At 33.8% G+C, this 68307-nt stretch overlaps 2 protein-coding genes across 2 annotated transcripts; one reads left to right on the forward strand and one right to left on the reverse strand.

Moving 5' to 3' along the window:
• Positions 1-12151: 12151 nt before the first annotated feature.
• Positions 12152-20205, reverse strand: LOC126879471 (rab-like protein 3). Its single transcript, XM_050642502.1, has 2 exons — positions 19661-20205; positions 12152-13244 (listed from the first exon to the last, which is right to left on the reverse strand). Exons 1-2 carry the CDS (start codon positions 20112-20114, stop codon positions 12982-12984), a joined length of 717 nt encoding a protein of 238 aa, XP_050498459.1. The 5' UTR covers positions 20115-20205; the 3' UTR covers positions 12152-12981.
• A 6919-nt stretch (positions 20206-27124) lies between these two features.
• On the forward strand, positions 27125-55598 carry LOC126879464 (zinc finger protein 235-like). The gene is made up of 2 exons (XM_050642485.1): positions 27125-27461; positions 51907-55598. The coding sequence occupies exons 1-2, from the start codon at positions 27224-27226 to the stop codon at positions 53319-53321; spliced, it is 1653 nt and encodes a 550-aa protein (XP_050498442.1). The 5' UTR covers positions 27125-27223; the 3' UTR covers positions 53322-55598.
• Positions 55599-68307: the final 12709 nt, after the last annotated feature.

The raw sequence follows: 68307 nt of genomic DNA on the forward strand, positions 1-68307 counted from the left end.
TTCCTGGTCACCATATACATCAAAGATCGAGGACCATCTTCCAATCGCAGTACTCTTCCAATTTTAGGTTGTTGATTCCTTAACTCGTCCAGGCGGCCGAACTTTCTATTGAATACGGACGAGATTCCTTTAGTCATCTCGAGGTCTTGGGCAACACAGTGGGCTAGAGAGACGTTTTCTGGAACACCAAACAGATCTTGCTGAACTTCTGTGGTCACGCCGAATCTAGCACTCTTTCTTTCTGCGTAATTTGACATAAATTCCTTAAAACTTGGCTGTGGTGCATCTTTCATCTCCTGTTGAAGGACTCGGGCTTCCTCTGTTTCATTTGAGCCAGCATATGGTGCAAGACGATTTATGTGAATAACTTTTGGTTTACCGTTTGGTAACTTCTTAATTCTGTATATTACGTCATTTATTTTCTTCTTAACTTCATACGGACCTTCCCATTGTCTTTGCAGTTTAGGACACAGGCCTCGACGACGTTGTGGATTATAAAGCCAGACAAGATCACCTACTTCGAAGCTTTCATTCTTGCAGCGAGAATCATATTGATCTTTCATTCTGTCACTGGCTATCTGGATGTGTTGTCGGGCAAGTTCATGAATGTTGTTCATTCGTAACTTCAGGCGGTCTACGTATTCTTCGCCTGCAACATATTCCTCGGAAGGTCTGCAGCCAAACTCTAGGTCGCAGGGCAAACGAACTTCACGACCCAACATCAGGCAGGTTGGTGTTTGACCTGTAGTTTCATTCACGGCCGAGCGGTAGGCCATCAGGAATAAATGAATGTGTTGGTCCCAATCTCGCTGATGTTCAGATACAACTTTGGACAAGTGTTTACCCATCGTTCGGTTCATCCTCTCGACCATCCCATCTGATTGAGGATGCAGGGGTGTTGTTCTGGTCTTATTGACACCAATCAATTTACAAACGTTTTGGAAAAGAGCTGACTCAAAGTTTCGCCCTTGGTCGGAGTGGATCTCCAAGGGAACACCAAATCGACTGAAGAATTCTTTAACAAGTACCTCTGCAACGGTAGCAGCTTCTTGATTTGGTAATGCATAGGCCTCGGTCCATTTCGTAAAATAATCCATGGCTACCAGGATGTATTTATTTCCAGCATCAGTTTCTGGAAATGGACCTGCAATGTCGATTGCTACTCTTTCCATAGGACTGCCAACATTGTACTGTCTCATGGGTGCTCTCTTTTTACCAACTGGACCATTACCGGATGCACACAGTTCACATTTCTGGCACCATCTTCTTACATCATCTTTACAGTTCACCCAATAGAACCGTTCTCGAACCTTTTGCAGAGTCTTCGTAATACCAAAGTGTCCACCTGATGTACCGTCATGCAACTGACGCAATACTTCTGACACTTTACTTTTAGGTACAATCAACTGAAGCTTAGATTCTGTACCATCATCGTTCTCAAAGGTTCTGTACAGAAGATCATCTTTTAGTATCAGGCAATTCCATTGGCTCCAGTAGGCCATGACTTCCGGACTACATGCACTAATGTTTTGCCAACTAGGTCTCTCACCTCGACGCATCCAATCCAATACTCTTTTTATACATGGATCGTCTTCTTGGGCTTCTTGTAACTGTTGTGGCTGCCATTGCTCATTAACGACGGTAGTTCGTCTCACAGGGCAAAGCTGTTCATCTACTTTAAGCCGGTGATTACAACTTTCACTGCATGGCCGTATCGAGGAAGCATCTGTATTTGAACCAACTCTTCCAGCCCTCTTCATGCGTCTCTTCGGCATCGTGTCACGAATCACCCTCCGTACCATTTCCACCAAACGTTCATCTTTTCTCTTATCGCCTTTTTCCACGGTTATTACTCGATTGTTTCGTGAAGCTTGGCTAGCTGCTTCGTGTTCCAAGGCAATAGCAAGTGCTTCATCTAAAACTTTCGGCCTTGCTAGTCGTAAAGCTTTCTGTAGTTCATTATCTTTCAGCCCATTGACGAAGGTATCTACTGCAATTTCTTCTAAAACGCTGTCTGGCACCTCTGGATAAGCCAACCGCACCACACGAGCCACATCTGCTTCAAATTCTTGCAGATTCTCACTTGCTCGTTGACTTCTACTTCGCAGTTGTGCTTTGTATACTTGTTGTAGATGGGCATCTCCATAGCGTTTTTCTAGACGAGTGAACAAGGTCTGGTAACAATTTTCTTGACCCTTGGGAATTGACCTTAATATATCTGCAGCATCACCTCGTAAAGCAGCAGTCAAGGAAACAGCCTTTTCTTGTTCGGTCCAATGATTGGCGGTCGCAATAGCTTCAAACTGTCTAAGATATATGGACCAAGAGGACTTTCCATCAAATGGTGGTAATTTGAATCTCATATTATGCGACGTTTCGTCTCTCGGTAGTTCATCTTTCACTAAAGGATCTAACGTTGCTGCATTAACTGATGGTTGTACTTTTGTATCGGTTATCCTGCTCTCTAGCTGTTTGATCTTTTCTTTTACGGTCTCTACACTTTTCTGCATCTTATCGAATGTTCTAGAAACTTCTTCAAATTTCTCATTGTTCTGTTTACAAACTTCTTCTAGTTTTTCGTTGTTTTGCCTACAGACCTCTTTAATTATTTGAGAAGTCTCATCGAATCTTTTAGCAACATTTTCGAATTTCTCGTCGCTTTTTCTACTAGTTTCATCGATCGTTTCAGAAACAGTTTTTAATTTCGATAAGATTGCTTGTTCTGCTGACTGGAAGTGGAACGTCTCTGGATCATCTCCGTTCTTCGTTAGGACTTCCTCGAGTCGTGCTTGTAGGACTATCTTGAGCCCACTGCTGTCCAGATCCCGTTCCTCGAGCTGTTCACGGAGCTGTTTTACTGTAAGTTCTTGTAGCAACATCTTTGGTCGGCACACACGTACTTTCCAAAATGTCTTTTAACAGTCTTTCCGAATACCGAACAATCAGCGCACTTTAACTATTCCCGACGAATAAAGTCCAAAAGTATTTTAAAGTCTTTCCGAATACCGAACAATTAACGCACTCCGGTTATTCCCGACGAATAAAGTTCAAAAGTCTTTTAAAGTCTCTCTGTAATTCACTTATTTATATCGCACTAAGTTAACCGAACACCGACACCGACTGTAGCGTGATTAGTGTAATTACTTCTAATTACAATAAAACTAGCGGTTCGTAATTTATATACGACTTTATTTATATAAGTTACAGACGAATTTATCTTATACACTTTACTTTACAACTTTTAGCTTAAAACTAAACTCTAATAACAGCGCGCTCCGCTTAAATAGCCAATAGGTCCTGTTCTCGAAATGTCTACATATCCCTCGGCCTAATGAATATTCTGGAGATCTTCACTCACAGCGCCGTCGCTTCTGTGACGTCACGGCTACTGTTATTCCGACGGTTGGAATTCTCCCAAGCCGGGGACTGTTTATTGCGCCGATTCGAAACTCTTTCGTTACAGTATCTATTACCTTCATTACTTCTAGTGAATGGACCTATTGTATCTATGTATACTATGTCCCATGGTTTGGAAGATGTGTCCGATATCACGAACTCTTCGACATGTGTTCTTTTCGGTTTGTTAATTTGACATTTGTGGCATTGTTTAACGTATTTTCTTACGTCTTTTTCCAAATTTTTCCATCGGAATCTTGCCTTTAGCTTCTTTATTAGTCTATTATTCCCTACGTGTCCTCCGAACATCGGGTGATTATGGTATTCTTCTATTAACCTGTGTTTTTCTTTGTCATCTTTTATTGTTTCTGGTACTTCACATATGTATATTTCTATATTCTTCAATTTTTTATTTCCTTTTTTAATAAATTCATCAATTGTGCACAATTTAAAAATAATATCATTTGCGTATATCTTTACTTTACGTACTGCATTCTCTACCGCCAGCTTATCAAGCTGTGCCAACGCTTGGTTTAAATCGAAATGATCCAATCCTGTGGCTATGCTTTTGCTGCATTTTATTTTGTTTTTGGCCCTAATGCTCAGTCTTGGTGAAATTAGTTCTGCTCCAAAGGACAAAATTGGTAGTCTGTGCGCCTCTAAATTATTTAGTACCTTCCTTACTGTCTGTTTGGTGGCTTCTGGCTGTAGTGCGAGTTCACTTTCAGCCTTTGTTTGTCTTGCTTCTTTCTCCTTTTCTCTTGCTTGAGCTCTTGTTATAGCTAGTATATGGGTGTTGTCTATGTATAGGTTCTTTAGTTGATGCAATGTTATTCTTGAAAGGCTGTCTGCGTAGTTACTTTTCCCTGTTATATATTCTATCTCGAAGTCATATTCTTCTAGGTCTAATCTGATACTCGTGAGTTTTGAGGTTGGTTCTTTCATTGCAAATAGGTGTGTCAAAGGTTTATGGTCTGTTTTTACTTTGAATGTTGGTGCTCCATATTGATAACATTTAAAATGATTAATTCCCCAATGGATCGCTAATAATTCCTTAACGATTATAGGTTTATTGCCTTCTCCTTTACTAAAACTTCTTGATGCATATGCTATAGGTAGGTCTATTCCGTTGTAATCTTGACTTAGGATTGCTGAACAACTCTCATTGGATGCGTCTGTTGTTAGGATAAACTGTTTGTTGAAATCAGGATATTTTAAGATCGGTGGCTTCATTAAAGATGATTTAAGCTTATTGAATGCTTTTTCACACTCCTCAGACCAAAAAAATTCTACTCCTTTCCTCGATAATCTGTTGAGTGGTCTGCATATTTCCACAAAATTTTTAATAAAACGTCTATAATAGTTGCAAAATGCTACAAATCTCTTTGTTTCTTCCGCTGTCTTAGGCGTCGGGTATTGTTCAATTGCTGCATTGCATACTTCGCTTTGTCGGGTGATACTCCCTCTTGAGAAAGATCATGTCCTAAATATGTTACTTCCCTTCTAAAAAATTGACATTTTCCTGGGTTAAGTTTCAAATTGAATTTTCGACATGTCTCAAATGTCTTTTTCAGGTTGTCTAGGTGATGTTTTTCAGATATTCCTATCACTACTATGTCATCCATGTAAAGAAATGCTTTGTCTGGTGTTAATCCTGAAAATGCTATTGACATCATTCTTGAAAAGCTATTCGGGCTTACATTTAATCCAAAAGGTAATCTGGTAAATTGAAATGCTCTGTTTTCCGTGCTAAACGATGTGTATTTTCTCGATGACTTTTCTAATGGTATTTGATGAAAACCTGACATTAAGTCTATAACTGAAAACCATTTTGCTCTTCCTAGTTGATCTAATATCGAATCTATTCTTGGTAATGGGAATTTGTCTGTAACTATCTTCTTGTTCAATTGTCTAAAATCTATGCATAATCTCCATGCTTTTCCTCCATCTATAGCTTTTTTCGGTACCAGTACTACTGGGCTGTTGTACTCGGATGTAGATGGTTCTATGATTCCTTGGTCTCTTAGTTTTTGTACTTGTCGATTTAATTCCTCTGTTTGCGCATGAGGTGTCCTATAATTCTTGATATATACCGGAGTTTGGTCTTTAACTCTTAGTTTCTGTTCGTAGAAATTGTTACAGGTTAACATATCATGCCTTAGGGCGAATATGTCTGAATATTCTTCGCATAACGATACTAAGTTATCTCGTATGTATTCTGGTATGTCTAATTTCAGTGATTCTCGTAATTCTTTTTTTCTATCCTTGCTGTCGTTGACTAGTCTATATATGTTGAATAGTTTAATGTCCAACGTCCTGATTGTGCTTGCCTCTACATTTACTGTTTCGTATGTTGTGTTCAAAATTTTGATGTATGGATTATTACTTGAAATAATTGCTCTTGCTATGAATATTCCTGGTTGTATTTCTTGTTGCTCCACTATCCTGTCGTTCTTTAGCGTTTGAAAAATTTTGACTATTCTGTAAATTTCACATCGGGGTGGTATTATTATGGTGTCATTATCTATATTATCCAGAATTTTCGTACTAATGTAACAATCGTTGTCCTCTTTAATGTGCATTTTAAGGTTTGCGTAGTCCAGTATACATTGAAAGTTAGAAATAAAGTCTCTCCCAATGATTCCGTCTGTTGGAATTGGAAAGTTAGGTTCTACCAATTGAAAGATGTGTTCGAATCGAGTTCCTTTTACTTCTAGTGTTGTCTCAACTTCTCCCATTGTTTGCAACTCTCCTTTAGTGACTCCTTTTATTTTCGCCTTTGTGTTTGATTTCACCTGTTCCTTCATAAAATCTTGTGAACATTTTAGTATTGAAATATCAGCTCCTGTGTCTATGATAAAGGTGCTTGTGTTTTCAAGGATTCCTGTTTTCATTCGTACAAAGTTCGTTAGGTTTATGTCGAAGTTGTAAATGTTATATTTTATTTCTGACTGTGTACTTCCAACTTCTTGTTCATTCAAAACCCCAACTGCTGGTTTTCTTGTTCTTCTTGACTGTCCTCTATCTCTAGTAACCTTACGTTCCTGTTACATCCTCCTCTCCGGTTTCCTCTGTATGTTTGATTGTTAAATTGTCTGTATCCTCTGTTCGCATAATTTCGTTGATTGTCCGTTGCTTCTCCTTCGTTCCGTTGTCCGAAGTTATTTCTTCTTCCTCTGTCATATTTGTTATGGTATCCTCTTCTGTATTGCTGCTGTCCTCTCCTATTCTCGTAGTTTGTCCTATAATTTAAGACTTTTCCTTGTGCATTTTCTTCAGTCGTATCGATCGATAAAAATTTAGATACTACTTCCTGCGGTGATGTAAAGTTACCTGCTTCCAGTATTAGCTTAGCTTTCTCTGCATTAACGTTTCGTTTCATTGTTGTTACTACTGTTTCCGTCGTATATTTCTTCGCTAACTCCAGTGGCATTCCTTCCGCTATGTATGCTACTTTTAATTGTTCTGCTAACTCTTCCACTTCAGATGCGTACACTGCTGCATCTCTATGCCCTTGCCTTTTCTTCAGTGCTTCAGCTATCCGTGGAATCGTATCTTCCGTGGTTATTAGGTTCCTAGCCTTATTGGTAAGTCGTGTTTTTATTAGCGTTACAGCTGTGTCTTCATGACCTTCTGCCAATTTTCCAAGTAGTTCTAATGCGTCCAAAAATGGTTGTAATTTCCCTGCGCTTCCATCGAACTCGTTGGGCAATATCTTGCTTGCGATATTCAAAAATTCATTGATTGTCAGAGCCATGTTTAATATTGTTATATCTTGTTTTATGTCACCTTTTTCCTCTTCTATTTCGTCGTTAATTATTTCTTCTTCTACTTCCTCGTCGCTTTTTCCTTCTTCTACTTCCTCGTCGCTTTGTTCCTCTTCAAGTTTCCTTGTCGATTGGTTGATGTATTGAATTTGGAACCACTGTTCTTACATTTACTGCTTGAAATGAGCGTATAACTTTGTCTCTGATTTTTCCAAAATATTTGTTGTACGCTTCCCTCTGTTTGTCCGAAAGTGCTTCCCAGTTTTTCTTAGTTAAGTGCGTGAACTTGTTATAAGATTTAATTAGCTGTGTCGTTACTTCTTCCTGTATGTCCTTGGATTTCGGTACTTTTTTCTTTAAGACCCTTCTGCTTTGTCTTCCTACTTCTTGCGCAATTTCCTCAACTATTTTGACAAAATCTTCCCAAGTAACTTCGTTGCTACTCATTTATACATAATTTTCTATCCTCAGTTCCTGCACTTCTTAGCGAAAATATAAATTCGATAGTCTTACGGTGTATATAGATATGTAGTATATAGATATATAGTAAAAAAAATAATGAGATAAAATAATACGTCATTATATGGTAAAAATTTTTTTTTTCCCATAATCATCACTACGATGATGATTATTACAATTACAATCTGGTCATACTTGACCAATGAGCAATTTTAATCTAACCTAAATTATTACTGTTCCTTAAAATTAAGAGCTTGCCCTATAGCGTCTCTTAATCTAACCTAACAAGATAGTGCACTATTCTAGCATACACACTAACGCGCACAAGCACTATGCTCTGCTTTTCACTATCACCTATCACTTAAGAATTTTACCTACTTAATGGTAAAAAATATGTAAAAAAATTGCAATAATAATAAATAAAAGTTCAATAATAAATAACGTTATATTAACCCTTGTAAATAAGTAGTTAGAATAATAATGTAAATGTATTATGCATATAGCGTATATTTGTTATATATTTATATCGTATATTTATATTTATAGTGTATATTTACGATAGCAAATATTAAAATCATAAAAATAAAAAATTGCAAAAATGTACCCTCGTAATGAATAATATAAATAATATATACCTCAAATAATAATGGTAATATGCCATGTGAATAACTTTAATATTTGTGATAAAAAAATTCCAATAATACCCATAAAGATAATTAAAAATAAACAGATAAAAATACTAGAAATATACCTTACATTACTGCTATACTATTCATTTGTTATGAAATATCGTGGAAATACCATAAGAACAAAATATAGACTCACCACTTTTAAACGTTTGTGTTCGTATCACCAAAAGTTCTCGATGCACGTTCTATGGCATTGTCCATTGTCCCAAGTCAGGCCTGCTGTCTCCATCCTTTCTACATACCACACTGTATTCTAGGGTGGTCGAGGTACCAGAACATTGACGTTTTTCTCCATTTCTCGTTTACCAGTCCTGTGACGTCTTTCCAGTCTTTCTTCCCTGGTCTTGGATCGCCATATAATAGTCCAGGGTTACTAGGACCATCTTCTCCCGGTAAGGGTGGTTAACCCTTATCCGAGGGGTGGAATGATTAATAGTCGTATCACTGCTTAAGCTGTTTTATTATACTTGCATGAGTATAAGCTGGTAGCAAGCTACGCGACGTCGTCTCGCGGAGTGGAGATGATACTATTTGAATATGAATATAATCTTACGTCTAAGAAAGTATAATGACGAATGTGGATTCCCTTACTATGTTTTGATTGTATAAGTATATTTGAAAGTGCCGAGTCAGCGGCGACCCTGAAAGGTGTTTATAGTAAACACCAACCGTGACTGTATGTATAACTACTCCTCACAATCTAGGTCAATAATATTTATGTAACGAAAGATATTTGTTTATGATAACATTTAAATAATTGAAAGAAATTAACGTAGATAATTAAAGGGTGTTTTAAAAGATATCTAATAAGTACAGATGAATTCTTGTACAATATGTAGTTTATTGCATGTGGGATGCCGGCAGTATTGCCATTTTAAGTCCCTACATCTAATCGGCAAGTTAACACAGTGTATATCTTTTGTACTGCTATAATCCATTTCTGATGTTCTATTAGTTAATTACAACTGGAGTCATCACAATTCCATAAGGTATTCACACTTCTATATATAGTGAATGCATACATTTTAAGAGTTGTAACAAACCGAACCTCTACAGTGACGCCTATGGGAGTATATGACGACCTGGTTGATATATGCCAGCCAGCCCCTAGTGTGTGTTCTCCGAGGGTTGTGTTTACATTTGAATGTTTGCAGATGTAGATAAAATACAAAGACAGTATTAGTCAGTTAACACGAATACACATCTTTATCAGCCATTGAAGTTTTCTTGTAAAAACCGTAAAATCAGAGATTAATTAATAATATTATACTATTCGCGGTGTGCAGGTAGTTGGAGGGGATACGAGAAACGATCGTGCGCGAACAGCGGAGACATCTTTCAACTTTCTTAAATAATTCATATTGTCAAATTGACGTTCATTTCATACCTACTGTCATTGAAGAAGAAAAATTATATGCTGCTCAATATTAATATGATATGCAATTATTATATAAAACTATATTTAATTAATTGTATTTTGCTTGCAGTACTGCATTTTAATAATTAATTTTATTTACTACATACAATCCTTTTTTAATAACATAACCTAAATCTTACTTTTTCTTCTTATACTTTTTTTGGGCTATGGCCTTGACAATTATCCAGCAACCAGGACTAATATAATTAGCCAATGTAATTAAAAGTGCGAAAAATGTTGCCGAGCTATGAAACCAGGTGTCCCTTTTCCAAACTTGCACGGTCCCAATATATAGATAATTGACTTCTCAAAACGAGTAGCAGTGTTTCTTCTTCCTAATGTGCCATTCCGTGAGGAATGTTGGCGATCATTGTGGCAATCTTTATCTTATCTGCAGCAGCGGGGAAAGCTGCACAGATGTTGTGTTATACCTGGTTCTGAGGTTGTTTAACCAGGATGTTCTTTCTGAACCTCGCGTTCCAAATATTTTTCCTTGCAGGAGGGTATATTTGGATTCATTTCTCATTATGTGTCCTTTCGAGATTTGATGGTGATCAGTACTTCTCAGTTCTTCTGAGTACCTCCTCATTTGTGACCCGGCCAGTCCACGAGATTTTAAGAATTCTCTGATATAGCCACATCTCAAATGCTTCCAACTTTTATAGAGTGCGTAAGATATTTATATTCAAAATATTGATCTTATTATGTATCTATAGTCATCAAATACTGTGGGACCAGGTGTTGGTTGTTGTTATTGTTAAGTACAGCACAACCAAATTCAGTTTGTATTTGAGATTTGGATGAGCACTGTTGTTGACTTTTGGTTTTTCTACATTTTCTGAATTTTATTTTGGCTGGATTTGGATTTTGGCGGAATTTTGGATTATGACCCCTTTCAGGCTGACACCTCATCAGTGGATACAGGAAGTAGCAATAAGGGATGAAAGGCGAAACTTAGTGCAGTCATTAAAGGTTTTCACCTCCTGTTTTGTTAAACCTCCATCGATTTGCATGAAAATTGGTGACTAGTTAGAGCATACCTCAAGAAATAAAACTGACTTTGTGCCAACTTGCACTTTTACCCTGGTGGTAAATACCACCCCTTCCCGCGGGTGAAAACAATTTTATTAAAAATAACCCCACAAATCGATAGAGGGACAAATTTTAAGTAAAATTTGTTATGTCATGTTATTAAAATAAATCAGTACCTTTTGAGTTATTAAAGATCAAAGATTTGTCTATTTAAGAGCATATGCGTGAAGTTACGGATGATAAAAAGAACATATTAATTAATTGTATGTTAGTAAAATATTATTTCGATATTTAATTGAATTTTTTCTATCAATATAAACTAAATATGTCCAGAAACTGGGGGTGTCCAATAATGGGTACATTTGACATATTCGAATACACTTTTGCTAAATTTATAATATCGAAATAATATAAAAATAATATTTTAGTAACCTACAATTAATTAATATGTTCTTTTTATCATCCGTAACTTCACGCATGTGCTCTTAAACACACAAATCTTTAATAACTCAAAAAGTATTTATTTATTTTAATAACATGATATAACAAATTTTACTTATAATTTGTCCCTCTATCGATTTGTGGGGTTATTTTTAATAAAATAGTTTTCACCCCCGAGAGGAGGTGCGGTATCCACCCCCAGGGTAAAAGTGCAAGTTGGCACCAAATCATTTTTATTTCTTGGGGTATGCTCTAACTAGTCACCAATTTTCATGCAAATCGATGGAAGTTTAACAAAATAGGAGGTGAAAACCTTTAAAGACTACACTAACTTTCCCCTTTCATCCCGTATTGCTACTTCTTGTATCCACTGAGGTGTCAGCCTGAAAGGGATCATAATTATCAATATACAATAGACACATTTCACATGCCAAACTCCATATTACTTATGACGATGATTTTTCGGCTCTAGCTCTTATACTATAAGATTGTAAAAGTTTTGAATACTGTTTAGGTAAAAAACTTTTTAGTTTATGTACTAAACCTTCATGCCAGGCTTTATCAAAAGCCTGTACAGCATCAAGGAAGACAGTTGAACATACTTTCTTTTCTTCTAGCGATCTTTCGATAATATTTGTAATTTTGTGCATCTGGTCGATTGTTGAGTGCTTATTTCTAAATCCGAATTGATGTAGGCAACTAGTTGCCTTTCAACTGCAATATGTGAGGTTTTAATACTCCTTACATTCCAACCACGTGGGAAGAGTCCTGTGTTGCCCTGAGTAATATCCAGGAATATTTGAATATCACAAAATATTATTAAAAATATGTAGTATAATTATATAATAGTACTCTTCAATACTCAAAGGGTTTTTACCCAAAACATTTTGGTGGCTCAGGCATGCACACTATTGGCTTTTTTAACACTGATGAGGGAGAATGACGACACATTTGTACTTAACGAAATCTATGTTTATTTTATTTGTAATAGAATTTAAAGTGGATTATTGATATCACCATATTGCTTACTCAGCAGAGTGTGGACTCAATCATTGTGGTGATTTACATTTAGAAATATAAACAATAAGTACATATTTGTATAATACACAACCTTGACCCAAATAAGTATTAAATAATATTTCATATTGTTTAATCCTAATCTACCATTACAGATTCCACACATATTCGTATTGAAAGCTCATGGAACAAATTTAAAAATGCAGCAATCAAAGTTACTGAAAAGAATTAAAAATAAGAATAAAGAAATTGTGTCAAAATCTAATGAGTGAAAGGGGATTTGGGAATAAAAAAATAAGACAATTAAACAAGTAAAACAAAAAGATTTCTCAATTATGGAACAGCATTTTAAAGAAGTTAAGAACTCAATTAAAAAGAAAATGGGATAAGTTGCATAGAAAACTAAAACCCTTACCAGGTACCGCATATTATTAACATCAAGGTGAACTTATCCGTGATCAAGGAATGGAAAAGGTATATTTAACAACAGACACTCCATGAAGATTACGATTATAACTTTCTGACACCTTATTTACAAAATAACAATATTTAGTTTAAATAAATAAACAAATGTACTTTATTTATATATACTATTACATATACCTATTATACAAAACAATATAAATATGAAGCTGTTACTAGCATCTTATAATTAGAGTATTCTTTTTTTTTATTAACTGGGCATGTTTTCCAAAAACATATACCTATGTATTTTTAATTTCTGTAGTAAACTACTACCGTATTTTAAATATTTCACTATAATCTAGTCTTGATGGGGGGAATAAAATTTTGTAGATAAAATTGGTGAAATAGGATCTCCAAATCTTTCTGTGAATGAATCTTTATGGCTCTTAGATCTCATTTCGATGGCCTTATCATAAAATCTTGATAGTTTGACAGCATTAGAAGTACCTGCTGCTAAATATCTGGTCTGTCTACAGTCCATTAAAATTTCATCACATCCTAAATGGCTGGCCATGTGTTCGATACGAGTTTTGCGATCATCAAGCTGATCCAATTTGGTTCCTAAAACGAATAATTAATATTAGAATGTATATAATATACAGAATATACAGTAAGCACGTAAAGGTTGGAATAAATTCATTTTTTCATTAATGAGCGATTTTGTAAATAAATCTCGAAACATGTCGATTTTTATTTTTAAATTAAGATTTTTTGGCATATATATCATACTAGTGTCACCATCCATCTGGGCGTGATGACATAATCAATGAATTTTTTTAAATGTAAATAAGGGTCATGTGATAGCTCATTTGAAAGGTTATTCAATTCACTATTCAGTAATATAAACAATAATACAGTAGACTCGCGATTATCCGAGTCTCGGTCATCCGAGCCCCTCGGTTAACCGAGGCAAAAGTAATAACAGGTAAGTTACAATTTTCAATCTTGACGCAACATCGCCGATTCAAAATCAAAAAGAGGAATAAAGGTTATGCAAAATCAAAGACTTTTTTAAACAGTAATATTGATAAGGTAAATGTTTTCATCTTTTATAGACAGTACTGTATTAATTTTGTCATTAAAATATCCACAGTTATGATTATTTACGTGTTTTTCTATCAATATAACCAATCTCAGTGTTAACCGAGTTTTTCCGTATCCGAGGTAGTCACGGTCCCAGTTACCTCGGATAATCGCGAGTCTACTGTATAAAATTATGTATACAGTGTGTCAAAAAAATTTAAATTAAATTAATTGACATAAAAAGAAGAATGTCTGTAATTATTTAAATCAACATACCTTTTACTACTATCATAAAACAGAAAAAATGTTTATTTGAAAAATAAACATTGCTTTTCGCTAAAATGAAATGTTCAAACTGCCAAAAGGCAGGTGGGTGGCAGTTTTAACATGGAATTTAAGCGAAAAACAATATTTATTTGTTAAGTAAACATTGCTTCCTGATTTCTGATGAAAGTAGAATGTATGTTGAATTAAATAAATTATGTACATACATTCTTCTTTTTGTCTCAATTAATTTAATTCAAAAAAAAATTTTCTGGGCATTCTGGAAATGTATAAATAATTATGATAATGTTAATATAACTGAATCTTTAAAATTAAACACATTTTCAAGCTCTCCCTCCAAACTGGAATCTTCCCCGACTACTGGAAAGGCAGCTTTCTAAAGCCCATCTTTAAATCCGGTGACAAAACCTGTGTAACAAACTATCGTCCCATTAAGTAGTATAATCAGTGCAATCCCCAAGGTATTTGAAAGTCTGGTATGTGACATTCTAACCCCTCTATTTGAACCTCTACTAGTCCAACAACAGTTTGGGTTTAGACCACGAAAATCTACAGAATTAAATCTTCTTAGTCAGGTGGACTTCTTGCTGGCCACCTTGGAGAAGGGGTATCAAGTGGATACGATATACACTGATACTTCTCCAAGGCGTTCGACAGGGTGCCACACAATATTTTTTTGTATAAGTTAAAACTGATTGGGATTGATGAGCCTTTATTGTCATGGTTCCAAAGCTACTTATCTGATCGTAGACTGATTGTTAAAATTGGCACTTTTCTTTCTAAAATTATCCAAGTTCCACCAGGAGAGCTTCAAGGCTCTCACCTTGGGCCACTCTTGTTTAATATTTTCATAAACGACATAAATGAATGCTTCGCAATCAGTTTATTTTTGCTCTTTGCTGATGATCTAAAATTAGGCTGTGTGATTAAATCCCCAGAGGATTGCGAAAAACTACAGTAGTATGATTTAAATATCTTGCTAGAGTGGTGTAAAAGAAATGGCATGGAACTTAATCCAACTAAATGTAAAACTATGACTTTTTCCTGTTCCAGAAATGCTATTGTTTTTGACTAAAATATTGGTCACTATACTCTCGAAAGAACTTCCCTTTTTAAAGACTCTTGATACAAACTTAGTCTTTCTCATCATCTGGAGAATGTTGTTAATAAGGCTTTCCAGATGCTTGGTTTTATTAGAAGATGCACCCAGGACTTCACAAATATTACAGCTTTAAAAACCCTCTACTGTGCCTTGGTCCGTCCCCATCTTGAGTATGCCTTTTGTGTATGGTCTCCTTTTTATGGAGTGCATACTAATGCTCTTCAGTTAGTTAAACATAATTTTTTAAAGCCAATTGCATATAGACTTAATATCTTGGACAACTACAATGATGCAGATATTCTTAATATCCTGGACATGGCACCGGTCACTGCTCGTCATAAGAGAAGGGATCTCATCACTTTCCACAACATCCTACATGGAAAAACTGGAACTCCAGAGCTTCTTCAAAAAATTAATATTCATGTCCCACTAAGAACAACCAGGGCTACAGTTAGTTTCCATTACCCAATCCACCGTACTAACTATGGTCTTAACAACTTCCTCACTAGAACTGCCAGACTAGCAAACCAGCACCTTAACATTGACCTTTTTCAAACTTATAGCAAGTTCCGGAGTCAGGTTTTAGTAAACATTAACTAAGACTTATTGTGCTGTAAAAATAATAATAATAATAATAAACTCAAAAGTGACTTGTCTGCTTATGTCCGCCGACCACACTAATTAATGTCCTTAGGTATGATTATTTGTGTAATTTGTATTGGTAACATATTTTATTTATATGGATAATTTGTATTTTTTGTTCTCTTTATTGTATGTAATTCATATTTTAATCTATTGTTTTTTTTCTGTAAATGGTTGTAACTGTATATAAATAAAAAAAAATGAGCTATCACTCAACCCCTATTCTTACTAAAAAAAATCATCGACTACATCATCAAGCCCAGATGGATGTTCCTGTCAACCTGTTTTGGGATTTATTTCCAAAATGACCCATTCACGAAAAAATGAATTTATTCCAACCTTTACATGCTCACTGTATAAATGCATAAGATTATGCAAGCAAAAAAACAAGAATATCGAAGTTCCATGAATATTAATCAAAGCAGTAAAAGCACTCTACAAGAATAACAAAGCTATCAAAACAGGCAATAGAATATGCAGTCCATTTAAGACGACAAAGGGACTACTACAGGGTTGCTCCACATCTCCTACCCTGTTCAAAGTATTCCTGAAAAAAAAACCTGAAACTATAGAAAAGAAAGTGTAAACAAATGGGCATTCCAGTAAGAAACAAATACCTACATTCACTAAGTTTTGCTGCAGGGTTGGCATAGAATTTCCCCATCTTATAAAACCCAGTGGGATTTTTCGGGTTTTTTCAATTGATAAAACCCACTATTGGGTTTTTTGGGGTTTTTTCAAAAATAGCAAATTTTCAGTTGAATGAACGTCATATACATATATTTATTTCTGAATAAAAACAAAAACTAGCATAAATACCATGAAGTAAGTAGTAGGTGAATACAAAACGAGAGAAACTGAAACCAAACTAATATAACACTTACTTTAAACATGGTATATAGACAAATAAAAAAATAAACAAGTTTCTTGTTAGACAAAGCATCAGTGCTTTTATTCTTTCAATTTTGCTGCTAATTAAAATTTTACAATGTTTACATTCGGCTTTAAGCTTTCCTTCCGTTTCAATTTTGTTAACGTCTGCCCAACTGAAATCTAATTTTCTTCCACATCTACTGTTATTTGCCATAATTTCAGAATGATGTAATTTCACAACTTCAGAACGCCACGGCAAAACGCACTCATCAATGCATCGCACAGTTAAAATTGACAAAATTAACACGTTAATCGCCATGACCCCCAACAGTTGGGTTTCAGATCTTATGGTTGTACACGCTCTGACACCCATACGGCAACCTTCACGACTAGTATGAACATTAAGGTCTGTCTTAACTGGGCCTGGGGGTAAGATATTTTTCGCATCATTTGGGCGATTAACGTGTTAAGAGGTTTGTGCTCTAAATAAATCCCCGAAGAAATATCGGTGATTCCCCATTATCCGGCTGTTGGAGTGGAGGCAAATGACGTAGTGCAGGTGCTGATGCACTGATGGCCAGTGATGCCAAATGTATTTATTTATGTCAAGTTGCTTTATTTTGTAAGCATATTTTGTTATTTTATTATTTTTGCAATAAAATTCATAATTTTTGTAAAACTTTTGATAGAGCAGAAACTATATATCAAATCTAAATAAAAAACTGAAAATCCCCAAAAAAACCCGAAAAAAAAACCCTAAACAACCCAAAAAAAAACGTCGGGTTGGGCTTTTTAAAAAAAACCCGGGTTTTTTCCAACCCTGTTTTGCTGATGACCAAATAGTAATCCCACAATATGAAGATGACCTCAGCTTTATGATGAGAAAACTGGAACAGAAATATACAAAGAATGGAATGGAAATAAGCCTAATGAAAACTGATACCTAACAACGGAGAATACAGAAATAAATCAGCTGGAAATAGACCAAGGTAAACAAATCAAAGGAAAGGACAAATACAAAACTGTTGTGCTGAAGCTATTTATTTGTGGAATTTTTGTAATTAACTATTCTAAATAGGAAATAGCCACAAGTTAATTAAAAAAAATTATTTATTCTATTTTGACAACAACATCCGATCTGGACATCGAAATGTTAAGAAAATCATTTTTTCTTATTAAATTGTGGCTTATTTCTCATTTAGAATATGTGGTTAAATACAGAAGTTTCATAATATCAAACAAAGCAACAACTGAAGAAAATATAAAAAAATAGACTAGGACAAACAAGAGACTGTATATCAGTGTTTCCCAAATGGTGGGTCATGACCCGGTACCGGGCCACGAAAGCACAACCCCGGGTCGCCCCGCCTTGTTTTAGATCTTCAAGTGAACATGAACATATTTTACACTGCGAAGTGCGTTGGCTATCAAAAGAGAATGTTTTAAAAAGACTTATTGAATTAAAGGAAGAAATTTCAATATTCTTAGAACAACATCCACCAACGGCTATGGATGCAATGTTTAAATTTAAGGACAGTTTTCATGACGTCAATTTGTTAATCAAGGTAGTCTTTCTTTGTGATATTTTTGACTTCTTGAACAATTTAAATATAATATTACAAAGTAGCAATTAACTATTGAAAGTACAAGGGAAGGTGGAAGCTGCAACAAAATAACTTATATTTGTGGACATGTTGCACGGAAGCAGGAAATTATAAAGCTAACAGAACTACAAAAACAGTATTGAAATCATTGTTGGATGAGATTTCAGTGGCTTTCAAGGAACACCTGCTAGGAGTGGAGGTAAATCTGAAGGAATATTTTTCCTCCATCCACAGTAACCAATCATGGACAAGGAATCCATTTACAATGGATAGGACTTCAGGATTTAGATATTGAGTCAGTAATTGAACTATCGTGTGATAGGGCACTCAAAGACATATTTGACAAAATACAATCGATATATTTTTAGCTGTCTTGCCGCCAGGAGTACTCAGTTTTAGCAGAAAAAGCGATAAAGTTTCTAATTCCTTGTGTTGCGAAATATAAGTGTGAGGCAGGGTTTTCAACACTAGTTTTCCTCAAAAATAAATATAGGAAGAACCGTTTAAAAGTCCAACCAGACCTGAGGATAAAATTAACATTTCCTCCAAATGTAAAGTTTTTAGTTAATCAGACACAACTCATTAATAAAGTATTTGATTTTTATTTTGTTTTATTACATATTTGTTTGAGCTAATGATTGTTTATTAAAATATATAAAACTATAATAAATATTTAAGTGTATCTTTTTGTACACATGTACCAGGGTATGAAAAAAAAACGGTGGGTCACGAAAGATAAGCACAAAAATAACGGGGCCACGGAAAAATAAGTTTGGGAAACCCTGCTGTATATGATAATTGAAGCCAGTATTGTGGGATAAGAACAGGGGGAGGGGCGTGCCCCTTCCCTAGGTTTTCGGGTGCTTTAATCTATATATGGTTATCCAAAGTATACAAAATATAATGTGCAACATCTTCACGTCTGCCCCCCCCCTGAAAATTTTTATATGGGCGCCTGTGATAAAAACATCAGTATAAAAACAAAAAGAACAATATATACCACGACTAGAAATATCCTGATTCATGGGTGTGAAAATTGGATAATAAACAAGAAATCCAAAAACAAAATAAGAGTAACAAAGGTGCAGTTCTGTAGGAGATGCTGCAGAGTAACAAGAAGCGATAGAATACATAACAGATATTAACCTGGTACAGACATGTCAGAAGAGCAGACAAAAAATGTTAGATAAACAGAATAACAAAAGTAAAGACCAATAGGAAGAAGGAAGAAAGGCAGACCCTGAAGATCTTTCAAACATGAAGTGAACGAAGTAATGGAAAAATGGAATCTACAGGAAGGGGACTGGCAGAACGGAAAGAACTGGAGAGAACAGTCAAGTGAAGGAATACCGTGAAAACTGTGGAAATCCTTAAGTTAAATATTATATAAGAACAAGAGTAATTGGAATATAAACAGTAAAAAATACTTTTCAGGATCAAAAACTTACCTATTACAATATAAGGTATTGACATATTTCCTATAAAACTCTCTTGGTCGAAATCGTCGCCTAATAACCCTGGCAAAACAGGATTTGTTGCACTATTAGAATCTTTTCTTTCTCTCCTATTTACACTAATTTCTCTAACCCATTTGTGTAAATTCTTTTCAGATTTTCGGTTTGTTAAATCATGCACTAGTATGGCACCATGAAAAGGATTGTAAAATACAGGCCGTGCGTTTCTGTGTGAATGGCTACCACCTATGTCCCAAAATTCAACAAAAAACGTCTTTTGGTCCTTCATGCCCTCTTTATATTCATGTAACTTCACATCTACTGAACAGCCTACAGTCCAACTAGGTGATCGAAGGGGTTCATTATGAGCTGCCAAATGAACGAAAGATGTTTTGCCAACTCCGGAATCGCCTAATACTAGAATTCTCACCCTGTCTATGACCGACATTTTATTGAAAATTCGGTAATAAATATTTTGATAAACAATAAACTTCTTGTTTTACGTCAACAAAAATAACTGAAATAACTGCCGAACCGCGCAACCGCGCATGGATTCTACGTGTCAACCGTCAACTTCTAACTGTCAAAAGTCAGAATCTCTTCCTTTCGTTTCTGGGCCTAGATTCCGTGCACTGTAGATATCTACATGTCGCTTTCTATCGATATTTGAATCGCTGTGTCTAGGTACACGCTAACGTGTACGCAAATAAAAAAGTTAGGTACACGCGAATTAAACTTCATCAAGCCAGTGACGTCATTATTTAGCGTGCGCGGTGACTTTATATTTTGGTACACGCTATTTTGATATTTTTAGTGTTTGTTGTTTGTTTGATAGAAAATATTTTTATTAAGGGAAGGGGAAGGGAAGCAAAACTATTCAGATGTTTGAAACTTAATTGTAATAAAACAATATGCATATAAAAGTATATATTCAGGTTAGCAAAATAAATATTAGTTAACATGATATATACAAAATACTGCTAAAATAATTTTTATACGTAAGTTAATTATACCAGTTTATTTGGTGTTTATTTTTATTTATACAGGGAGTTGAACTTGTTACGATTTTCATAGAAAATTGGTTATAACTTTGTAAATATCCTGTATAACATAATAAACCTTTATATTTTTGTGATATGGAAGTTAAGAAGATTTCGAACATAAAATAAAATATAGGGTGTTCCATTTAAAAAACATAAGTTTGGTCCGAGAGTATATTATCGAACGCCCTGTAACATTCTAACTAATTTTAGTAATTTTGTAATATGAAGCTCAAAGTTTGCTAAAATTTTTGATACTAACTTTTATTGCTATCTATTACTTGCGGATCTACTGAGCTTTATCACACTAATCAATCGCCCCGTATATTTTATCTTATTACTTCTGCTACCGTTAATCACGAATTTTTGTCTCTTATCGTTTTCATACTGTTTTAGAATGTTGTTAAACTCATTAAAAGAACTAAATAATTGTCCACACTCCATATAGTTAATTAAAAAAAACACTAAACAAGTAAAAAATAAGGAAACTCTTTACAAATCAATATTAAAGTGTAAACATAACGCGATTAGACAAATTCTAACCACACTCTGACACTCGCGATACTTACAGATACTTAATACCACAGCATACACGCGGCTCAAATTAGCGTGTACCAAAAAACCCAGTCATAGTACACGCTAAATAATAACGTCACTGACTTGATGACGTTTAAGCGTGTACCTAACTTTTTTATTTGCGTACACGTTAGCGTGTACCTAGACACAGCGTATTTGAATATCAAAATATTTGAATTTTTAGCTTTAATTGAATTATTTTCTAGTTTTGCTAGGTTATACTCGAATTGATAAACTAGAGCAAAACTAGAAAATAATTCAATTAAAGCTAAAAATTCATATATTTTGATATTCAAATATCGATAGAAAGCGACATTTAGATATCTACAGTGCACGGAATCTAGGCCCTGGTTTTATGTTCTTACCACTTCTTTTATCCATCCATACCATCCTCCACAAAAAGAAAAACGAGTAAAGAAACAATTATTTTTTCTCGCCATTATTATTTACACATTCGTGGATTTGTATTTTTGAAGCTTGTTTTGAACTTGTTTAGGCGCGATTGAGAGTAAAATTTCATAATACTGCGCGCATGCGCACACAGACAGTATGGCGTTTAGTTGCTAAGGCCCGGTACTTTATGTCTCGATTAACAGCCCGTTAGTTAACGGAGGCAAAGAATACATATCTCTATATGCACTGATTTATTTATACATAACTAGAAAGATTAAGGCCCGGTACTTTATGTCTCGATTAACAGCCCGTTAGTTAACGGAAGTTTAATCGGGACCTCTTTAGGATCTGCTGCGTTGTAATAAATGCAATTACACATTACAAGTATTATTATAATTATAAATAAGTATAATAATAATTATAATTGCATTTATTACAACGCAAGAGACCCTAAAAAGGTTCCGATTAAACCTCCGTAAACTAACGGCGGGCTGTTAATCGAGATATAAAGTACCGGGCCTTAATCGTTCTAGTTATGTATAAATATATCAGTGCATATAGTTATTATAATTTTTGTGTCTTTGGTTTTGCCTTCCTCAGGAGTAAGATGAGTATTATTAAATGCTGTGTCTAGGTACACGCTAACGTGTACGCAAATAAAAAAGTTAGGTACACGCTTAAACGTCATCAAGTCAATTACGTCATTATTTAGCGTGTACTATGACTAGGTTTTTTGGTACACGCTAATTTGAGCCGCGTGTATGCTGTGGTATAGTATCTGTAAGTATCGCGAGTGTATCAGAGTGTGGTTAGAATTTGTCTAATCACGTTATGTTTACACTTTAATATTGATTTGTAAAGAGTTTTTAAATTAACTATGAAGTGTGGACAATTATTTAGTTAAAATAAGAAAATCTACGGTTTCGTTTTGATTAAAATTCATTCATTGAAATTCATTTCAATTATTTAGTTCTTTTAATGAGTTTAACAACATTCTAAAACAGTATGAAAAAGATAAGGGACAAAAATTCAGAAGTAGCAGAAGTAATAAGATAAAATATACAGGACAATTGATTAGTGTGAATAGTGTGATAAAGCTCAGTAGTTCCGCTACAGTAATAGATAGCAATAAAAGTTAGTAACAAAAATTGTAGCAAACTTTGAGCTTCATATTATAAAATTAGTTAGAATGTTACAGGGCGTTTTTAACATAGTGGCAGACCAAACTTATGTTTTTTTAAATGGAACACACTATATTTTATTTTATGTTCGAAATCTTCTTAACTTCATCACAAAAATATAACAGTTTATTATGTTATACAGGGTATTCACAAAGTTATAACCAATTTTCTATGAAAATCGTAAAAAGTTCAACTCCCTGTATAAAGAAAAATAAACACAACAGCATTGGTTTATAAATTGGTATAATTAACTTATGTATAAAAATTATTTTAACAGTGTTTTGTACATGTCATGTCAACTAAATATTTATTTTGCCTACCTGAATACATATACTTTTATATACACATTGATTTAATATTACAATAATTACGTTTGAACATCTGAATAGTTCTGCTTCCCTTCCCTTAATAACAAATATTTTTCTATCAAACAAACACTAACATCAAAATAGCGTGTACCAAAATATACAGTCACTGCGCACGCTAAATAATGACGTCACTTGCTTGATGAAGTTTAATTCGCGTGTACCTAACTTTTTTATTTGCGTACACGTTAGCGTGTACCTAGACACAGCGATTATTAAAACATTTTATTGTATATTTATTATACTTCACACCTTGTCTGTTTGTTACCGTGATTTGTCATTAGGTACGTCTGAACCGATACAGACACAGTCGTCGTCCAGAGATCGAGAGGTCTTGAGTTCGAATCCAGTGCAATCCTATACTTTTTTTAAATTTTTTTGAAAGCGGTAAGCACAAAATTTGTTTGGTGTTTAAAAAAAATTAAAACAAACTGTTTAAAATATTTATTTTTAAGAAATCATATAATAGAAGTATAAATTCTTACGTGCGTAAAAAGTACACACACATTCTTTTTTTATCTTATTCTTGCATATTTTTTATCCAGCCAGCACCAGCAATCTCTCAGTCCCCCTTAATTTATCTGCACCATGAAAATTGTGCTGCAGGACTACTGTGATCTGCGATATCATAGGCAGGCATAAAAAAGAAGATTCTATAGGATGATTTGACATTTGACGTTGAGTTTTGAGTTGATTCATAGCCACCTTTACTTTACAAGCCATGAAGAGAAAAAGGCAACGTCGTAATTGATGACGTCCGTAGTCTGACTTTCGGACTACCGCTTTCGAAACTATATACGATTTTAAAGTACAAATTCTGGTAAAATTTATAGTATTTTTTGAGTCGAACAAGAAAATATTATTAATTGGAAGTTTGTACAAAATAGTATTAAAAGTAATTCCTTGTAAGTAACGTTTATTATACAAAATAAAAAACAATAACAAGAATATAAACGGGATTCATTTTTTTCGAATCCTAAGAAAACTAATAAGTATTTTTCAAAAATTTAAACGCAGAGTGAAAGATTACGTTAGGACCAAGGACCCAAAGTTCCTGAAAACTTCTATGTTTATTTTAATAAGTTACAGGGGTGAAAACCTAAGAAAATTTAGTGTGATTTTTCGCTGTGTCTAGGTACACGCTAACGTGTACGCAAATAAAAAAGTTAGGTACACGCGAAATAAACTTCTTCAAGCCAGTGACGTCATTATTTAGCGTGCACAGTGACTTTATATTTTGGTACACGCTATTTTACTATGTTTGTGTTTGTTTGATAGAAAATATTTTTATTAAGGGAAGGGGAAGGGAAGCAAAACTATTCAGATGTTTCAAACTTAATTGTAATAAAACAATATGTATATATAAAAGTATATATTCAGGTTAGCAAAATAAATATTAGTTAACATGATATATACAAAATACTGCTAAAATAAATTTTTATACGTAAGTTAATTATACCAGTTTATATTGGTGTTTATTTTTGCTGTGGTGTTTATGTTTATTTATACAGTATACAGGGAGTTGAACTTGTTACGATTTTCATAGAAAATTGGTTATAACTTTGTAAATATCCTGTATAACATAATAAACCTTTATATTTTTTTGATATGGAAGTTAAGAAGATTTTCGAACATAAAATAAAATATGGAGTGTTCCATTTAAAAAACATAAGTTTGGTCTGCCACTATATTATCGAACGCCCTGTAACATTCTAACTAATTTTAGTAATTTTGTAATATGAAGCTCAAAGTTTGCTAAAATTTTTGTTACTAAGTTTTATTGCTAACTATTACTATAGCGGATCTACTGAGCTTTATCACACTAATCAATCGCCCCCGTATATTTTATCTTATTACTTCTGCTACCCTTATATAATCACGAATTTCTCTTATCTTTTGACTCTTATCTTTTTCATACTGTTTTAGAATGTTGTTAAACTCATTAAAAGAACTTAATAATTGTACACTCCATAGTTAATTTAAAAAAAAACACGAAACAAGTAAAAATAAGGAAACTCTTTACTAAGTGTAAACATAACGCGATTAGACAAATTCTAACCTAACCACACTCTGACACTCGCGATACTTACAGATACTTATAAGGCTGTATGACACTATGCATTTTCTTGTATCATTTCTAATATCGTTTCTGATATCGTTTCTTGTATACATTTTCTTGTATCATTTCTTGTACGTACATTTGTGCCCTGTATGACACTATGCAAGTTCTTGTATCGAAAATTGTATGAAATTCGGCACGTGATTGGTCGAAATTTTGTTTGTCACCCTGTGTCACGTCACGTTATGGTAGTACTGAGTACTGCATCTACAGACACAGCTGATTTTAAATATTTTATAAAATTTATAAACTTTTATATAATTAACATTTTAATGTTAACCAGAATTGTACGTTGACTGAGGTTGATTATTTGTGTTTTTATTTTGTTTTGATATTTGTGCTAAAATATTTGCATTAGAATTATCTTCAGTTTGATCCAAATTAGGAACTATTGTATTTTCGTCTATTAAAAAATTATGCACCATGAAACCTAAATTTATAGTTTGAACTTTACTAGGAGCTAAACATATGGTTATTAGTAGAACAGTAGTCCATACCAAACGGTATATTAAGTATCAATAAAAGATTTATAAATAATACCTACAAAAACACAAATAAATTCATCAATACATTATCCCATTTTCATTTCAGCCGCCATTATGAGTAAGTAATTTTGACATTTTAGATGTTTTACCAGCAGGTTTTACGTTTTTGCTCTTTGCGCAGAAATTGGCGCAGTTCTTGTACAATAATCTGTGCCTGACACAAATTCTTGTATCGTTTCTTATATCGTTTCTTGTATCTGTGTATGACACTATGCATTTTTTTGACATATCAGAAACGATATTAGAAATGATACAAGAAAATGTATAGTGTCATACAGCCTTTATAATACCACAGCATACACGTGGCTCAAATTAGCGTGTACCAAAAAACCCAGTCATAGTACACGCTAAATAATGACCTCACTGACTTGATGACGTTTAAGCGTGCACCTAACTTTTTTATTTGCGTACACGTTAGCGTGTACCTAGACACAGCGGTGATTTTTAGTTTCAAATATGTCATTAAAAAAACTTTTTATTCATTATAAGGGACTTTTGGCCCTCGGTAATAAAGTAATCTTTTATTCTGCGTTTCAATTTTTCAAAAATACTATTAGTTTTCTCAGAATTCGAAAAAAATGATTACCTTTAAAATACAGGCGTCAAAATTTTTCATTTTGTTCCTTTCCCCTTAAAGTTTGTCGAACTTATTTAGAAACACCCTGAATTGATAAAGAACAAATCTAGTTGTTAAACATAAGCAAATTAATCAAAAAAACAGAATGTTAAGAAAACCGGAGTCTATAGTTGGGTTTTAATTTCAGTATTTTTTTTAATGCCCGGTACACCATAAAAATTTAACTGTTTACCAACAATATTATTACAGAGCTATTGTTAAAGAATTAGGCTATAACATATTATAAGAATCACTTAAATCTGCCAACAGGTTTAGGAAATATGAGACATTAAAAATGACAAAATTTTTAAGTGGACGGATTTCTATATGCACGCAAGTTTTTATAAAAATATATTATATTGAACTAAAATCATCTTAATAACATACCTTTTAATGTTCTTTATAATTTGGAGCACGAAATATTGTAAAATGTTTCAGTTTCTCTGTAAATACAGTGAAAATTATTTAAAAACAAATGAGAACTGTCAGAATTAATCGGTCTACCAATAGATGTTGCCAAGTTTCAACTTCATGGCTTGAGGCTTGTTAAGTAAAGGTGGCTATGGTTATGGTTGATTTCATGTTGATTTATTTATCATGTTTATTTACATTTTCATGTTGATTTTGTTTGTTTTGGACTCATTGCTCATGAGTCATGACTCTGAATTATTTTGGTTTTGAGTGTATAAATATGTTATTGAAACTCAAAAAATAAATTTAAAATGGAAGTAAAACAAGAATTTAGTGGGGAGACGTCATGTAAAGTGGAAATAGAGTATGATGGTATGGGTTATGCTCTTCTGGATGGCTTTAAATGTGAAATTAAAGAGGAAATCAATACTAAGGGTATAGGTGACACCTCTGATTATTTAGACTTTAAGGAATTAGCGGTAAATCCTGGAACAGAACAGGATGGTAATAAACTTAACTTGCTTAAAGAAAAGCAAAAAACTGAAAAAGGTAAGCAGCAAATATACCATTTATATGTAGGTGTTTATCCCATTTTTTCTGGCTATTATTAATATAGTTGTTCCATTTCATCTTTGTCCATGCGTCATGCCCAATGAACTGTCACTACTGATGGAATGGGCATGAAGCGAATTTAATGCGACCAGGATGAGATAGCGTAGTCAGGGAAGGATGCAAATAGTTGTAGCAAATTTTCCCTGGCATTCTCTGTCTCTCTCTTGTATGTTGGCCACTGTTTCGCTTCACTGTTTGAATGGGACGGGGCCATTCCATCAGTATTGACAGTTCGTTGGTCATGATACATTTTCAAACAAGTTAATTCAAAACATAAAGTGAAACATACGTCGATGCTTAGTATCATTGATACGTACCGTCAACCGTCAGGTAATAATTAGGAAATGGTTATTATCCTGTAGACATATTTTTATAAAGTTATTTTATTGAAGTGTTGAATCTTTTTTCACTATTGAGGAGATTGATCGACTCAACATTAAACAGCTTAAACATCATACCTACCTACTATTACTAGTATAAAGATAAATATAGAACAGTAATAAGTAAATTAAAAAAAAAACAAAAAGTTAAGCAGTAATCTCGTAAATAAACATAAGTTTCCATTCGACAGAACTATAGCCACACTCGTAAAAAAATAAATAGGTACTTACCTGAAGTAATCAAATTAAGAGAGGATAGTAGTTAGGGGAACATCCATAAACTATGTCGTAAAATTTTTGGAGTTTTTAATACCCTCCCCCCTTCCGTCGTAAAGTGTCATTTGCAGTTGACCCCCCCCTCATACTGATGTCGCAATTGCAACTCATGACCTCCCTTTTTAGTGATTTTTTTTAAATTCCATGTTATTCCTAGATTTTTAAAAGTTAGCTATCACAGTTTATTTACGAATGTATCCAAATCAGTATTACTATGTAGCTCATTAATATCCGCGTACATACTCTCTCAATTCACTGTACAACTAATAATTAGCTTTATAGGGACAAAAAATAACACTTTTATCGGAGTTCCTATGCTTTCTTAACTGCATCATATAAATCTTGATACTTCTTATTTTGTTTTGATTTCAATGCCATTTCTAGTATAAATAGATACAATGTACTAACTAAATAGAAAAGAATATTTTATTTCTATTCATTCTTTTAGAATTTTTTCACACAGAGTATTCAGCAAATAAGTGAACAGTTTAATATTTATTGCTTCCAGATGTTGTTCTGAAAAGAAGCATTTGTTTAAAGACATAGGACAATGTTTTATTGTTTGTTATTCTATATAAAACTGCTAGCAATATTATTAAGGCTGTGAGTGATAAAAACGAAATGAAAAGTATGCGATAAAAGTAATATACAAATTCTTTTTCATTCTAAAATAGGGTATATTTTTTAAATTCGTGAACTTCAAACGACATCGGATGTGCACTTATGACACCCTCCCCCCTGTTGTATACTGTCGTAATAAGCAAAGTCCCCCTCCCTCTTTTCAACGACGTAGTTTATGGATGCTCCCTAGTCATTCTAACAATAATTATGTTTGAAAATAAAAATTACAATAACATATACAGGGTGGTTCATCTTATTCGCCTCAGTCTCTGTATGGAAAACCACTTGATATTTAAAAAAAATTTCTTCACAGAAATATAAAGGGCCTTTAATACTACAATCTAAAAATAATGTAAATTATACAGGGTGCTCCAAAAAAGAGTGGTATATCAAAGTAATATTTTTTATTATGGAATGCCCTATATCTGATGACATTACTGAATTGACCTTAAAAAATAAGCTATAGTTTCATAAGGGTTCCCTATACTTAAATACAGGGTGTGTTGACTTATTTCGATTTTTATGAAAATGTAAGGTTTTAGAAAGAAATAAATATCTACAAATCTAAGAATCAGTAACAAATTCTTTCTTGGATCTTAATAATAAACTTAAACAGGAACTTAGCACACTTAAACAGATGCTTACTTCAACAAAATTTCTTACAGGGTGGTCAAAATATGAGATTGTTCTATTAACAACTTCAAGCTGTAATAACTTACTTATTTTAAATAGAACACCCTGTATCTTACTTGTCTATCGCGTAGAAAATTTACGTAGCTTTCAATTTATATTAGGGTTTCCTATACCTATCTTTTACAGGGTGGTCAAAATATTAGATTGTTCTATTAACAAGTTCAAGCTGTAATAACTTACTTATTTTAAATGGAACACCCTGTATTTTACTAATCTATTGTGTAGAAAATTTACTTAGCTTTCAATTCTTATTAGGGTTTCCTATACCTATCTCCCTTCTTTTTTTTAAATATTTAAAGATTTCCTAATTTGTAAGCTTTTAAAATTTAAAATTAAAACCTATGTCGTGGTTATGTACAACACATCACCAACACCGGCAATATACTTAAATATCTTGGTCAAGATACTTTTGTTGATAAAATTCACATTTTTATCATTTAATCACACAGAATGTTCTTATTTTATATGACATACTCGATATTCTATTCTTTATAATGGAAGATATTAAAAATCTCTTCAATTCCATGTAAACATTCTCAAAATACATGTTATTCTGTAAATATAAATTCCCATGTTATTCTGTAAATACCCATTTTTACATATTTTTGTACAATAGGCTCGTTTTCGTCATAGTAGCCATTGCATTTAATTGTTTGTAATTGCGATTCAAAGATTCAAACAAAAAGTGGTGTTCTTAAATTTACTTAATAACCGTTGGCTTAAGATATGGAAAATACTTATACGGAATAAAATATAATTTAAATATCTTCCAGAATACGGCATCTAATATAGGGTATGCAGTTTAATATAAACATATTATTCAATGTCACCTGTAGGCTAAAATCAACTAAAATAATACAACACTCTGTGTGATTACATGATAACAATGAAAATTTTATTAATGACAGTATCTTGTCTTAGTCTATTGCCAGTGTTGGTGATGTGTTGTACATAACCACAACATATTATTTACTTACTTCTAATTTTTAAAGCTTACAAATTAAGAAATCAATTGAAAGCTAAATAAATTTTCTACTCGACAGACTAGTAAGATACAGGGTGTTCCATTTAAAATAAGTAAGTTATTACAGCTTGAATTTGTTAATAGAACAATCTAATATTTTGACCACTCTGTAAAAAGATAGGTATAGGAAACACTAATACAAATTGAAAGCTAAGTATATTTTTTACGCGATAGACTAGTAAGATACAGGGTGTTCCATTTAAAATAAGTAAGTTATTACAGCTTGAATTTGTTAATCGAAAAATCTCATATTTTGACCACCCTGTAAGAAACTTTGTAGCAATAAGCATCTCCTTAAGTATTGTAAATAGTCAATTATTAAGATCCAAGAAAGAATTTGTTACTGATTCTTAGATTCGTAGATATTTATTTTTTTCTAAAACCTTACATTTTTATAAAATTCGAAATAAATCAAAATACCCTGTATTTAGGTATAGGGAACCCTTACGAAAGTATAGCTTATTTTTCAAGGTCAATTCAATAATGTCATCAGATATAGGGCATTCCATAAGGAAAAATATAACTTTGATATACCAGTCTTTTTTGGAGCACCCTGTATAATTCACATTATTTTTAGATTGTAGCATTAATGGCCCTGTATATTTCTGTGAAGAAATTTTTTTAAAAAAGTGGTTTTCCGTGCAGACACCGAGGCGAATAAGATGAACCACCCTGTATATAAGGACTAAAACTTAAATAATTTGAAAAACCAAATAAACAGTAATTCAAATAATAACCAACAAATGCACTAATGCCTCTGTCACTTAAAATCATAAACGTCAAAATTCATAGTAAACAAGGTATCAACGACATGCTATATTGTTTATCCATGTTTAACTTTTGTGGTTTCTATAGACAAGCATTAATTTTGTGATACTAGTTTCTCTGATTAAAAAAGAGACCTAGTATAAATGACATGGTTGGTTCTGATGCCAATGCTGAATTTAGTGGAGTAGAAAAGATGAGATTTTTGCATGTTAACAACTTTTCTCCCGATGTAACTCCCGAAGATGTTAAAGCCTATATACTTAAGAAAAATAGTCTCAAAGGGCTGGATGTATTGGTAAAGCAGCTGACTGCCAATAATTACTATAGATCCTTTAGAGTTGGTGTCCGTGAAAGCATGTTTGATGCTATGTTGAGTTCGTCATCTTGGCCTAGCATGGTCAGGGTTAGGGAATTTACCAGCAATCCCCCACGTCGATCCAGAAACTCTAAGAACCACCTAGAAAATAAAAGTGGAGACAATTTTTTATAAAATCCAAGAAACAATTCTCTGTATATTGCCAGAATGTGCGAGGGCTTAGGACTAAACTAAATCTATTGTGTAATAATGCTGCTTCTAACGCATATGATATTATCATTTTGGTGGAAACGTGGCTGTGCCAGGAAATTGTTGACGCTGAACTTGGCCTTAATGGTTTTTCCATATTTAGAAAGGATAGAGACTTTGCTGCTACTGGCAAAACACGTGGTGGGGGCATTGTAATTGCGGTGAGGAGCTGCTTTCACTCATCACTGATTGACATTCCTCATACCGCGTTTACTGTGAACAACTATGGGTGACTGTACAGAATCAATTTTGCATTGGCAGCGTTTACATTCCTCCTGGCTCTGGGAGGGAGGTATATGAAGCTCATTGTTTGTCACTGGAATATGTATGTGACACGTTTCCTGATAATATTATATACTGTGTGGGTGACTACAACTTGCCTGGCATTTCCTGGACTAATGAGATTGGTAGAGTGACCATTGTTGGTGGTGGTTCATCAGCCAATGTTATTGTTAATACAATACCGAATTTTTATAATGAAATGTTAGACTTAGTTTTCAGTAATAGCTTTATTTATAATGTTAAAGTTGCGGATGATGTTCTGGTTCCATGTGATCGCTATCATCCTGCACTTACTATAGAAATGTCTCTGGATGCAGGGGCGGATCCAGAAAATTGTGTTGGGGGGGGGGGGGCACAAGGTTCAAACTTAGAATAAGGAATATTATGTATTACAGTGAGATTTGTGAATTGCGATGACTAAATACCTAAACCTAATTTTTTTAATAAATTAACTTATTTATAATAAAATATGCAGTTGTATTCAAAATTATTTGTTTGCATTTTATTAGGAACTTTAGAATTATTAATATCGAATATTACCATTTTAATTCAAAAATACTGGTCAGAAGACCTCGACCTGTAAGCTGTTAGTTACCATGAATTTAAGATCTCCAAAATGTTGTTTACATGATAAAAATACACAACACATAAGTATACGTATACTGTATTTCAATATAATACAGCTAAAAACATGAATAAAATTACTTTTTCTTCGACAATCTTATAAAATCTTGAGAGACAGCTTTCGCTTGTGCTTCCTTGCGTACACGTCCTAGACTTCTTCGGCGTCCAATGCACTAGATAAGTCTTGGTGAACATGGAGTAATGCCAGTCCATTAAGCCTCTCTTCCGTCATGGTCGTTCGCAGATATGTCTTCATACGACGCAAAGCCGAAAAGGTTCGCTCCGCTGTACTCGTCGTCACAGGAAGAGTGCACAGCAGCTGCAGTAAAACTTGTACATTTGGCAGTGGTTCGGCGAACTTGTATGCCTGTGCTGGATGTTTTGGCATTTCTTTTGCAGAATTGGACCACAGGTGTTTCCAAATTTGTAGCTCACCTTTCAGAGCAGAGAAGCACGGTAAATCATATTCATATTTACGAGCTCCTTGAAGAATATCCCTTATTTGATCATCATTGAGATCTGGTGAGAGAAGATGTTGTAGCTTACCTACACATTCCATTTCATTTTTGGGAAATCTTGCCATCAGTTCATTGATAACAAAATCCAGAAATGGGATGTAAATTGTCATCCTATAATATTCTTCAACCGTTTCAGCCTGGACATTGGCTCGGTTTTTTTGAAGGGATGTTGTCCTGGGCTTCTGAATATCTGTACCCATTTCTTCCGCCAGCTTTGTTGATTGACTGAATAACTCCTTGAATGTGTCGGTGCTGTTGTTTCTTCTCTCTTGTAGGATTTTTGTAGTGGCTTCTACAAGCTCAGTTGCTTTAAGTACGTCCATGTACTCAGCTTGAAGTTTACGTGCTAGTGGTAAGGTTATTCCAAGGACCTCAGCTAACACTACCACACTGACCAAAAACTCGGATGAAAGAATAGAGTGCATGAAAGAAAATGCATTGCTTCCCTTGCCTTGAGGGGAATTAACGATGGTTTCTAGAGCAGCAGGGAGTGTAGGAAGGTGTTCCACAAAAGTCAAAATAGCATCGTGTCTTTCAATCCACCTTGTTTCACAGAGTTTTTTCAGGCCATGAGTTCCTGGTTTCAGGTTGTGATTCTCTCTTACTTCATTTTCCAAAATTTTAAATCTTGCTGGAGAATCACGGAAGAAAACTGCTACGGAAGATATAACTCCCATGGTATTCCTAATGCTAGCAATAGAGCAAGCTTTACTAATTGCCAAATTCAATCTGTGATTGGCACAGTGAGTGTACATTGCCAGAGGCTGGATCTGTGAAATTCGGGCTTGTACGCCTTTGAAAACCCCACTCATGTTGGAAGACCCGTCAAAAGCTTGACCACGGCAGTTAGCTAAATCAACATTAAGTTTTTTTAGTTCTTGAGCAATAGTGTTTGCTAGGTTCTCTCCAGTTAGATCAACAACATCAACGAACTTGATAAAGTCTTCCTCAATTTTGCATTTCTTGGTGTCGAAATATCTAATGCAGATGGTTAGCTGTTCTTTAAGCGACAAATCTGTCGTTTCGTCTGCCATAATAGTAAAAAACTTTGATTCTTTTACTTTAGATATGATCTTGTCAGTGATCACATCGCCGCAACATTCAATTATCTCATTCTGAGTTGTTTTGCTTATGTAGCTAGCATTCTTTCCACAAGATTTTAAATGAGAGCTTAGAACCTCATCCCCCGCATCCACCCTGAATTGCAATAGTGCCCGAAAATTACCTTCCCGGAAGCAGCTCTCAGTGTTTAGATCAATTATACCATCATCTCTGTGGCCACGAAGTGGTATATTTTGTACCCCACATAAAATAACTGTCTTAATAATGGGAATCAGCTTTTTGCGATTCTCTTCGATCATTTTTTTTCTGCTGTATTCATACAAGCTACTACATTGCTAATCTTGCCTTCATGAATCAAACAAAAGTTACGATATGCAACCACATTTCGGCTGTGGTATTCAGTACTTGCATGATTCTTCAGCAATTCAGTAGCCTTTTTATAAGAAGTCATTGGCTGAACAACCAACTTTCCCAATTTAACATCATTATTCCCACCTTCTCTACGACCAAACATAACACAGTACTTGCATAAACCACCATGTACTAGTTTACTGTAAACTAGCCATTCATGTGTTTCTAACCAGCTTTTCTGAAAAGAGCGGTTTTTCTTGCCTTCAGAGACCATTTGGAATATGAAACTTTGACATGGCACCCAAGGGTTTTTTACCCATTGAAATTTCTCTTCATCTGTTAGAAGTGATGGTGTGACGTCTCCATTCTTAAGAAGACGACCAAAATCGCGAACAGATAAGTTACAAGTGCTGACTAATAATCCTGATGCAGAGCGATCTGTTCCTGATTCCTTATCTCCAAATATATTAGCCTCTTTAACAAGGATGTTACTGTTAGCTGTTGTTTGATTTTCTGGTTGGGAATCTGCATGGTCCACCTGAAAATTACGAAAATACAATAAACATTACCTACATGAAAATATAGCATACCCAAAATATCGCAAGATTGGTATTTCTTTAATAAAAACTTAATGTTCTCAGTTATTTGTAACCTGATCTCAATAATATTTTGTATTTGTTTAGAAAATTAAAATACTCAAATCTTTGCGTCTTGTAGGTATATTTTTTGTAAAATGTATGGTTTTTAAGCGGAATGGGACGTTTCGATGCCGCCGGTTCATCGCCAGTCCATTTCATTGCCGTCATATGTCGCATTTCCTATAATTCCTAATTAATACTAAAAATAAATAATAATTCTAACTGTCGAAAATGCCTTTTTTGGCATTTTTCGATAAATATTTGAAAACAAACAGCTTTTAGGGCAAACGACAAACTTTTGAAATAAAAAAGTTGTATATTTTACCTCGAATTAATAATTTTACCTCTCTGAACTATGTTTTATTTATCCTAATTGATAAAACCTTCAGAAATGTATATTCTGTAATTTGGTGTACATATATTTATTCAACAAACTATTAAACTTTAATAACTAGGCCTACTGCCACAGTGTCCAATATTTAGGAGAATCTAGTTATCTAGTGTGATTGTGGAAAATTGCCAGAAACTTGCTTAAAGAGAATCAGAAACATAGGTATACAGTAATATCTTTAATAAAACTAGGCTCATTAATTTCGAATAAACTTGCTATAAAAACACTTCATTGTGCTTTTTACTATGTAAATGCATTAGCAAACACTTCATTGTGCTTTTTAGTATGTAAATGCATTAGCAGTAATAAGTTCGAAATCATCAATATGATCAGTTATAAATCCAGAAATAAAATACAAGAAATCTATTACTTATACTCTCGCTTGAACCTATAGTAGACCTAAACATCGTAAAACAACATGATCTAGGAATTTCAGGAGTAAGTTTTAACAGTAAGCCAATGCAATGAAGACAGTGTTAACTAAATGAATATGTTTATCGAACTTACCTTAGGTTTTTTAGAAAAGAAGGAGTCAAGGCCTAGTTGTCTTTTATTCTTTCCACTAGAACTCATTTTACACAACACAACACAACACTGACAAAACGAGTAGAAACGAGAAAATTTTAGTTTTTTATTGTGAGTTCTGAATTACGGCACGTTGGCATAAACACGTTTATAAGCTCTGATCACAAACTGGGAAACTGAGCTAGTAAAATGGCGGATAGCGGGTGGATGCGGGCATGCGCTAGTTGTTATGCGGTTGTACTGCTCTTGGTGGAGGATTTTCAATGCAAGATTTTCAGCTCAGCGCCGACTGTCGTAGTTGTAGCCGTGCTGGTAAAGTAGAAACCGAAACTGACATGAATATCAGTTCTATGAGCAGATATAACATATTATGTTGACTGTAGAAGTGTAGAGCAGAATATATTGTATTTTATGAAATAATATAATATTGTAATATAACCAATTAATGCATTTATGTTCCCGAAATAAATTATTTGAATCAGGTACAATATGTTTCATAAAAGAACTTTTGAACCCATTTTATCTAGTGTATTTTTATTTCGTCTGGGGGGGGGGGGGGGGCACGTGCCCCCGTGCCCCCCCCCCTGGATCCGCCACTGTCTGGATGCACCTGATTGCATGAGTGGGAGTGAGGTGAGATACGATTTCTTACATGCGGTGTACGAGAGTTTAAACAGCGCTTTTCTATCGATGAACTTCAATTACTTATTTTCGAACTTGAATGCGGAAGAATGTGTGGATGCCTTTTATCATGTTATGTATGGTTGCATAAACCAGTATGTTCCTTCAATCGCTATGGTTTGATGGCGAATTGAAGCATCTTGTCTCATTGAAAAAATCGTATCACGCCAGATTTAAAAAGACAGGTTGTTGTGATGATTATGACGATTTCTGTACTCTGAGAGCATTTTGTAAGCAGAGAAGTAGATATTGTTATGCGGAGTTTGTTGAAAGTACTGAGGACTTATTACTTAATGAAAATATAAAACCGTTTTGGAGGTTGGTTAATTCTATGCGGAGTAATTTTGATATTCCTGGTTGTATGAAGTTGAATGATTCTGTCTATGGTGAGCCTCAGTCAATTGTTGATGCTTTTGCCACCTTCTTCAGCACTGCCTATAATACTTTCACATCTTACACTGATGACTGGGTTGATCCATCTGATAGCAATCGCTGCCTTATTCACTCTTTTACTGTTAAAATAACTAAAGTTTTGGACTGCTTGGATAATCTTGATACTAGTAAAGGCCCTGGCCCTGATATGATATCAAACTTGTTTTTAAGGAATTGTTCATTTTCTTTGTGTAGACCATTATGGCTTATTTTTAACAGATCCCTGGCAGAGGGCCATTTTCCATCACAGTTTAAGAAAGCCTATGTGAAACCCATTCACAAATCTGGCGATAAGTCATTTTAATTATCATTCAATAACAATTCTTTCTACCATTCCTAAAATTTTTGAAGGCCTGGTAACTGATTTCTTGACAGATAATTTGAAAAATCAACTACATACTGCTCAACATGGTTTTCTGCCTGGCTGTTCTATTTCGACCAACCTTCTTCTTTACACGGATCATATTGTAAATGCTTTCGTGGACGGTTTACAGGTGGATTCCATTTATACTGATCTGTCCAAAGCGTTCGATAGGGTAGATCATGGCCTTTTATTGCATAAATTGGAATGTTTTGGTGTGAGTGGTAAACTTCTTTGCTGGTTGAAAACTTACTTGCGGGACAGGTATTTATGTGTCAAACTGAATGGTTTCACTTCTAATGAGTATTTTCCACTCTCAGGAGTGCCTCAGGGGTTCCACTTGGGACCTTTATTGTTTGCAGTTTTTATTGACGATGCTATTAAATCATTCACTGACTGCGAAGTGTTGGCATATGCCGATGACATAAAGTTGTTTTGTTCTGTTCGGGATTACTCTGATTGTGCTAGGCTACAGAAATCTCTCGACTTATTTGCGAATTGGTGTGATAATAACAGATTAGTCATTAATCGTGACAAGTGTCAGGTTATCCAGTTTCACCGATCAGTGGAAATGGTAAATTTTGATTACAATTTGGATGGTTTTTTGATTGAGAGAGTCACTAGCGTCAAGGATCTTGGTGTCATTTTTCAGAGAGATTTATCCTTTAATTTGCATATTGATTTTATTTGTAATAAGGCTCTTAGGCAGCTAGGGTTTATTAAGAGGCATACAAGGGATTTTCATAACATTTCTTCGCTGAGAATTTTATACTGTTCTCTGGCCCGATCTCAACTTGAAAATTCCACCATAATCTGGTTTCCCTTTGTCCAATCCTCTGTTCAAAAGTTGGAGAGAGTGCAAAGACGGGTCTTTATGCACTGTGCCTTTAAATTACACAGACCTTATCATATTCTGATATGATGAGATACTTAGAACTTGATCCTCTGTCTACTAGATGAGTTAATTTCGATCTCATCTTCATTTTTAAATTAGTTAACGGAATTATACATTCACCTGAACTGCTTCAATTGGTTTGTTTCCACATTCCTTCCCGTGTCCTTCGTGAGAATACACTATTTCATATTCCTTTTCGTCGAACTAATTATTCTGTGAATATAGGTCTGGTCAGACTTCTTGCTCATGCTAATCGGTTGCCTCATTTTTTTAACTTGTCCTTAAGTGCCTTTAAACAATCTCTGAAGCGCTAAATTTAATTGTAATTCTGTATACATATTTGTTTTATGATTTTGTATTTTGTTTAGTATTTGTTTGTAATTTTTATAAATGTTGCTAATTGTATATTTTTTGTCAATGGGCTTGCCCCGTTTGTTAACAATAAATAAATAAATAAAAAGTAATTTGTGAATAATTTCATGCATGGGGAAAGTTAGAGTTCAGTTTATTTTTTATCACTGGTTGTTAATTATTTTAGTGTTCTGTTTAATAGGTTGATTCTTCTGTAGTTCTTCAGGGCCTATTTGTCCCCCTTTTTGAAGGGAGTTGTCAAGATTCTTGATCACCGTTCTTGTGGTATTCTGTTTTGTTGTATTATTTTTTGGATTGGTTTTAATCGTCGTTTAGTCTGATCTGGTCGTCTGCACTTTAGGAGTTCATTCGGTAGTCAGACCTCTCATGTCGATTCTGTATCTTTTAATTTTCTTAATCTGTTCTTCAAACCTCCCTCCTCAATGTATATTTCTTCATTTGTTATCACTTCTGGTGTTGGTGGTTCATTATCGTCACCTTTGGCAAATATGTAGTGATTTAAAATAGTTTGTCCTTTGCCTTCTGAATGTGTCTCATTTTATTAGTTTGTTAAACTCTTTTCTTTGTCCCCTGATAATTCTTTATATTTCTCTCTCTAACTTTATGGTTGTTGATCACAGTAGATTGGTTGTTTTTGGTGCCAAATAGTATTTCTTTAGTTTTGATGAAGTTTAATTATAGGCCAACCTTTTTTTATTCTTCTTCTAATCTTTTTACTGGCAGTTACATGCCCTGTATGTGCTAAAAGACATATTATCGGCATAATCTAGGTCTTGCAGCTTATTTGTTAATCCCGAGTAAATTCCTCTATTAGAGCGGCTTCACACACACCCGGTCGCTGGTTACCCGGCACCGTTTACACGCATAGCAAGCTTTCACACTTTGACGGTTTTGTGGTCTATGTCAAAATGTCAGTCAGTGTTCACCATGAATCGCTCAAACACATCGTTGCCATGTGTTTTCTATCGACATATAAAGAGAAGAACTATAAATTATTATTATCCCTAATAACACAAAACATTCCATGAATGTTCCTAGAATGTACACACAGGACATTGAAAACATTCCTGGAATGTCCCCAAATGCACACGAATGTCCCTGGAAAGTCCCAGGAAAGTGCTGTGTCAGCATTTTAAATATTCTTAGAATGTTCTGTTGGAACATTCCATGAATGTCTACGAATGTTCTTTGGACATTCACAGTCTATTTTTTAGACTGAATGTCTTGTTGGAACATTCCATGAATGTTCTTTGGACATTCACAGTATATTTTTAGACTGAATGTCTTGTTAGAACATTCCATGAATGTCTACGAACGTTCTTTGAACATTCACAGAATATTTTTTAGACATTCACTGAAATATATCGTCAGTAATGTGACAATACCTCCTATATGTTTTTTCATGAGGTTTGCAGGAGACGAAAAACATTTTTTAAGGTCACTTTCTGTTTTCGTACGTATTCTGACTTTTTTGTAGTAAATAGATAGTTGAATTTACTGCAAAACAAGTCAAAAAATATATGAAAACAGGAGGTGGCCGAAACAAGTTTTTAGTCTATCTTACAAATCTCTTGAAAAAAACAGATAGGAGGTATTGTCACATCACTGACGATATGTGGCCATACCAAATAATACATCCTTGATAAATATAAACATTTTTATTGCAAAAAATCTTTACATACATTTTTTAATGTAATTTACTGACATTCCTAAATATTATAAAAAAATGTGTCACATTTGCTTTGTAAACCTTTCTTTTGCTTTTCGTAGCCACATATTCCGTTTCCTTTCTGGTTTTTTGTAGACCACTTCTCTCAGCTGATTCTAAAAGAAAATAAAATAAAAGGTAATTTTTCTATCCTTTACAATTAACAATCAGAAGAAATATTATTTACAGGTAATAATACGCATAAATAATAATAATAAAAAAATAAATATTAAATAATATTTAAATAAATAATAAATAATATTTAATAAATAAAATAATAATAATGAACATTTTGTATTTTGACAACGACATCCGACGTGGAAGTAGAAACCTTAATAAAATTATTTTTTCAAGTAAATTGTGGCTTATTTCCTCATTAGAATAGTTAATTACAAAAAAGCCACAAAGAAATAGATTTTTCACAAACAAATAAGTATTTAGTATTGTTTTTATTATTTACTTTAATGTCCTACTGGTACATTATTTGACAAATAATGACATTTCGAAGTCTGTTAAGTATGATATCACGCCCTTGGGCATTAAATTTAAATAACGACTTAGATACTGTCAAGTTGACAAATATCAACCTAAGTAAAACTATGGTTACCACAATTATGTTACTACTGTTACTGGTAAATGTACTTATTTAAAAACTAATCAATTCAAAATTCATTCAAATTTTTCGCATATAAAGAATAATTTAGTCAGACATTAAATGTTGAAGGCACCACAGGTATTATAATAATAACGCTTTCGGTCAACGTATATCCCTCAGGCCCTTGTTAAAAACACCATTGACCTCAAGCGTTATTACCCTTATAATACCCTTGGTACCTTAATAACTGTAACATAAGATTATACCTTAATTCTTGTTTTCTATTTCTGATGTTTTTATTTATTTACATTGAATATTAATCTGTTTTGTTGTATAATCTACTTCGCAATAATTATGTGATATATTTGACTTAAAATGAATTCAAAAATTTTTTGCAGTTGGGCAACAATGTCAACTTAGATCTCCGATGTAGATAATGAATTACAACAGTATCTATATTGTACAGACTGTATTATTAATTAGGTTATTTATTTATTTATTTATTTATTGAAATATACATCCACCAGGTATAAACCCATAAAGGTGTACATAAGAAAACTACATACATTGACTGAACAACACTTGATGACAAAATATAAAATAAAGAAATATAAAATAAAGAATAACCAAAAATGTTTCTGTTGTTAATACACATACACAATAATAAACAAAGACCTTAATAAAGAAAAATAACATGGCATCAATTCGATAAGCTATTGCGTATTTCGCGTTTAAAGATGTTAAAACCAAGAAAAAAAATGCATATACCTGTGTGACATAAGCTATTGGAACAGCACAGTCTCTTAAACGAACAGATGAAAGTGAAGTTCTGTCAATATGTTTTTCTAAAAAGTGTTTTGAACATACTCCTCTATTAACAAATCTGATCTATACTTCATGTCTTCTTCGCAGGATCTTCTGGAAAGCTAAAAATACAAAATATATGCATTACTAAGCATTATTAACAAATTTTAGTTTTAAATAAAAAATATGATTAATGGACTCACAAAATATTATAAAACAGCTTAGAAATTGTTTATTAGTATAGTCGGTTCCCCAAACTCTGACACAACTGGCTAGTGATTTTAGTAGGTAATTTTTTTTGTTTTTGGTCAATTTTGCCAAAATTACAGTAATTATTAACTATTTAGTTATTATTTTTTTTTGCCAATTTTACCAAATTGGCAAAATTATTTACTAAAATCACTAGCCAGTTGTGTCTGAGACTCAGTAGTACTGAGACTGAGTTTAGCAAATCGACTATAATATTCTGTGTATTCATTAGTTGGTACTGCATATTATAGTGTGTGGTCTACCATCCTATTTATAAAGGCATACATTAGCAAAAACGCAAAAAGAATTACTTTAGTTTTACAAATCCTATTGTTATTATCTCTATTTACTATTTTAGTTAGGAATAAGCGAAGTTTGTGGCTTATTCACAATTATTATTAAAATAATAAATGGATATGACCAATTATTAACTTATAAAATAAAATAATAATTCTTCTGATTTATGCCTTTTATTCACTTTGTTATATCTAGGTTACTTAAAAGATTTTTTATGAATGGTATTATTAGGGTATTAATAGTATTAATTTATTTTCTGAAATACAGGGCATGCCTTCGTTTACATATTTGCATACTAACCTTTTAATAGGGCTTTTCATTCACAGTCATTTGTTTGGAGCTTCTGTCATAATTAAAACGTTATTCCTGCAGATTTTTTTATCTACATTTGTTTCTGCTACTCCAACTGCGTTAAAAACAGGACACCATTTTATTCACTATGTTAATAATACTATTACAGCTATTATAAAAGTATCCGAATTAAAAAAATATTCTTAAAAAGCACAAATAATAGAAACAACGATCCACCCACGGCAAAGCAAGGTGGCCAAGATGAAGATGCCAAGATGGCCGAAGCGAGGTCGTTGGTTGGTCGTTTTTAGTCACGTGATGCCCTCTCAAGCGCCATGCACAAAAATATATGCACGGCGAATTTGAAAATGAACGCAAAAAAAATAAATATAAATGCCTCTCTTGGGTTTTGCATAAGTTATAAGTATTTTTTTTATTAACAAAATCGCATTCCAAATTGAATATTCGCGAACAATAATTTTTATTACATTTGTATGTTTATAATATTGTATTAATTGAACTTGGGAAACTCTTTAAATTTGACATATTATTGCACTGTAGGCCTAAAGTGTCGCTTAGTTTGTCTGGTATGTTATAAGTAATGTTGTATCTGTTACACGTATGTATTATTTCGCAACTTAAAATATAGGAACATTGGTAGTATGTTCACAGAATGTCTTATGGTAACATTCCAGGAATAATTTAAACAGATGTTCACCGAATGTTCCCTAAATGTCCAGGACATTCAAATATTGATAGAACTTTGGTAGTACATTCCTGGAATGTTGTGTGTTGTTAGGGATTATTATTATTAACATTCAATAAGAATAGAGGATTAGAATCCTATTATACTCTAAAAGCTAAACAAATTTTGGTACTTAGCTGTTTTACACTTATGCTGATTTACATATAATTAAATTAAAAATACAATCAATTATTATCGAGTCTATTCTTAAAACTATTTGTACTAGGAGCCATAGCGACATAAGCCGGTAATGAATTCCAAGCATAAACAACCCTATTTGATAAAAAGTTTAACCTGATGTTGGTTCTGCAGAGTTCTCTTCTTAGCTTTCTGGGATGGCCTCTTAACCGCTCATCTGTATTTATTGTAAAGAAATTTCTGAGTGAAGAAGTTTCGTAATGAAATGAATTGAATGTTGTAATTAAGTCGCCTCTAAGTCTGCGGGCGGATAATGGAACTAAATCCATGATCCTTAAACGATCTTCATATGAGGGACGCACCAATGAATACGGGATCCGTGTTACTCGTCGCTGTACATTTTCCAGCATATTTACATCACGCTGAAGAACCGGACACCACACTGAATTAGCAAATTCTAATATAGGTCTCACATAAGTTTTATACAATTTTGCTAAGGTTCGACTGTCACAGGACGAAAAAACTTTACTAATAAGATATACCATGCGATTGGCTTTATTACACTGTTGCAACGTTTGAGGAGTCCAGGACAATTGTGAGTCTATTAACACGCCGAGATCAGAGTGACAATCGGTCTTTTTTAAAACGGTGCCGTTAATAAAATAATTTAACCGAGGGTTATTCTTGCCGAGATGAAGAACGACACATTTTTCTATATTAAGCGGTAGCAACCAGTCAGTACACCATCGAGAAATGCTGTCCAAGTCTTTTTGCAAACACTGAGAGTTTATTTTAGGATTGTTGTACAGCTTTGTGTCATCCGCATAAACCGAAAACTTTGATGAAATGATGTATTTTAGCTCCGATGTAAATATATTAAACAGTAGTGGCCCTAAAACAGATCCTTGGGGGACTCCACTTATCACGTCATATAGGGGGCTACTTGAAGACTGTATTCTTACTGAAAATTTTCTTTCACTTAAGAAGGCTGAAATCCAGTTTAACAGTTGCCCGCGAATTCCAATCCTGTTTAATTTTTTCAAAAGCCTTTCCCTTGGAACTTTATCGAAAGCCTTGCTAAAATCTAAGTAGATAATATCAATATCCTGTCCCATATCTACTTCGGCAGTCCAGTCATTTAGGCAACATAACAAGTTGGTAACAACCGATCTTCCACTGGTAAAGCCATGTTGTTCGTTCGGGATTATTTGATGCTGGTTCAAAAATATGTGTAAATTATCCACAATAATTGATTCCATAACTTTGGATATAACTGGAGTGAGACTAACAGGCCTATAATTTTTGGGGTCGAGTTTATCTCCTTTCTTAAAGATTGGTTTCACCCGTGCTTCTTTCCAAATAAGTGGCAGAGTAGCAGAGTGGAATGATTGTTCCATAAGCAAATGGAGTGGATATTTAAGAGCATTTGCACATGATTTCAAGAAAGTAGGAGAAAGATTATCTGGTCCTGGAGATTTGTTGGTGTCAAGTTCTTTAAGTTTTTTAAAAATATCATCAGGAGAAAATTCTACTGAGGTAATAGAACTATGATTTACGGGTTCATAATGTAAGTCTGGGAGCGGGCCATCAGGTTCTAAAGTAAAAGATCCGTAAAAGCTCCTAGCAAAAGTTGTAGCCACTTTCAAATCATCATTTGTAATATCACCTGAGTCTGTTTTTAATTGAGGAACAGAAACTTTTGTGTTTATGGAAGTTCTAATATACTTATAAAACTTCTTTGGATTATTGCTGTCTATAATATTTTTTTCATAGTTTCTCCTAGCATTGCAAATTTTTGTTTTCAATAGATTGGCAACTTTCCTATGCGTAACAAAATCAATCTCCAAACGTGATCTTTGATACTTTTGCCAAAGAGCTTTCTTTCTCTTAATCAGTCTTTGAATATCCCAATTAATCCAGGGTTTAGTAGGAAATGTAGTTATAAGTCTTGAGCTTGTATTCTTTTTTATGATGTTGCTACATTGTTCATGAAAAATATTCCAGTTTTCCTGTACATTTGGTAACGACAGGGCGGAAGCCCAGTCAACCAGTGACACATCATGATTAATACCTCTATAATCAATAAAATATCTTGATGAGTATAGTTTTTTTGGATCAGTAACAAGAATTAACTGCATTTGGAACTGAAGAATTGCATGATCGGATTTAGCAAAAGGGGGATAGTATTCTAGATTGTTTATTAAATCATTATCAGAAGTAATAATTAAATCCAAGATGGAGGGTTGCTGCCCAGAACGGAAACGAGTTGGTTCAGTAACGATTTGTTGGAGATGTGAATCTTGTACAAAATCAAGAAGAAGTCTAGATGAAGCATTTTGAGGTACAGGATGTGGCCATTTTAAATCTCTATGATTGAAGTCACCGGCAATAATTAGGTTTTTGTAAGTTGAAGCTAGAACGGATAAAAAATTAATAAATTGAACATAATTATTATAAGCAGTATCAGGCGGTCTGTAAACACAGCAAATCGTAAAAGATAAGTGTTTATTATGAAAGAGAAGACATATTGCCTCGAAGCCAGGAATATTGGAAGGTAAAACAGTTACTGTAAATTGAGAAAAAACAGAATCTAACACATAAATGCATACTCCACCTCCAGTCGAAAGCCGGTCGTTGCGGAATATAGTATAACCTTGTACATCTATGATAGAATTAGGTATATGTGGTTTAAGCCAGGATTCTGTTATAAGCATAATAGCAGGCTTCTCTAAATCCATATAAGGAACAAATTCATTGAGTTTTGCCATTAAAGAATCAATATTAGTATAAGATATAGAGAAATTAAGAAAATTTGACTGTTTCAGTTTTTTGATGGTACAATAGAGGGGGTTCCTCTGATGAACTTTATAGTAATATCAGTCTCGCCTTTAGCCTTTCGATCATTTAGCTCCTTTCTCAACTGATCCAAATACTCCATTTGCTTAGGTGTTTTATCATCTCTAATAATAAATTTATCAAAACGGGTTCCCGTTAATGAGTTCTTGCGTTTAAGAATATCCTTTGCAATTGATGCATTGTTAAATGAAAGTTTCATTAATTTTGGTCTATTGGGTGAAGGTTTGCCAATTCTGGTTATGCTAACAGGAATATGTGGGGTTGAATTCCCACACACTACCCCCAAAATATCGGATGCTAATTCTTCATCATGCTTTTTACGTTGATCGATACTGCCTGTACTTTCTGGAGCACCAACAATAATTATATTCTGAGCTCGCACCATCCTCTCAGTTGCCTCCGAAACAACTTCTTCAAAAGTTTGTGGTGACATCTTTTGGTTTGTAATTTGTGTGCTTAGATCATCAAACTTTTTATTTAATTCTGACATTTTAGTTTCAAACTCATTTTTAAAGCCTTCAAAAAAAGATTTTAATTGATCAAGATTACCAATATTTCCTGAACAATTATTACAAAGAATCTTAACGCTTCGTGATTTATTTCTAGTCATTCTAACATCTTCGGCGGATTGCATTCCAACACACTTCAAATGAACAGTAGATCGACATCCGTCACACATTGTTGTTGGCGTAGACCCTAAAGCTGATCGACAATTCTGGCAATCACTCATATTTAAAGCTGTTTGACCTTGGTAACGATAAACAATTATTGACTAACCTGTTTATACGGCAGAACAGCTTCCAGATATCTTCTAATTACTCGCTTAATTTATGTTGCACAGTTTTTAATTTTTCACTAATATTACCACTATAATTAGACGATTAAATTGATGCCAATTAAACAATACAAAAATAACTATTTCCTTGCAAAAATAGCAAATAACTACGAGCGATTTTAAAAACGTTCTACACAGTACCGTGTTTGGTTATAAAGATTATAAATGTGTAGATTCATCCCATTAATATGAAAAGGAAAGAGTTTGGTGTATTTTATACTCCTTTCTTGAACTGCGAGAAGATGAGAACAAATTTTTAAATTACTTTAATGACAAAATCCACGTTTGATGAACTACATTATCGGTGAAAGGATTTTCTTTGGCAGCAAGCAAAATACATTTATGAGAGAATGCATTAATCAATAATCCAGTACAAATGTTGCAAATTTCTTATTGTGTATCACAATATATCAAATTGAACCTCCCAAATTACAAGTCTCAGGAATCAAACTTATTAAATGATCTATATCAATTTCTACATCAGCCATTTTTCATAAGTTAACCATAACAAAAAGTCTAGTATATTGAATTCGCTCAGCCGAGATTTATTTTGACACGTTCGGGACAGGAAACATACAACACAAAAATTCCTACCTCACACTATTAACTGCTCAAATCGACCTAATCTTTCATTAAAAAAAAGAAGAAATATTGGAAATAGTGGGAGTGTAAACTAAACTCATAAAATTTTGTGGAATTTATTTCTACAAAATATATTTTTTGTACAATAAATAATTTTCTCATTTGTTATCAATACATTATAATGGTGTAAATAAATAATTATTGATTGGCGTAAGGTTTATGTTATTTATGTCTGTTTACTATTAATAATATTGGCTATGAGCAGGGATGCTTGGTTGTGTAGTAATTTTCAGTCACGTCTAGCAACCTAACTTCCAAAAAAAAATCACAGATTAGCGAATCGACTTTATTCTTCTACTTTCAAGGACATCGTGTACTTTATTACACAGGTTGTTTGCAAAGAATGCATTAGATGTGAACGGACTCATTTAATGTAATATAGTCGGTTCGCTAAACTCAGACACAACTGGTTAGTGATTTTAGTAGGTAATTTTTTTGTTTTTGGCAAATTTTGCCAAAATTGGCAAAATTACTAACTATTTAGTAATTATTTTTTTGCCAATTTAAGCAAATTGGCAAAATTACTTACTAAAATCACTAGCCAGTTGTGTCTGAGTCAGTGGCGGTTTCTCCATAAGTGCACATGTGCACGTGAACCCCCAAAATTATTTTCACATCAACATTCATATATGTAATATTTATCATTCTATAAATAACATTTTAATCTAACTATACAGTAATTGAAATTCGAAATAACAGATTCAAGGAGTTTATAAGTATCTAATAGGTAACATTTAATTATTTTTATTCTATTTCAAAGGAGAAACTTCACGGATGCGAGGCCTTAGACAGAACCCCGCGTTCACCGCTCTCAAGGTGGTTCCTATACCAATGACTTTTCATACCGCAAAATACAACTCACCACCCACCCCGCTACCCGCTATAGCCCACAAGTTTAGATGGCCATAGGATCACAAGTTGGATGTGATCTTATGATATTTTCAACGTGCACGGCACACGTATGTTTAAATTTTGCTTTCGTGAAGTTCGAATTTCGGAACTATATTAAGAATGGAAGGATTTGTGGATGTAAATGTTAGCGTGGAATATTTAAAATCAATTAAATTTTCTTCATTATATTTAGAAGAAAAATTAAAAATGCCGAAACCAAATTTAGACCAGTAAGGATCTGCGAAAAAACGTCTATTTTTGGATGTGAGAGGTGGCATTCGGATTTTTGCTGATAAAGTTAGGTGACACCTTCAGTAATAATAATTGACTTATGCTCCTTCTCAAATATGTCCGGAACATTAATAAAAAAATTAAAATATTTAAAAATTTCGAAAAACATCGATTTTTTTCTGCTTTCTTTGCTTATAACTTTAAAACGATTCGTTTTGGAACAAAGTCGTACAGAAATAAAATAAAGATAATTGAATTGTGTATGACACACGACTGGTAAAAAATGTCTTAAGGTATTACCTTTTCTGCAATATAGCAATAAATACAAAATAAGGGGGCAAAATAAGTCTGTTGTTATTCAATATTTTTTAACCACTTTGGTGGCACTTAAAGCCTTGTTAATTCGCTTAGGAAATTCTTTGTAACATCCTTAAATCGTGTACCAAATTTCATAAAAATCGATCTAATAAATTTTGCATAATAAATTTGCAATCTAAATGTTTTTAAAAAAGTTCAAATTTTTTAAAATCTTGCTGAACAAAAAGTAGACCATTTAGAAGTTGGCTAATTTTTTTTACATATAAAGAGGTGCTCTACCTATCTAATACACTTTACAGAATTAAAATCGGATTATTTAAGGGGCCTCAGCAATGTTTTAAATTTAGAAATAATTTTTTAGCTTATAAACAAATAGCTTTGTTTAAAAATAAAAATATTAATTTTTAGCAATGCAAATAATTAAAACCGGTTTAATTTAACTTAAACTTTCAAATGCTGTCAGCAGAATTGCTATTTTTATTTTTTAATCAAACGTTATTCGCGTTCAAAAATTGCAATTTCTCGATTTTTTGAAAGTTCCACCGCGTTTATCTCGAAAACTATGCATCCACGAAAAAACTTGTAAGAACATTGTTTGTAGTAAGTTAATTTTAATGAAATTTAGTGTACGGTTTTAGCACATTACAAAAATTTTCTAAGCGAATTAGGAAGTTCCAAGTGTAACCTAAGTGATCGAAAATCATTGAATAAGGACAGGCTTGTTTTGCCCCCTTATTTTATATTTATTGCTATTTTGAAGTAAGGGTGATAAATTAAGACATTTTTAACCAATCGCATCTGATAGAAAATTTAATTATCTTTGTTTTATTCTTATACGACTTTGTTTTAAAATGAACAGTTTTTAACTTATAAGCAAAAAAAAGTAGAAAAAAAAACGAAATTTTTAAATATTTTATTTTTTTATTAATGTTCCGGGCATATTTGAGAAGGAGCATAAATCAATTATTATTAACGAAGTTATCACCTAACTTTATCCGCAAAAATCTGAATGCCACCTCTCACATCCACCTAAAAACAGATCCTTACTAGTCTAATTTGTTAATTAAGAATGTACCAAAGTGCAAACGTCGGGATTATAAATGATTATTTAAAATGGAGATTTGTGTAAAAACTTACAAATTGTGTAGCTGTGAAGCACATATTTGGAGAAGAGGAAGCATAATGAATAAAATAGAAGATACGATTTTAACTATCCGGCGCAGTCCACTTAACTAAATTTTTGATTGAAAATAATTTACAAGACGATTTTTCTGAAATAATTTGAATTCTCCAATTATGTACTTGTTACGATGCCAGTGACAACTGCAGAAACAGAACGATGTCTCTCTGCATTGAAACGTATCAAAACCTTCCTTAGAATAGATATGGGCCAGAATCGATTAACTGCACTCGCAATGTTTTCAATTTAAAAAAATGATTCAAGAAATTCCAAATTTTACTGAGTTTGTTTGTGAACAATTTTTCTAAAAAATAACAGGCGACTGACTTTCGTTACAACTTGCTTGTAACATTTAAACACTAAATTATAATTTTAAGTCAATAAAATACATAATTTATTGTAATTTTTAATAAGGTCCTCTGATTTTTATAATTTGAAGACACTCAAAAAATTTTACCTACGGAAATGGGGTCTCAAGGTCTTTTTATATGTTAACATTATGTGTGCACCCCCAATATTTTACACCAGGCGCCGCCACTGGTCTGAGTTTAGCGAACCGACTATACCAACTACGTGCCCGATCGCCATGTACGGCAACACGGTTCCCGGGTACCGTTTAAACAAGCACGGTATGAATGTGTGAAAGCAATGATTAAAATGTACTCTTTACCCGTGTACACGGTGCCTTGTAACCGGCGACCGGGTGTGTGTGTGAAGCCGGTCTTAAGAGTTTGCTTTTGTTAGAATAAGAGTCCAGTACAATGTTGAATAGTAGGAGAAATAAACACAGCCCTGTTTTATTCTGTTTAGCACAGCTATTGTGTCAGATGTTATGCTGTTGTCTAGCATATGGCTTTCTGTATCACTATAGAGGTCTTTGATGTTTTATTATTTTTTATGTTATTCTGGTATTCTATGATGTTCAGGTCTTCCTTCTCCATTCTTATCTTTGTGGTGATGATGGTATCTTACAAATCTACAAGACAGAAACATAGACACCTAAAGCATATTTATATTATTAGCTAGAATTTTGTTATAATATAATAACATATTATGTTATTTTATTATAAGCACTTTAGTTTACTATATTCTGCATTAATATTTAATTTGTAGTAAAATGTTTACAGTTCGTTTATCTTTTAGGTTGCATTCAGGAGGAGAACAAAATGAACATTATGGAAACATCATTTGAACATTCATCGCATAATGAACACTATTTGGGGAAAAGTAAAGGAGGAGACGAACGAAAACCAATAGATAAAAATATAAAAGTTCTGACTGGACCGGGACCTTACAAATGTGAAATTTGTTTAAAGCAGTTTTCTCGGATAAATAATTTGAAACAACATTTGATGATACACACTGGAGAAAAATCTTACAAGTGTGACATTTGTCTTAAACAGTTTAGACAAGCATATAGATTGAAAAGACATTTGAAAATGCACACCAAAGAAAAATCTTACAAGTGCGACATTTGTTTTAAGCAGTTTATATATAAAACTTCTTTGGATGCACATACAAAAGTCCATACTGGAGAAAAACCGTACAAGTGTGAAACTTGCTTAAAGCAGTTCACTCTTAAAGAAACTTTAAATCAACACATGAGAATTCACACTGGTGAAAAACCATACAAGTGTGAAATTTGTTTTAAAGAGTTTTCTCGAACAGATTGCTTGAAATATCATTTGCGAACTCACACTGGGGAAAAACCGTACAAGTGTGAAACGTGTTTTAAGCAGTTCGCTCAAAAGCAATCTTTAAATAAACACATGATAGTTCACACTGCAGAAAAACCTCACAAGTGTGAAATTTGTTTAATGCAATTTATTACAACGAGTTATTTGAAGAGACATTTGAACGTGCACAGTAAGGAAAAACCTTACAAGTGCGAAATTTGTTTAAGGCAATTTTCTCAGAAAGACAGTCTGAAATATCATTTGCAAACACACAATGGCGAAAAACCGTACAAGTGTGAAACTTGTTTTAAACAGTTTAGTGCATCGTTTACATTGAAAAAACATATGAGAGTGCACACTGGAGAAAAACCATACAAGTGTGAAATTTGTTTTAAGCAGTTCGCTTTTAAAGAGTCTTTAATTAATCAGCACATGAGAGTTCACACTGGAGAAAAACCCTACAAATGTGAAATATGTTTTAAGCAGTTCGCTCTTAAAGAATCTTTAAATCAACACACGAGAGTTCACACTGGAGAAAAACCATATAAGTGTGAAATTTGTTTTAAACAGTTTCAAACAGCAAGTAATGTAAAAAAACATTTGAAACTCCACAGTGGAGAAAAACCATACAAGTGTGAAATTTGTTTCAAACAGTTTGCTTTTCAAGCATCTTTTAATGAACACATGAGAGTTCACACTGGAGAAAAACCATACAAGTGTGACATTTGTTTCAAACAATTTACACAAGCATCTAATTTCAAAACACATATGAGAGTTCACACTGGAGAAAAACCATACAAGTGTGAAATATGTTTTAAACAGTTTCAAACAGCAGGTAACGTAAAAAAACATTTGATGTTACACACTGGAAAAAAACCCTAGTAATTTATTTTGGACAGTTTAGCCATGGAGATAATTTGAAAACACTCAAGCAGTCCCGGATTAAGAATGTTGAGGCTCCTAGGCAACCCAAGTTATGAGGCCCCTTAACCTTTCGTCGGGTGTAATGACTTCAAGCAATTGTTCGGGCGTAGTATATCTGTTGATGTGAAATATTGATAACTATTTAAACAGTAGCAGTAATTATAAATATGTACAACAGTTTACTAAGTTTAGGCACATAAACATTTAGCCTTTCCTGTAGATCAAATTGAATTCCACTGCTAACTTGACTTCTTTTAGTCAAATGTTTTAATACAAGCTCACGGGGCAGTTGTTTTAGAAAAGTCATCTTCTATTTTATTTAAAACTATATTTACATGTATATGTTATTATCGTTTCCAATATCTCATTGGTAAAAAAACCATGCCAACATTCAGGAGGTGTTGTCGCTTTTTTCACATCCTTTATGACACCTAGTAGATTCCTAATGAGATTATGAACTCTATCCCGAATTCTAATTGATTTAGGGATAAAATGCCATTTTATCTTTTCCAAGAAAAAAATATTTTTATTGAGTTTCATTTCCAGTTAAATATGTACAACATATAGCCTTTCCTGTAGATCAAATTGAATTCCACTGCTAATTTGACTTCTTTAGAAATATGCTTTATTGTCATGAAAAATTGTACAATTTTATCGACAAAGCTTACAAAAAGTCAAGAAAACAAAACAATAACAATTCAATTTACTAAAATTACATAAATCGTCAGTATAAATAAAAAAAAAATAATAATAATAATGAAGTTAAACAGTTAATCAATTGCAAAATTTAAAAATTTAAATAAATTGCAAATTGCATAGTCTACCTAGTAATTAAGTTTAAAAGTTAAGCTTCTGCATATGACACCCAAATACAGATGAAAAATAACAATAAAAATACTACTTGTGCAAAGGTACTGTAATTTCTTAGTTATTGATTAAGAAAATCTTCTACTGCATAATATGGTCTTTCGGATAGGTAGGCTTAGATAGCATAGATAAGCAAGGTTTAGATATCTGGGAATTGATATAACCCGTTACGGAGATGTTGAAGAGGAAGTACGACAACAAAGCTTAAAAGCAAGTAAAGCGGCGGGATCTCTTAATGACACAATCTGGAAGAACAAACACTTAAGACAAGACACAAAAGCAAGAATCTATAAAGCAGCAATTAGACCTATATTAACATACACGGCGGAGACAAGGCCTGACACATCTAAAACGAGACGACTACTAGAAACAACAGAGATGAAAATACTCCGACGAATATCAGGGAAAAGTCTGTTGGATAGGGAGAGGAGCGAAAACATAAGAAGATCATGCAATATAGAAGACATAAATGGATGGGTGACAAAACGGAAACAGGAGTGGAACGAACACATTAGTAGAATGGCAGAGGATAGGATAGTACGAATAGCACGAGATAAGTCACCAAATGGACGAAGAAGTATTGGCAGACCAAGAAAAAGGTGGTGCGATAACCTAAACAATTTAGGAGGATAATATTGAAGAAGAAACAGGCTTTAAAGCCTACATACAAGAAGGAAGAAGAAGAAGAAGGATAGGTAGGCTTTTGTCAGTTTACGGAATTTGGGGAAAGATGCTGCAGATTTAAGTTGTAGAGGGAGATGGTTGTAAAGTTTTTTTGCGGAATATAATATAGATTTCTTTACTAACTCAGATGACGGGGTCGGTAAATAGACGTCAAAGGTAGAATTTCTCGTGAAGTAGTCATGATTAGGTCTTGGTGGAAAGACATGTAGATGTTTACGAATTAAGCAAACAGTTTCTAAAATATATAAAGATGGAAGGGTTAAAATTCTGTGATCTTTGAAATAACTTCTACAATGTGTTGTTCTTCTGAGGCCAAACAGATATCTTATTGCTCTTTTTTGTAATTTGAAAATAACATCGAATTGGGCAGCTGTACCGGAACCCCAAAAAGGAAGACCATAACGAAGATGTGACTCGAACAAAGAAAAATATGTTATTTTGGAAGATGCTAAATTGAGTTCATTCGAAACAGATCTTATAGCATAGCAAGCTGAAGATAGTTTCTTCCTTAACAAATTAATATGGAGGGACCATTTAAGGTTGCTGTCTAAAAAAATACCAAGAAATTTTACAGAATCAAAAGTTCTGATCTGGCTGTTATTAAGAGGTAAGGGTTGGAGAGCTCCTTTATAAGATAATGCTACTGTTTTATCTACGTTAAACGAGAGTAAATTAGAGTCAGACCAGGTTTTTATTGTAAGTAGATCAGAAGTTATAGTAGCATGAAGAATTGCAATATTTGAGTTGCTCCAAGTGATACTGGTATCATCAGCAAAAAGAAAGATATTTCCATCGATTTTTAAACTAGTGATGTCATTAATAAAAATAAGGAAAAGTAGAGGACCCAATACTGATCCTTGAGGTACCCCACATACAATGTTTTTGAGACTAGAGTCTGTATCATTTGCTCTAACCAGTTGTTTCCTATCATCCAAGTAAGATTGGAACCAATTCAAAGAAATACCTCGAATTCCGTAGAAATTTAGTTTTTTTATCAAAACGTTGTGATTTACACAATCAAAAGCTTTGGCGTAGTCACAAAAAACGGTGGCAGTGTGAAGATTATTGTTCAGTTCTTGATAAACCTCATGTAGTACAGAAAACATGGCATCAGTGATGCATTTATTATTTAAAAAGCCGAACTGATTTTGTGATAAAATGTTGTTTTCAACGAGAAAGGACATAAGTCGGGCTTTTATGAGTCTCTCAATAATTTTGGAGAGTACCGGTAGTACTGCAATAGGTCTATAATTGCAGGTATTAGATATTTCACCACCCTTATGAAGAGGAATAATGATGGCAGTCTTTAGGCACTCTGGAAATTTGCCTTTCTCAAAAGAATCATTAATCAGTGAGATGAGGACTTGCAACACATTTTCTGGGAGATTAGAAAAAATTTTTATCGATAGACCATCAGTACTACAGGAAGATTTGCTTTTGATACTATTGATTGTTTGGATCAGTTCAGATTTATCGACTGGTTTTATAAAGAATGAATTCGAGACCTTTCTTGAATTAGGGAGATAGGAAATGGGATCTTTTTGTGGCAAAATAGTTGATGTAATATTCTTACTCACATTAACAAAGTATTCATTTAGATTTTCAGGGTATGGAAGGGAAAATGTTTGAGCAGTGTGGGTTTTATTTCGAAGATCGTTTATTATGGACCAAGTTTCTTTTGCAACACTTTTAGAGCTTCCCAGACGGTTTTGGTAGTAGACTTTTTTAGCTGATTTTATAAGTTTAAGATATGTTGCCCTGTACTTGGTGATATATTCAGTGATAGAGACGTTGGTAGTAAATTTCTTGATGTAGAGTAGAGAACGCATATTCTTGGAAGATATTCGGATACCTTTAGTAGTCCAGGGTTTGCGATATTTAGGCTTAATTGGAATTAAAGGAAATTCTTTATTGAAGATACAGACAAGCTGTAAAGACAAGCAAAAATCACTGAAATTATTATCCACGTCCATAGCAGGAAAGTGCCACTCAGAGGTTAAGCATAAATTTTGGAAATTACGAAATTTCCGGGTAGAAAAAATCCTGCCTAAACGTCCGGTTTTCGAGGAGGGTTTGCTAAAGATATTAAACTTCGTATAAACTGCATCATGATCAGATAGTACAGCATTAATAATTGTAGAGTGGACATCAAGGGGTGAGAAATCTGAGACAGTATAATCAATTTTGGTAGATGAAGTTTTTGTAATCCTTGTAGAAGAATCAACGTGCATTGTTAGACCATACGATTCAAATATGTTGATCAAGGATATTTGTGTAGCACAAGCAGCAGCATAATCAATGTTAAAGTCCCCGCATAAAATTTTTCTACTTTTATGGGGTAGGTCATCTAACAAATTTGGCAGGTTCTGAAAAAATAGTTCCACGGAAGAGTCAGGTGATCTGTAAATGCAAATAATATAAAGATTGAGATTCTTATTGTAGACTAAGGAAAAGGCTTCACTTAACAGAATGTCATATTTTGTTACCAAAGAAAAATCATTGCTCGTAGAAAGAATCAGGGTGCCTCCATGAGCCGAGCTTGGACGATCATACCTAGCAATTGGGGTGTATTTTTCTACAAAAAAAGGCTGGTTGACTTCAAGCCAGTGCTCTGTAACCGCAACTACCGGGGGAAATCCCAATTCCTCTAGGAACAAAAACAATTCATCAGTTTTGTATCTTATAGAACGAATATTAATCAGAACCATGCTAAAGCTGTTATCACTAAAACAATATGAGGATTCTAGTCCCTCAGAACACGTCGTGATGTTTAAAAATTTCGTTTTGGAGAGACAGCGGAATAGTAATGTCGGTGACATTCCCTTGATTTTTGCAGGTGTATAATCCTTTCAGAAGTGAGAAAGGACCTAAAAGCAGCAAGATCAGCTTCCACCTCATCTGGACCAATTCCATGGGCATTATTAAATTCAAGCAGAATTTGTCGTAGATCTTCAGTTTTAGTAGGAAGTCCCTCGGAAGCCAAAAAGAGTTTAACGCTTGTGTTGGTAAATCCATCATAGAACACTGAGGCAGGTTGGTCGTGTAGATAAGCAAGATGAAGTTTAATGGTTTTAAGATATCCGGTCCCCTTAATTGGCTAGAAGATATCGACTATTCGAGTTGTTGGTTAATCTAACTCTTGGTGGGGTCAAAGGATCCAGATTTGTCGATGGTTCTAAAGTATCCTTCTTAATGAAATTTATAGGCGAATGGAACGGATTCTTAGATTTACAAACTTCTATGGCCTGCTTGTCTTTTAGTCAAATGTTCTAATACAAGCTCACGGGTCAGTTGTTTTAGAAAAGTCGTCTTCTATTTTATTTGAAAGTATATTTACGTGTATATGTTATTATCGTTTCCAATATCTCATTGGTAAAAAAACCATGCCAACATTCAGGAGGTGTTGTCGCTTTTTTCACATCCTTTGACACCTAGCAGATTCCTAATGAGATTATGAACTCTATCCCGAATTCTACTTGATTTAGGGATAAAATGCCATTTTGTCTTTTCCAAGAAAAAAATATTTTTATTGGGTTCCATTTCCAGTTCTTCCATTTTATCCTTTTATCAGTTTCAGAATCTTCTCGGTTTGCTACAAAGTCATCTTCATCACTGTCACTATCCTCGTTCGAAGTTTTCTTTAATGTCAGAAGTCATCATCGTCTAAAGACCTCGGTAGCTCATCTGCATGTTCTTGATTCTGTAAGTTGTAAATTTTTCTTCCACTTGCCATGGCTCTGTCTGAAAATACAAATAAACCATTTAGTACTTCGTTCGGCCGAAGTGTATCTAACAGATATATGGCTTAGATATACTGCCGTCTTCAATTAAAACGCGGTATCTACAAAAAAAAATTGAAAATCGAGTTTTTGCTGTATGTGGTTTCCTTGTGACCTTATTTATGCTTTTACCGCGTTTTATTTGAGGACGGCAGTATAGCCAAATGTACATTATCTTTAAATTTATATGTAAACATGCATAATAATAATAACTATATTATACTTATAATTTATACAAAACACAATATTTGCAATTGCTAAGAATATTACATTAATCGGGCGTAGTGTATCTAAGAGATAAAAATATCTGCCACCTGCTTATCTGACAAACTGTCTCGGACGTATCAATTACTACTATAAAAACCGGAGGCTATCTAGAGATGAAAGATTGTAACTATAAAGGTTGCCGCACACAACACAAAAGACAGACTGCTGGAACAGCTACACCCGACGGAATGTTTGAAAACCTTCTACCTTCTCCCTCCAAAACCTCGGATAATCCCTCCATCTTCGAGCGATATTATACAGGGTGTCCAGAAACTCTACCGACAAACGAAGACAGGAGATTCCTCAGATAATTTTAAGACAATTTAATCAAATTCACCTAGTCCGAAAATGCTTCCTAAGGGAGCTAGAGCTCTTTGAAGATGGCGTCTTCTATTATTTTTTCATTAACACCTCCAGAACGCTTCTAGTTAGAACAACGAAAAGAGATAAATCGATTTCATCCATTGCGAATTTCTAGTATCGGTCATAGGCGTCCGTTTTGGATAGGGCAACGGTTATTTTATCGCATAACTTTTTTCTCTTTAAAACCTAAGCATTTTGGACTCTGGAATATTAAATTCTGAGGTATTCTAGTACTAAAAGGTACTCTTGCTTGAAGTCGGTAAGACACACTGTTTTCTAGAAAAATCGATTTGAAAATTTTTCATCTCTTAAATTTGGAAAAAAATGACAAAATTTTTAAAAAGAAACGGTGTATTTTACTAACTTAAAGCGAGAATCACTTTTAGTACTAGAATACCTCATAATTTAATAGTCTAGTGTCAAAAATGGTTAAAGATTAAAGACAAAAAAGTAATGACATAATATACCCGTTGACCTGGATTCGTCTCTGGAATATAATTAAACGTACAAGTTTTCGTTTTTCTAAATAGTTTTTTTTATTTTTTTTAAATTCAAAAAACGAAAAATTTTCAAATTGATTTTTCTAGAAAACGGTGTATCCTATCGACTTTTAGTACTAGAATACCTCACAATTTAATAATCCAGAGTCAAAAATGCTCAAAAATTAAAGACAAAAAAGTTATGCGATAAAGTAACCGTTGCCCTACCCAAAACGGACGCCTATGACCGGTACTAGAAATTCTTAATGGATGGAATAGATTTATCTCTGGAAGATAAATAAGCATACCAATTTTTGTTTTTCTAAATATAAGCGTTCTAGAGGTATTTAAGATAAACTAATTACCAGACGCCATCTTCAAATAGCTCTAGCTCCCATAGGAAGCATTTTCGTACTAGGTGAATTGGGTTAAATTATCTAAGGAATCTCCTGTCTTCGTTTGTCGGTAGAGTTTCTGAACACCCTGTATTAGTGGAATTTGTTTTAGAGTTTTCTCGAACAGATTGTTTGAAATATCATCTGCCAACTCACACTGGGGAAAACCGTACAAATGTGAAATTTGTTTTAAGCGGTTCGCTCAAAAACAATCTTTAAAAAAATTAAAGGCACTAGTGGGAGTGCCGACAGAAGTGAAAACTTCTTATAGTAAATAAATTACGAGCTTTTTCCATCCAAAAAGAAGTGATATACCTATATCATATACGCGATGCGTATGCCCTATGCTATTTATGTATACATAAACGTAATAAATTTATATACGTACAAAATTTATTTCAGCGAAGTGATGACGGTCGCAAATTCAATACTTTTCTCCCATCCAAAAAGTGCACAACGTTCCCAAAGAAAGTTTCACTTCAAAAATTTATTTCGTCGAAGCGACGACGGTCGCTAATTTAATACTTTTTCCCATCCAACAAGTGCACGACGTCCCTGAAGAAATTTTCAATTCAAAAATTTATTTCGTCGGAGCGATGACGGTCGCGATGACGCATGACGGTCGCTAATTTAATACTTTTTCCCATCCAAAAAGTGCACAACGTCCCTAAAGAAGTTTTCACTTTAAAAATTTATTTCGTCGAAGCGATGGCGGTCGCGAAGACGGTCTCGAATTCAATACTTTTCTCCCATCCAAAAAGTGCACAACGTTCCCAAAGAAAGTTTCACTTCAAAAATTTATTTCGTCGAAGCGACGACGGTCGCTAATTTAATACTTTTTCCCATCCAAAAAGTGCACAACGTCCCTAAAGAAATTTTCAATTCAAAAATTTATTTCGTCGAAGCGATGACGGTCGCTAATTTAATAATTTTTCACTATCCAAAAAGTTCACAACGTCCCTCAAGAAGTTTTCACTTCAAATATTTATTTCGTCGGAGCGATGACGGTCGCTAATTTAATACTTTTTCCCATATAAAAAGTGCACAACGCCCTAAAGAAATTTTCACTCCAAAAATTTATTTCGTCGAAGCGATGACGGACATAGATTTCAAAAACAAAAGACAATAAATAACGGCACGTGGCACGTGCGACAGAAGTGACTACTTATAACGCGTTATATATCATACTATTGAAATTTTATGTTTGCTTATCACTTAAGTATCGTCGTGCTATATTCAACAAAACTAGCTTCGTACGACCTTTCATTAGATATCGCAAGTCGGTTTGGCTGATTGATCTTGAGAAATCATATATGATAGCGATTCTCTGACACTCAACACGAAAGGAGTCCCTGGTGAATATGTAAAGATTGTGAGTTGATAATCTAAGCCGATTGATCAGTGGAAGTGAGCTAAGAGATGCTCTATATTTAGATCCACCTACGCTCTATCTATTTTTAGATATTCTAAAATTAAATCCTGCAGTATCTATTTTTAGATGGTCTATAATTAGTATAGTATAGTTGATCCAAAAGATGGCATAACCCAGACATTCAAAGTGAAAGTTATCCTTCAACACCAAATTGTTCTATATGGTCCACACAATGTCCAGAAAAAAGTCACACCATTTTGAGCGTCGGGTTTGGGTGGGAGAGGAGGGAGAAATCGGTAAATTCGTAGTTTTTTAAGTTTTTCGCCAATATTTCTAAAACTATGAGGTTTAGCATGAACAACCTTCTATACAAAATTGTTCTACATTAAATTTGAAAATCCTGTTTTGGATTACTGCGACAACGATTATTTTACTGTGCAACATAAGAAGTAAGAAAGTAAATGGCGCTAATAATTATTCCAATAAGCAACAATGTAATTTGCAATTTACTTTCGTTCTTCTTATTTTGCACAGTAATATATTCGTTGTCGAAGTAATCAAAAACAGGCGTATGCTCGTGGAATAGGGTATAGTATAGTATAACTGGTCCAGCAAAGGCCTACCCCAAACATCCAAAGTAAAAGTTTTCCTCCAACACCAAAATGTTCTATATGGTCCACATATTGTTCATTAAAAAGTTACACCATTTTGAGCGTCCGGTTTGGGAGGGAGATAGGAGAGAAGCCGGTAAATTAGTAGTTTTTTAAGTTTTTCGTCAATATTTCTAAAACTATGCTTTAGCGTAAATAATGTTACAAGAATAAAAAACCGCTAACCGCCGTAAAAATGAGTGGCGCATAAAATATTCCAGCTACAAAAGATCTGATATGAATATTACGTGGCGCGAAAATGGATTTTCATTTGATGCAAAACAAAATTCTAGTTTTATTTTAAAATATTTTTCCATAATATTTGCTAAATTTGAAGTAAACGCGCCACAAAAGAGTAACTTTGATACAGTTTGAATTTTGAAACTCTTTTGTGGCGCGTTTACTTCAAATTTAGCAAATATTATGGAAAAATCTTTTAAAATAAAACTAGAATTTTGTTTTGCATCAAATGAAAATCCATTTTCGCGCCACGTAATATTCATATCAGATCTTTTGTAGCTGGAATATTTTATGCGCCACTCATTTTTACGGCGTTTAGCGGTTTTTTATTCTTGTATAAGGAGTTTTTCAAAGTTATTTATAAATTAAATGTATGAAGTTGAATACAATGTTCCTCTATTACACGTCAAGCTTTATAAATGGTCACCTTTGTTGCATTATCTCCCAAATGATCTAGTGTCCATCGAATGTACACTAGATTTTTTTTATTCGAAATAGATTGAAAAAAAAATATTGAGATGGCCGGTAAATGAAGTCGGACTGCCCGTTGCCAGATCAAATTTAGCGTCGTAACCACTACAACTACATAAACCATTTCGGGAATAATCGTTAATTGGATTATACTTTTGTAGCTTAATAACTTCTAAACGGCTTAACCGATTTTGATTAGTAAACATGAGTTTGAAACGTATTGACCAGTAATATCTGATGGATCTAAGGTCAAGTATGATAACTGAAGCTATTACAGGAATTATTGAGCTTGAGAAACCGTTTTTCCCACAGGAAATAGATTTTATCATACTTATGAAGCCTATAACCTAAAAATTTCAAATTTTCCGGGATATGAGGTATACACCGTTAAATTCGTCTTGAGTCCTTCTACAAACGCTAAGTTATTGGCGCAATTCGTAGGTTGAAATGTTGAGTAATTGTCGAAAAACCAAAATTTTCAAAGTTTAGTTTTTCAGTTTTTCAGCTATACTGAGCCGTGTGTATGTCTGATCCTGACGGCTTAAACACCATTTGAAAGCTTAAGTCAACACTATTAATTTGATGTATTGGCGGTTCTCCTGGCTCTTCTTGATCCGAATATATATACCCCCAAAACATATGCCGTTTTGTACCTACTAAGTCCTATAGCTGGCTTATGGGTGGTCAAAAGTCACAAACTACACCGGTTCTAAATCGGCCCTGACCCCCTCTTCAAACACAGAGGAAAAATATCAAATCGGTTTAACTTTCAAACACACATACATATATATCCACAAACATTTTCCTTTTAAATAAAAATTAAGTCACATTTCTAAGCTCTATAACTTTTGAATGGTATAACCGATTTTCAAAATTAGACATGCGTTGGAAAGGTAATGATCAGTTTTATTAGAAGCCGCAAAGGTTGGATTAAAATTTTTAAAGTTTTTGGGAGTTGTGGGGACGAGAACGAAAAACAGACCCTAAAGAGGAAGGGCCGTAAAATCTACACTCTGACCAAAATCGATGGTTGACATATAAATGGGTGACTTTTTTTTCTGAACTTTAAGATGGGAGTTGGCCCAATTTTCAATTCAGTCAGATTTAGAAAATCGAAAATTTCGTGTATATATAGTGTTACGTGTAGGGGGTGTGGGTGTGCGCTACTGGCGAGAACTGCCGTTCTCTGGTAATGTTCAAAATTAGAAATGCGTTGGAAAGGTAATGATCAGTACTGTTAGAAGCCGCAAAGGTCGGACTTAAATTTTCGAAGTTTTTGGGAGTTTTGGGGACCAGAACGAAAAACAGACCCTAAATAGGAAGGGCCGTAAAATCGACACCCTTGGACCAAAATGGATGGTTGACATATGAATAGGTGAGTCTTTTTCTGAACTTGAAGATGGGAGTTGGCACAATTTTCAATTCAGTCAGATTTAGAAAATTGAAAATTTCGTGTATATAATAGTGTCGCGTGTAGGGGGGTGTATTTCTGCGCCACTGGCGAGAACTGCCGTTCTCTGGTAATTTTTTCGATATAAAACTAAAAGCTTCGATAACCAATAAATCGAAAACTATTAATTTTATCAAAAAAGTGTATAATGAACATTTTTTGCTTATAATTAATATTTTTACCAGCATTTGCGGTCAAAATATAATAAAAAATTTCCACCCTCGAGATGAGGTGGCAACCACCCCATGGTAAAAGCGTCTTTCGGCATCATATAGATTTTGATCCTTGGACTATCCACTACTTGTTGTCAAATTTTCAAGCAAATCTATCCATTCTGTAAAAATTGCGAAGTGAAAAATTTCAGTTCCTGGACTAATTATACTTTTGGAGCTCTATAACTTCTGAACGGTTTACCTGATGTTGATCACTAAACATGAATTTGAAACGTATTGACAAGTAGTATCTGACGCATCCAAGATCGAGTATGATAACTGAACGTATTACAGGAATTATTGAACTTTAAAAACCGTTTTTCCCATAAGAAATAGATTTGATTATACTTATGAAGCCTATAACTTAAAAATTCGAATTTTCCCAGATATGAGGTATACACCGTTAGACGCGTCCTGAGTTCTTCTATGAACGCTCAGTTATTGGCGCAATTCGTAGGTTGAAATTTTGAGTAATTGTCGAAAAGCCAAAATTTTCAAAGTTTAATTTTTCAGTTTTTTGGCTCTGGTGAGCAGTGTGTATGTCTCAGCTTGATCGATTAGGCGCCATTTGAAAGCTTAACTCAACCCTATTGATTTGGTGTATTTGCGGTTTTCCTGTCTTTCCTTGAACCTAAGATATATACGCCCAAAAAATATGCTATTTTGTATCTACCTAGTCCTCTAGCTGGCTTACGGGTAGTCAGAAGTCAAAAATTAGACCGGTTCTGAATCGGCCCTCACTCCTTCTTGAAACACAGAAAAAAAAAATTCAGATCGGTTTAACTTTTCCACACACATACATACTTACATACATACATACATATCCACAAACATTTTCCATTTTTTAAATAAAAATTAAGTCATATTTCTGAGCTCGATAACTTTTGAATGGATTAACCGATTTTCAAAATTAAACATGCGTTGGAAAGGAAATGATCTGTGCTATCAGAAGCCGTAAAGATCGGGCTTAAATTTTTGAAATTTTTGGGAGTTTTGGGGACGAGAACGAAAAACAGGCTTTAAATGGGAAGGGCCGTAAAATCCACACCCTTGGACCAAAATGGAGAGGTAACATATGGATGGACGAGTCTTTTCCTAAACTTTAAGATGGGATTTGGCCCAATTTTCAATTCAGTCAGGTTTAGAAAATCGAAACTTTCGTGTATATATAGTGTCGCTTGTAGGGGTGTTGTGCGCCACTGGTGAGAACTGTCGTTCTCTGTGGATATAAAAAAATGTTCTACTTGAAATTTAAAACAAAAAATATTCTATACATAATTGTTATAAAATCAACGGTTCCAGAGTTACGGAGGGTGAAATGTCGATGTTTTCGATACTTTTTATATTTTTTTGGGCAATTAAATTTATGATATAACTATACCAAAAACCCAGACATCCAAAGTGAAAGTTATCCTCCAACACCAAATTGTTCTATATGGTCCACATAATGTTCAGAAAAAAGTCACACCACTTTGAGCGTCGGGTTTGGGGGGGAGAGGGGGAGAAATCGGTAAATATAAAAAGTATCTAAAACCTCCACTTTTCACCTTTCCGTAACTCTGGAACCGTTGATTTTATAAAAGTTATGTATAGAATTTTTTTGTTTTAAATTTTATGTAGAACATTTTTCTATAGAACATTCCTTATGCTAAAGCATAGTTTTAGAAATATTGACGAAAAACGTAAAAAAACTACTAATTTACCGACTTCTCCCCCATCTCCCCCCCAAACCGGACGCTCAAAATGGTGTAACTTTTTACTGAGCAATATGTGGACCATATAGAACAATTTGGTGTTGAAAGAAAACTTTTACTTCGGATGTCTGGGTTAGGCCTTTTTTTGGACCAATTAACTATACTACCTCCGTAACTTCGGAACTGTTCATTTTAGAAGGGTTATGCATAGGACCTTTTTTATTTAAAATTTAATGTAGAACAATTTTGTGTAGAAGGTTGTTCATGCTAAACCGCTTAGTTTTAGAAATATTGACGAAAAACGTAAAAAACTAAGAATTTGCAGATTTCGCCCCTCTCCCCCCCCCCAAACCCGACGCTCAAAATGGTGTGACTTTTTTCTGAACATTATGTGGACCATATAGAACAATTTGGTGTTGGAGGATAACTTTCATTTTGGATGTCTGGGTTTGGGTCTAACTATACCATACTAAATTAGGTCTTGAAGTATCTATCTTTATATGTTCTATAATTAGATCCTACAGCATCTATTTTTAGAAATTGAATATACAGATTGTATACAACTACAAAAATATACACACATCGGCAAAATTAAAGGAACGAATTTCCTAAACCTGTTGTCCGATTTGAGTGATTTTTAGTATGGTATATCATTATTATTTAAGAATATCGGTGTAATAATATTGTTGCTAGACAGGTAAATGTCATTTTATACCGGGTGTAACAATCATACGGTGTTTTTTCCTTAAAGTTAGGAACACCCTGTGGAATATTCCCGCATATATAAAATATTGAAATTAAAACTCAATTGTAGCCTTAGGTTTTCTTAACATATTGTTTTTGATTCATTTGCTTGTGTTGGATAATAAAAAAGTTAGGTATTTTAACAACTAGCCATGTTCTTCATCAATACAGGTGTTTCTAAATAAGTGCGACAAACTTTAAGGGGTAATTCTGCATGAAAAATTAATGACGGCTTTCTTTATAAACATATGTCCGCAAATGCTTCGTTTCCGAGACACTGGATGTTGAATCTTTTCTTACAAACTGACGATTTATTTATTGCTCTAAAACGGTACACGACAATTAGACCGAAAAGCATTTTACCGAAACCTCACTAGACCGAACAGCATTAGACCGAAATGGTAGATAAGTTTAAAAAGTTTGCAGTAAATTATGCTAAGATTTTGTATATCTGTCTTTTTGTTTATTGTATTTTTTTTATATAGACTGTGTAAATTGTTACTCTGTACAGTTTGATATGAAATAATTTTCATCCGTTAAACAAATTAGTGAAGGTAAAAATAAATTAAGGGTAGAGTGACGTTAACACCGTTTTAACTGATTATAATAACCATCCAAATAACATTTAGTTGTTTTGTAATTACATTATAGTCTTATCTCTTTTACTGAGACAAGTAAAAATAACTGCTTTTCGGTCTTCTGCTGTTCGGTCTAGTGAGGTTTCGGTAAAGTGCTTTTCGTTTTAATGATTTCGGTCTCTTTACAGTAAACCCTCTAAAACCGGTTGAGATATGCAAATAAAATTTGGTAGGTTTTAAGAGGTAGTTATTATGCATTTTTTGACATACAACTAAGAATTATATTCACCATTGGCGTGCATACGGGATATATCTAAAATGTTTATAGCCGTATGCACGCCAATGGTGAATATAAAATTCTTAATTGTATGTCAAAAAATGCGAAATAACTATCTCTTAAAACCTACCAAATTTAATTTTCATATCTCAACCAGTTTTAGAGCAATAAATAAATCATCAGTTTGTAAGAAAAATTCAACATCCCGTATCTCGGAAACGAAGCATTTGCTGACATATGTAGCAAACGGTCATTAATTTTTCATGCAGAATTACCCCTTAAAGTTTGTCGTAGTTAGATTTAGAAACAACCTGTATTGATGAAGATCGTGGCTAGTTAAAGTGCCTAACTTTTTTATTACCCAACGTAAGCAAATGAATCAAAAAAGAAAATGTTAAGAAAGCCTAAGGCTACAATCGAGC

Source organism: Diabrotica virgifera, chromosome 1 (assembly GCF_917563875.1).
Source record: "Diabrotica virgifera virgifera chromosome 1, PGI_DIABVI_V3a".
Classification (NCBI taxonomy): domain Eukaryota; kingdom Metazoa; phylum Arthropoda; class Insecta; order Coleoptera; family Chrysomelidae; genus Diabrotica; species Diabrotica virgifera.

Coding starts and splice junctions, on each gene's coding strand:
- LOC126879471 (XM_050642502.1), bottom strand. CDS start 20,114: ATGTCGGTCATAGACAGGGTGAGAATTCTAGTATTAGGCGATTCCGGA. Junction 13,245..19,660: donor AATACCTTATATTGTAATAG/GTAAGTTTTTGA, acceptor TATTCGTTTTAG/GAACCAAATTGGATCAGCTT.
- LOC126879464 (XM_050642485.1), top strand. CDS start 27,224: ATGGAAGTAAAACAAGAATTTAGTGGGGAGACGTCATGTAAAGTGGAA. Junction 27,462..51,906: donor AAAGCAAAAAACTGAAAAAG/GTAAGCAGCAAA, acceptor TTTATCTTTTAG/GTTGCATTCAGGAGGAGAAC.